The 66,626-nt window shown below is 45.4% G+C and overlaps 3 protein-coding genes and 1 long non-coding RNA gene across 7 annotated transcripts in view; 1 reads left to right on the top strand and 3 right to left on the bottom strand.

Moving 5' to 3' along the window:
- Positions 1–15,554: 15,554 nt before the first annotated feature.
- LOC116220209 lies at positions 15,555–29,093 on the bottom strand. Its single transcript, XR_004163490.2, has 3 exons — positions 29,026–29,093; positions 28,617–28,756; positions 15,555–16,191 (listed from the first exon to the last, which is right to left on the bottom strand). It is a non-coding gene; the product is annotated as an uncharacterized LOC116220209 (long non-coding RNA).
- A 4,621-nt stretch (positions 29,094–33,714) lies between these two features.
- On the top strand, positions 33,715–41,511 carry perm1 (PPARGC1 and ESRR induced regulator, muscle 1). Its single transcript, XM_012826190.2, has 4 exons — positions 33,715–33,932; positions 34,841–38,954; positions 40,222–40,338; positions 40,604–41,511. Exons 2-4 carry the CDS (start codon positions 34,871–34,873, stop codon positions 40,705–40,707), a joined length of 4,305 nt encoding a protein of 1,434 aa, XP_012681644.2. The 5' UTR covers positions 33,715–33,932; positions 34,841–34,870; the 3' UTR covers positions 40,708–41,511.
- A 1,122-nt stretch (positions 41,512–42,633) lies between these two features.
- plekhn1 (pleckstrin homology domain containing, family N member 1) lies at positions 42,634–57,004 on the bottom strand. Its single transcript, XM_012826090.3, has 16 exons — positions 56,709–57,004; positions 54,517–54,607; positions 54,249–54,410; positions 53,019–53,099; positions 52,365–52,455; positions 50,220–50,353; positions 49,602–49,754; positions 48,280–48,360; positions 48,087–48,162; positions 47,736–47,881; positions 47,419–47,577; positions 46,406–46,654; positions 45,983–46,153; positions 45,340–45,561; positions 44,947–45,007; positions 42,634–43,563 (listed from the first exon to the last, which is right to left on the bottom strand). Exons 1-16 carry the CDS (start codon positions 56,780–56,782, stop codon positions 43,376–43,378), a joined length of 2,139 nt encoding a protein of 712 aa, XP_012681544.2. The 5' UTR covers positions 56,783–57,004; the 3' UTR covers positions 42,634–43,375.
- Positions 57,005–64,159: 7,155 nt separating this feature from the next.
- Positions 64,160–66,626, bottom strand: part of klhl17 (kelch-like family member 17) — a 22,403-nt gene continuing 19,936 nt past the window's right edge. For all 4 annotated transcript variants that reach the window (XM_031566381.2, XM_031566382.2, XM_012826084.3 and 1 more), the window contains one exon: positions 64,160–66,568. In XM_031566381.2, coding sequence (XP_031422241.1) covers positions 66,340–66,568 — 229 coding nt within the window. In that variant the 3' untranslated portion in view covers positions 64,160–66,339. The remainder of the gene's footprint in view (positions 66,569–66,626) is intronic.

Genomic DNA, 66,626 nt, shown 5'->3' on the forward strand with positions numbered 1-66,626 from the left:
CCAGTACCTCTGCACATCTCACCCGCAGTGCCATCTTGGTTTCCATCCTGGCCAGACCCACACTCCTCCTTCTCGCTCCCTCTCTCTCTCTCTCTCTCTCTCCCTCTCTCTCTCTTTCTCTCTCTCTCTCTCTCTCCGTCTGCCGCTTCTTCCCCGCGGGTCGGAACTCTCAGATCTCTCAACAAGTGTTGCCCGGGCCTCTCGTTATTTTTTTCTCTGTTTTTTTTTTTTGTGTGTGTGTCGTAGATAAAAAGGGAGGCTTCGGGATTCTCATGCGAGCGCACAATGCCTAAACAAGCGGGTATGTCTAATTCAATTAAGTGCACGAGGCTGTGCCAAATCGTGGCAGTGGGCCCGTGTGACAGTGTGGTAATGAGCCTGGCTCTTTGAGCGGGCCGGGGGGTCTGGAGAGGGGCTCCCCTGCTAATTCAGCCCTGCTCCTCACAAGCACTTCTGCCCCCCCCTCCGGGCTTTTATAGGCTTCAAAACAGCTTGGAAACACTCGTCGTTCAGGACTCCTCTTCTTTTTTTTTCTTCTTCATATACACACACACAAAATGTTTCACATTCCGCCGCCACTGTGCCAATGGGGACGGGGACAGTGGACGGACATGGACACAGACACAGACGGGGCATTATGCTGGGCGAGGGGACGATGGTGTGGGGTGTGGGGGGGGGGGACAAGAGGCCGGCACTCCACTGATCTGCCCTCCTGCGCTGGGACAAACACAGCTGGCCCCGACCAGAGCGCTGCCCCTGCAGCCGCTGCTGCTGGGTGCCAGGGGGCCACTTCCTTTGAGGAGATGTGAGAAACAGTCGCGCATCACCCAGACCCGACACTTTTGTTTAAAGTGAGCCGATGTGTGCCGTGCTCATTAGAGGGGCTGCTTTCATTGCAATTAGGGGCACGGGAAGTGCTCAGTGATGAGAAAGGCTGGCAATTAACCAGCTGGGTAGAACCCAATCATGTTTGCACGCAATATCACTTGGTCCTGCCGACCGTCCCTCATGGTTATGTTGTTGTCAGTGGTATAGGACACAGAAATCATTCAGATTTTCTGTGGCCATATTCATTCTGCAAGAAAACGACACATTCCGTGGTAGTTTCAACCTTGACATGATGTTTGAAAGACATAGTTTTATCCCCTTTTGAGCGAAAACAATGATCGAGCCCCGATCAATGACAGAAAACAAACAGAGAAAGAGGCTAAATGGACATTTAGCAAAAGGGAGAACAAGTGGGAGAGCGTAACGGAAGTCACGGAAGAAAGGGCATTACACATGGCTCAAGAATAACCTGCATTCTTCTGCATCTCGACACTTTCGACTTCACTCAGCAAACATCACACAAAAAAGCTTAGAGGCCTTTATTTTCAGTGAAACTATCAAAAAGGCCTCCCGCTGTGTCCTCCTGAAACTCAGATTCCCCGTTCTCACAAAAAAAAGCCTCTCAAACATTTGACTTTCTCACAGAAACAGCTTGCTAAATGGCATCTCGGTAATGGACTCCTGCTAGGGTTCATATGCGTTGTATACCCACATTGCACAAAGTTGTGTCAACAGCATTAACATGAGAATGCCCGGGGAGAAAGGAACAGAAAAGAGAGTTTTTTTGTGAATAAAAATCTGAAACTATTGAATTCTTTGTTTTCCGGAGAAAGAAAGAAAGGAGCAAAAAAAAAAAAAGATCAAATCAAAGACGTTGATGGTCATTTTTTTTCCACCGCAGAGAGAAAAAAAAAAAGTGCCGCCGAATGAATGTCTTATTTACATCCCAAAGGGAAGGGACGAGGTTTTTAAAGGATGGGAAAAACAGGCCCTCCTATTATGGTCTGGTGCTGGTAGCAGAGGGCCACGGCTGCCCCCTTTCGCCTCCCTGCCAGGCCACGGTTAACAAGGCGCAGGCTGAATTAGAGAGTGGCAATGAGTTTTTAATTGGTGACACATTATATTTATCAAGCTGACAGCAGAGTGCTGCGCCACGGCCTCTCCTGTTTTGTCCCCTCCGCTCACATTACTTCCCCCTAGGTGCCCCTGCATGCCGCCCCCCTAGCCGGCGGGGTCCCTCACGTGTGAATAAGAATAAAAACATGATAATCGAGTGTGCGCCGCTGAATGATAACATTGAATTATTCATTAGGACCTCTTAAAGTGCTGGATAAATCAAGGAACCCCCTCCCACACACACCCACACACACACCACCCCGTTACCTCCCACCACCCCTTCACCCCATCTCACTCTCTCTTTTTTTTAACAATGGCTTTTCATTGTCAGTGGCCGAATCGGTGCACGACAGTTTAAACCCCGCACATAAAGGCAAATCCTTTTCAGACCTCTTTAGCCATCCTGACAGCCTTGCGGCATAGAAGGAAAAGTTATTAACAAGTGTTTAATATTTGTATGGGAGTGGTTCATCATTCTCTGCTTGAGTAATATGTGTGAGGGTCAACAATGTGGCGATGATCTTCGAGTTGATAACACCTCATATATATGTTCTCCATAAGATCAGCTTGTAAATGATAGACATTCAAATTACAGAAGAAATGGGACATTGATTGGTCCTTACACATGGTTTTCGGGACACCTCATTCCAAGACAAGCCTCTTTATAACATTTTGGTTGTGATAATCCATGATGATATTTGTTCAGTTGTTTTTTATTCGTGTTTGATTATTCACAATTTGTGTGTCTCCTCTCCTGTTCTCCATGAGGTCAATAATAGAAAGTAAGTTGGAAACTATACCAACTAAATGTTATAGCTGTTATAGTCATTTCAGGAATGGCCAGAAATATTTCCATTCTGCCATCCACATTTATTTACATTGTTGATTCAATCTTTGTGATACACATAAAACATATTTGTGAGGTGACAAAAAAGAAAATACATTTTACAAAAGAATGAATGGTCTTCAATGAATATCTTAAATATGTAAATTCTTCAGCACACTAATGGAATTTCATTACTTAAAGAATTGGTGGCAAACCTTTATTTGTCTGTTCTTTAGAGTTACACATCAACATAGTCACTGTGGCAATTTTCTCTTGACCCTTTTCCCCCAAAAAATGATTTTCATACTGATGTGTAATAGATGAGAGGGAGCAACAAGTGGACTAGCGACAAGTGCTCTGGACAAGTGATCTAGAAATAAACACACAATATGTAAAGGAAGATCCTGTTATATGGTGTCTGATTAAGAATGCAGTTACTGATCTAAAAAAAGTATAAAACTTTCTAATCTACTCTGATCTCTGGGTGTTAAGTAAATTTAGCTTTCACTGATGCCCTGGTGTTCAGGAACTCTTTTCAGAGCCTGGTGGAAAATGCCAGCGGGGAGCACAATGAAAGAGTAAGTTTTGTCCTAGCCTCTTATTCCTCTGAATTTCACCGTAAACATCTCTGTGTTTGTGGAGCAACAGGAGTGCGCAAGAACTCAAACAGATTTTGGGGAGATCTTTTGTTGACTTCAGCCTTCAGTTTAATGTGGAGGGGTTTTGGGTGGGGGTGGATAGGGGGGGGGAGTTTGGGTTTTAGGGGTGATTCGAGCCTCCCTCTTTATAATAGCCAGAAAGAATAGGCGCAGGCGAATGAGGCCTAATGAAATATTTAAGATTTCGGCTAAAAAAAGGGGCCCTTGGAAGTGGCAACAAAGGATTCGCTGAGGGCCCTCTTTGTGCGGCAGCCTGGCGGAAGCTGCGTCCGAGCCGCTACAGATGTGAGGTGGGCCCATATTGAGCGGGCCTGTGTAGGCCCCGGCCACAGCTGTGTCACTGCGCTCCCGGCCGAGCCACCAGCCCCCTGCCTTTGTGCTGCTTTGTGTGCGGCACAGAGCCCCGATTTTCCACCGAGCTGATTGCACAGCAACGGCTTTGTGTTGCCACAGAAAAGAAGGAGAAGAAGAAGAAGAAGAAGAAAAAAAAAAAGTGCCCCACCCCATCGCACCATAGTCACTCATCCGCCCTCTGCCTCACTCATCCCCCACCCCCCCTCTCTCCCTCTCTCCCTACCTCCCTCAGGGATCTGAGCATCCCTGTTCCTCTCCCCTTCTCTGGTGCGTTGGTGGCTATTAAAGGATGACAAGGTGATGAATTCCTCCACTGCTGGCCCGCGTGATCTGCTGTGTTACGCAGCCGTGGGCAGGGGGGCTCGAAGATCAACTCCTTATTCGCTCTCCCCTTCTGAATCAGCCTATTTAGTGCCTAATGGTGGTTGATTAATGGACCTCACGTTCTAAAGAACATATGCCATGTTTAAGGTCTTGAGGGGGCATTGTGAGGCTATTCTATGCCATGATGACACAAGGCTGATTCAAGCTTGGACACAGAATAAATGGCGCAATGGCTTTTGACCAGGAGTGGGCCATTATTGACTGGTTCATGGTTTGTTAAAAAAAACTCCCTCCTTAAAACAGTGTCTAGTTACAACTCCCTTTGGTTAAGATGTGCTGGATACCAAATGTTTTTTAAATGGTGTATTTTTACACTATAATCAGTAACTCAAATTTAAATGTGTTTGCTTGCGGCATACACGTTTCATCAAGCTTACATTCCACATCAATCCACATCAATCAAAGTTTTTTCAATTCCATTAAAAACCATGTTTTTACTGAAACATAAGAATTGCCACTTGTTGTCATGTCCAAAGCACAACCACTAAGACTCATCCACAACTTTAAATAGGAAAGGTTGACTCCTTAAGTTAGACTTAATTAAAGATCATAGATTAAATAATAAATTATAAAAAGGAAACAAAGTTTTAACTCGCAGTAATCGCACGACCGTAAAAAAAGTGTCTTTTTTCATCGGTCTCTCTTTTTCCATTTTCGATCTTGTTCTTCTGCTCGTCTTCTGGTCCTCTGGGAGACGTTTTATCAGTGAAACATTATCCAGGGGAGGCTGTGCGGCTTTAGACATTCCCTAATCTCCTGCCCCACCAGTCAGCTATAAACCAGCCGAAGGAGCTTTCATTCACCTCTCTCTCCTTTTCCTGAGGATCAAGCATCTGACAACAATTAGCTGTCAACGCAGTTCACAACATTCTTGGGTAAGACAGATGAAACTAAAGATTTTTTATAGGATGGCTCCCATCACTCCCGCCCGGGTGTCTCACGGCTCAGTGTCCTATCCAGGTTTTATCATTATCCTCCCGCAATGCTGCCCTGTTGGCCCCTACTTATGAAATGAATTAGAGAGGAAAGCGTGAAGTGTGTGTGGGTGTGTGAGAGTGTGTCTGTGTGTGTGTGTGAGAGAATCTATAATTGTGTGTCTGTGTCTGTGTGTGTGTGTCTGTGTGTGTGTCTGTGTCTGTGTCTGTGTCTGTGTCTGTGTCTGTGTCTGTGTCTGTGTTTGTGTCTGTGTGTGAGAGTGTGTCTGTGTGTGTGTGTGTGTGTGTGTGTGTGTGTGTGTGTGTGTGTGTGTGTGTGTGTGTGTGTGTGTGTGTGTGTGTGTGTGTGTGAGGGAATCTATAAGTGTGTGTGTCTGTGTGTGTGTGTGTCTGTGTGTGTGTATGTGTGTATCTGTGTCTGTGTGTGTGTGTGCATGCATATCTGTGCATATGGGAGGCTGGGAGGATTCACCTTTTCAAAATTATGATATCACTGGCGTAAGGAAAACATCCTGAGCCTAATTAGCCGCTCCGGCGTCTGTCTGCTTGTCCTCACTGGGAATGAGTCCCAGCATGCCTCTGGCACAGGCTGTGCTCGGGCAGGAGTGTGTGTGTGTGTGTGTGTGTGTGTCTGTGTGTGTGTGTGGGGGGGAGAGGCACACCGCCAGAGATATGGCTCATAATAGATATGGGATCCCTAGTGTGGGCCTTTGGCTGTTGCCGGGGCTGATGCAAACCAGAGGCAGCGGCGATCTTTCACAGGGCTCTCCTTACGGCCCTGATCCTCGCCTCGTCTGTGCTCTGTCCTCCCCACAAAGACCTTTCACGTTTAATGGCCTGTTGGCTGAGTGGGCCGCTGTAGCCCTCTCCAAATGAAAAAGGCTGGGGCGCAAAGAGGAGAAAAAAAAGAGAAAGGCTCACAGACAACTAATGCAGCTTAATATTCTTTAAAAAGGGAGTCGGGGACAATTAAGGGAGTGTTTCCCATCGTTCTCCCCCAACAGTTCCTGGCCCGCCTGCACAGCATCTCCACTGTTTGATGGAGTCTGAATGCATCTTATTGATGGGGTCAGAGATTAGTGGCGATTGGGCCGCGGGTGAAAGGAGCCATGCGTGGCCCCTGAAGCGGCTCACAGAGCCACATTCACTCGGGCCCCTCGGCCTCCTCCGCACACCAGCACATTTGATCCACTTGCCTGCCTACCAATGCCTCTCAACTGTGCTGCTCGAGCAGAGGGTTGTTCTCCTTCACGCACGTGTGCTGTGTGTGTGTATGTGTGTGTGTATGTGTGCTGTGTGTGTGTGTGCGTGTGTGCATGCGTGCATGTGTGTGTGTGTGTTTGTTTCTGGGTGTGTGTGTGTGTCTGTCTGTCTGTCTGTCTGTCTCTGTGACAATTTTATACTAAACACTGCCATTAATGCAAACTGTGCACTACTGTTAATAGCTTAGCACATTTACTTAGCACAGTTAGTTCCTAAGACATTTATTTATAATATGGTTGAAGGTATTTTTTTTAATTATTTATTTCAATATAATTTAAAAATGACTTTACAATTCTGGACTGCAAATAACACAGATTTGGAAAAACATGTCTGAAACTCTATTACACAAGGCACTCTATTACAGGTTATTTGTAATTGTATTGTTGATTTTCATGAATTCTTCTGTCAACGTGCTGATGATTTGTTTGGGGTCATTTTTAGCTCCTCTATCTCCATAATGCCCCAAGAGACTACTTATAAGAGAGTACGCTGACAATTTTAGTATACTTTGACAAAATTGAAGAGACAAATTACATTATAAAAAAATTTAGAACCAGGGCTACACAATTAGCACTTAGCATATATGTGTTTTTGTAATTTGGTGTAGCGTTCAATCATTAAGTAGTTCTCATGGTTTGATACAAATGTGAAAATGGAGGCAAGGGTTTTCACTTTTAGTTTGATGCCACTTGGGGTTCTGAGTTTCACTCCAACCTCAGTTGGCAGTTATGGGTTTAAAATGTCTTTCTTGTGAAAGACTTTGACCATGTTTGAGGTATGACCACTACATTTCTTGCACCATCATCAAATATTGTGACATCAGCCATATTCTCACGAAGCACTTATTCCTCAAAATGAAGGATGTTGCATGTTCTTCGTCCATTTACTTTATCTATGTTACAGACTGCAGCCCTATGAAATTCCATTTCAACAAAAGTGAAAGAAGATATGGCTCATAAATCAAATCAATCAAAATAAAGACAAGCACCTTGTGTATCCCACACTCTGGTGTAGATGGCTTTTAAAATAAGTACTTAAGTCACTAAGTTTACTAAAGTAAACTCTTCTCAAAGCAACACAGATATGGTATATATTTCCCTGTGTTTATTTCCAGAAAGCTGACGCGGTTTCATAATACCTGCAGCATCTGCCACATCAAAATGTCTTGAAGGATACTTACAAGTTAATTATCTTACATTGCAGTCATAAAAGGCGTCTGGCAAGAGTATAAATACATACAGCATGAATTACAGTTTAGTCTGCTGTGCATCTCACTCAATCCCGTCTCCGTGTCGTCTGCATCGCCCCAGAGGCACGTCTGCGGGAGGCGGCTGCCAAACCTGAGCTGTGAGAAGATCTCAGTCTGCATCTGCCGCCGGCCCGGGAACGTGGCTGTGTGTCTGTGTGGCTGTCGTCAGGCAGGCATGTGTCGACCATTTAAATCACACGAGTGAGAGTACAAGGTCACCCAGTGCGCTGACATATCCTTGGAGGGGGTCAGCATCCCAGCCCACGGAAAAAATCCTCCACAGAGTTACAGGCATATCCCAGGATGTAATGAGGGATCAGCAGCACACTCATGGCCTCTGAAAGGTCAAGACTGCTTAGAACACTGCCCCTATGTACTGGAGGAGCTCTGGAAGGATTCATGAGCAACAGATGAGATGGGCTGCATAACTGAACATGCTGGTTTTTCAAAGAAAACATACTAGACTCTTATTTGTGATATGGCTTTGCATGACATAACATTCAATTTACTTTCAACATTGTAGACATTTCTAAAGGAAAATTCCTTTTCCTCAGTAAATACTAATGCTCAAAATCCTTGATGCTTCATTCTGTGAAATGCCTTCATTCTATGAAAAACAACCTCATTCAGATTCCTATATAGTATAAGTGTGTGTGTGTGTGTGTGTGTGTGGGTAGGTGTGTGTGTGTGTGTGTGTGTGTGCGTGTGTGTGTGTGTGTGTGTGTGTATGTGTGTGTGTGTGCGTGTGTGTGTGTGTGTGTGTGTATGTGTGTGTGTGTGCGTGTGTGTGTGTGTGTGTGTGTGTGTGCGTGTGTGTGTGTGTGTGTGTGTGTGTGCATGCATGCGTAAGTGTGTGTTGGGATGCAAAGCAATCAGGGTGTGCACTGCTTACTGCTGTATTTTACCCAGTAGTGGTAATTAGGAGAAAAGTTTTGGGTCAGTGGGAGAGCATGGTTTTGTTTGGCTTCATCTCCAAATTGAATGGTATCTATAGAGGCATAAAAGAAAAGGAGCCAATTACCACTGAACGTTTTGATTTCCGTACTCATTCTGTGCAATTAGTTGGAGGCTTTACAGTCTTTTGAGTGGCTATGGGATTATTTCATTGTCAGGTCATATCATTAGGCCAAAGAGCATACCCTACCCAGGTGTTCTATAGCTGGTTTGTGTTCAGGAGGATTGCTTAAAGACCCGAAGTAGGCAGAGCTTTGTAGACTCTTTTACATTGTTTAGCGTACCTTACAAGGTCTCCTCTACTGTTTTCTTCAAATAACCACGCCAATTATCTACACACATGAACACTAACATTGAAAACAAAACATCAGCATGTTCCTCTCAATGCTCTAAACGCAGAACTACCGTGCTGCTGTTTGAACAACAAAAAAAAGTCCTGTGCCATCAGCAAGGATGCAGGCAGGACCTCATAATTGGGGCCTGTTTCATGTGCGGTATTTACAGTCAAAACGGCAATTACGACTCAAAACAACAACTCTGCAACTTTGAAGGTCACTGTGAGAACACGTCCCCGCTGCCACCATCCCCTGAGAACCTCTGGGAAGTCTCTGGGAAGAAAAGAGAAAGAGAAAGAGAGAGAGAGAGACATCCACCCTTCATGTTTTGGGTTACACTCCTTAGCCCCCGGACCAGAGCAGTTTCCCTGCCTTATCAGTGCTAGTCTGGGGCACACACCCGGAGACTCCCCATGAGTATGGGGTTCCGGCAGCTGCTGCGGTGGCGAGAGGGGCAGCCGTGGGGGCAGCGGAGGGGGTGTTCATGGGAAGGATCTTCCTGAGCAATGTTAATAACTCACAAGTGGCCCGGGCTGGTGGTCACCGGATTATTAATGTGCCACGGCGCTCCTGGCATCCGACCCCAAGGATAAATTCTTGGCGTAATGGGCAGCAGCTGGAGCAGGGTTTCCGGGTGGACAGCTGAGAGCTAATGGACAGGGGGCCGATGTGACTTGGGGGTAGGGGTGGGGTGGGACACCCTGTCATTATCAAGCCCCTCACCCACCCTCCTCCTTGCTCCATATTGCTTTTAAAATGCCCCTTATCTGGTCTAAGTGTTGGGGTCGCAGACTGCCCTGGCTGTATTTCGTCTCTCTCTTGCTCTGACAAGGCTAAGCTTGGGGATTGGCCAGATAAAAATCTGCACCCCCCCCCCCCCAAAAAAAAGCCTCCAGTGGGAAGGGGAGGTGAAAGATGAATCAGACCACTGCAAAACATGTATAGGTCTGCTGTTGGTGCTTCAACGCTAAAGCACCAGCATATGCACCCACTTGAAAATAAAGAGAGAAAATAAATAGAGGACCAAACAAGCAAAAAAATGCAAATGACTGAGTTTTGTGTCCATGTGTTTAACACCACTCAAGAATAACAAAAGAGTGGTCAGGCAATGGCTTGCCCTGGCCTAATGAGACAGCTCAGTGAATGGGGAAGGCTTATCTGTAAATCTCACAGTGCAGACTGGACAGCCTGTGTCAGACACTACCTTTGTCATGCTGGTCTTCCCAGAAAACTGGCCCTTGCCATAAATACACATATTTTGAAAAGAGCAGAGAGAGAGAGAGAGAGAGAGGGATAGAGAACTATACAGGCAAACATTTTAGATTCTAGATTACATATGTGTATATCGAATGTAATTGTAAAAGGCTTTAATTAATTATTTAATAATAAAAACAAAGTTCATAAACATCAGGAAGTTATTGGATACGCCATACCAAATAGCCAAGTGCTTCCTGGTGTTCACACAAGGAAAATTAAATATATACAGATTAAAATAAATATTCAGTTACCACTGCATATTATATATTCACAATTTTACAAATTCTACGAAATTGTCGTGGGAAATCATGGCGTGTGCGAAAGGATCCTTTTGTTACAAGTACCTCGTTCAGACTTTAACCTACTCTTCTGCCCAAAACAGGGAGCTTGAAGGCTGACCTTGACATGGAACTGCGGGTAACTTCCACTTGCCAGAAATATTTTTAAAAAGCACCGTCTTTCAGTGTGTACACAAGGCGCGGGGGTTGACACATAGACCTCAGTCTTGGCTGACGACCAGCGGCTGGTCCAGCGTTGGCAGCGGGACCGTGAGAAACAGGGGGGCGACACCCAAATGTCATCACAGCTGCAAAACTGCTGAGCATAAAAGCCTAATTACAGAAATATGCACCCCGAGGCCTCCCCGCAATGAAAACAGAGCCGCGTTTTACTCGACGCTGCCAAAAGACCGCAGTGTAACTTGTCCTGCGTTATGTTACGTGGGATTTACTATGAGCAAGGAACTCCAGAATTCCACAGCTGCTGCCAGACATCAACGCGCGCGTGTGAGCGGGTGGGTGGTGGGACTGTCAGAGAAGGGGGGGGGGGCGAGTATTTATTGTGAGACTGTAATAATAATAATAATGATAATAACAATAATAATGACTATGGTGGTGATGGTAATGACGTAAACAATGTGTGAGGTATTTACAAGTATTTATTTATTAGAATGAATTCCCCGCAATTCAATTCAGAACAGTTTTTTTACTGAAGACCTGTAATTTACTGAGGAAACCGAAACTACCAAAAATTGTAAGCGCGTGTTGAATATTTGCATATGAAGTCTTGCAGGAAGTGGTAGAGGTGTGAGACAGAGATTAGGCCTACGTAGGAAGCTTTACAGGCCTACTCATTGACCAATGATCAAGCAAGTGTATAGTTTATGCGTCTTCATGCAATGCACGATTACTGAACGACTTGTGGCACAACGTCGCAATTATGATAGTCCGAACAAGTTTCTACTTGATAGTTTCCGCTGATGGGTATTTAACATGGCAAGTTATTTATAAGCTAACAAGGAGAAAAAAAGCCTGTTTGTGTTGGCTACCCACAGTGGATAATTATTGTATACACACATGCGCTTTTGTAAAGTGGTGCTATTTGTTAATATGTGTAATAAATTGTCTTACTCAGGGTTGATCTATTTATCGTTTGTTCAGCCTCAACAGCCAGACCTCGGGCAAATAGCCCGTGCGGCAGTTAGAAACCCCAACAGACCATCAGTTTAAATGCCAACCCCTACCTGGGAAAACTTGATTAGGGCTACTGTTTTACTTTGTGAAACAAACATGTAAATTACGTTTACTCCATGGAGAGGTTTGCATTTTGTGTGAGGGTAATTGCAGTGGACAAGAGTGTTCGCCCTTTCGTGGTTCCCGAGTGCATAAGTAACAAAGGCGACACGCGTTTAGGCACGCGCTGTCACGTCTCCCTCCTTTTAACGTGACACATCAGAGCAGGCAGATCAGAATGTTGTTTTTCACGCATGTTGGGTTATTGAATGCAAAGGTAGGTTGGTTGCAATATGTGCTGGATAGCAACATTTCAGATGGCACTCTAAAAAAACACTGTTCGTTATTAAAATGCCATGGCCCTAGATATAATTTTTTTCTGAAATGTATTTTTAATTTTTTTAATTGTATGACCTCAGACAACATCATAAACTAATGCAAGGAAAACCAGTTAACAATTAAAAAAAAACGACCAAGAACAATGATTATGCATGTTTCATACAGTAAGTGCTATTGTCAACAGTAGTAGTAAAACCTCTTTGGCAGTAGCTGTAACTGTAGCTTATTCTCCTCAACACTTAAAATATTGACTACATAACTGACCTTTTTCAATGTAAAACAATAAGACCACTATTCATCCAGCATATTCTTCGTGTTGATGTTTCAGATTTTTAAGGAGGAATCGTGGAACCACGGAATCTCTGACTTAAGCCATGTTTATATATCTTTTGAACAGCCAGGTAAGTTTGTTTGTCCTTTTTCTGTTTTCACGAAAAGCAAAAGCTGCTTGATAAAGACCATAAATAAATCTGCACGGTTTTATGTAAACAAACCACTCTTCAGATCCACACAAGTGGAAAGACCTTATCTCACATCGTGGAGGTCTCGCCTCCCACGTCCAAGAGCTGTGTCAAACTGCAGGAGTATGTTTTCACTCTGCATAGGACCTTATGAAAAATAAATAAATGAAAATGTGTCTACATTTTCATCATGCAATGTTTACATGAAGGTGACACAAAATGCTTTTTTTTTTGTGTTTACCTGTATCCATTACTGTGTTTGTATATGTAGTTTTGGTATTTGCATGGATGAAATACTTTTTTGAGTGTGCCTCTGTGTGTGTTTATGCACAAACAGGTTTTCATTTGCCTGTGTCTGTGTTTCAGCAGAATGCAGTGTTTACTGCTGAGTGCTTGTGAATATATACGGTACATTCCCCAAATTGCGTTGCACATGCACATACTGTATGTGTGTGTGAAGAGAGGTGAACCTGCCTGCTCTTGACTGTGTGTGTGTGTGTGTGTGTGCCTACTCCCCTGAGCATACTTATGCTCGTGTGGCCCTGGTGGGTGTGTGCCCTGGAGTACGTGTGCGCCCGTGCGTTGGTCTTGCGTCTAGGCTGAGCTGCACTTTTGACAGACAGGGTTGAAGGGAGGCAGGAGGCAGAAGCTGCGGTTAGAAGGTGGGCAGCGGGCGGGCGGGTGGGCGGGTGGGCGGGCGGGCGGGGAGGGGGGGATGTCTGTGTGTGTGTGTGTGTGTGTGTGTGTGTGTGTGTGTGTGTGTGTGTGTGTGTGTGTGTGTGTGTGTGTGTGTGTGTGTGGAGATGAGAGCACCGAGAGAGGCGAGCGGAGGAGGTGAGGTGAGGTGCAGGGGAGGAGGGGAGGGGAGGGGAGGGGAGTGTGAGAGAGGGAAAAAGAGAGAGCCTGTGCTTGTGCCTTTCAAGGTGTGTTATTTGTTCAAGGCTGTCCAAACATTTAGAGAGCGCTGGCAGCCCAGGAATGCAGAGGCAGGGCCGGGGCCGAGAGGAGCAGCCGTGGGAAACCTCTGCTCTCCTCAACCTCTGCCGGCTCGTTCCCCCCTCGGGCTGAGTGTCAACACAGCCTGTGCCAGAGATGTGTGGGCCTGATAGTGACAGGTCCCGTCAGCAGCCCGGCGCGCGCTCGCACCCACACACACACACACACACACACACAGACTCACAGGCATACACATGCACACACAGGCACACACACACACACACTCACACTCACACGTTCCCGGCAGCACACCACCAGCTCTCTCTCTCTCTCCCACATTGACACACTTAAACAGGCGGATGTGTGAGCCGGAGGCGCCCACACGCTCGACTTAGTGCTCTGGCACTAACACATCAACAGACGTGCGCAGATACACATGCACTCATACACACACACGCGCGTGCGCGCTCACACAGAAGCTGCTGCTCAAACTCTTAGGGGGAGACAAACACACACACACACACACACACACAATCATTTAATTGATTAAAAGGCTTTTATAAAAGAAAGACTATTATCTTTTTGATATTGCCGTAATTTGTGCACATGATAGACTCACGCTCTCAAGCATCATAGCCTTCAACATCCTATTATTTTAAAATAAAATGTGTTTTTGCCGGAGCTGTGTGTGGTTCAGCAGCACACTATTCTTTTCCAGTGACCATGAACACGACGAAACAAAAAGAGTCCAGTACACAAGCTCGCTGTGGAGAATCCTACACCTTGAACTGCAATTACTTTTATAGGTTATTGCCACACGACTCCTTTGGGTCTGAATGTGTGTAGAGTGTATTGTATGGGGGCTTTTGGACAGACAGAGACTGCTGTTAGTAATTGCGCTAATAAGCCTGTGCTTTGTGTTCACTGAGTGGTGTGCGCCCAGAGCAGTGGGTGTGGTGCAGTGTGTGTGTGTGTGTGTGTGTGACAGTCAATGGTGATAGAGTCCTTCAAACAGCAACAAACACTGTCGTACAGTACTTGGAGAGGGAGTGTCTGCAGTTCCATTTTTATGACAGGGAATAAGTGTGACTGTCTGTGTGATTTTGAGTGTGGAGTGGGGGGGGGGGGGCTGTTGGAGGTCATATGTGTTTGTGTCTCTTTTTGTTTGTCAGTACCAACATAAGAGAGGTGATTTAGTTATATTCTTTTAGAAAAGGCACTGTAACAATGGGTGCTGCTAGACCATGAACAAAAACTGCTACAATGTAGTGAATCAGTGGGTCAAAACAGGACTACTAACTAGAAGGTTTCTCAGGACAGGACCATGTTTTTGTTTCTCTCGGCTCACTCTGATCTAAACATTATTTGTATTATTTAAAGAAGAAACTTATATTGTGATTGTTATTATAGTTCAAACTATACATTACTGCTCCTGGCAGAGAATGTGTCGAAACAGTTAAAGCTGTTGTGCCCCACTCATTGTGTAAGATGACTACAGTCTCTCCAGGTGCATGCTGTATGTTTGCCAAGCGTGAGAAACATGCCCAGTCGAAACCAAACCAGGAAACCATGAATGTCTTGTGGCCTCGGGCAGGGTGAGCAAAGATGCTGTCTTGATTGGATGAATCGAGGTGGGTATGTGACTGACTTGTTGTTGTCAATGGCGACAGAGCTCCCTTCGTGCATTTACATTTGTGCAATCCTATGGGGAGGTCTCCCTTTTCTGAAAAAGGCTTTGGGATAGCGAAGTACAGGGGGGGGACACATGGCTTCCAGGGCTGGCCTATTTACCTGTTCACTTGTAAAGTTTACACATGGGGGTTAAGGCATGGACAGGCTGTAAATGGACCGAGGGTAGGTATTACAGCCCGGATAAATGCATGGACTCTGACGCATTGTTGTGCCCCATGTAAGGCAGGGAGTTCATACTAACCCTTGAGAGCAGGTTATGGACAGGCATCAGATTGTTAGAAGGATGTGGACAGTGTGTAGCAATGTGGAGTGAAACCGCCCTCCTCCTCCCTCCCTCCCTGCTCCATCCAATGCATTGAGGCGGCTGCCCTTGTCTCCGGGCTCTAGACACCTGCCTGCCTGTGCTGGGGGAAGGGGGAGGTGTGTGTGTGTGGGGGGAGGGGGGGGGGGGTCAAGTTACAGCGATGAGGCAAGATCCAACCAATGGGCTCCTGTGAGAACGGCAAGGAAGCGTGGTGGGAACTCTCCTCCCCTCGTGCTCCTCTCCTTTGCTCTTGCTACCTGGGAACCTTTCGCTACCTCAGGGAGGGGCCATGCAAACCTGCCCTGTTAATGAATACAAAACAAAAACTCTCACCAACAGGTGAGTTACAGAAGTCAAGTGTGTTGGTTTTCTTTCTTGTTCATCTTCTCCCTCCCTCCCTCCACCTCCTCCTAACTCCAACCCCAACCCACCCCTCTTCATTTTTTTTTTTCTTCACTGCATTCGGTTTTACATCAGCCAATCTTGGCACCATTCAGCCAAGAGAGAAAGGAAGGAGAAAAAAAACAAAACGGTGTGGGAAAGTGTGGGAACTTTTCTGTCCTTCTTTTATTCCCAGTTGAGTAGTTTCAATGGGATTAACCCTGTCGGTGCCAGCACCTCTACACCTGTGACGTGTGGAGTTTTAGGATGATGCAGGTTACGGTATTAAGATATCTGTGAAACGCTGTGTTAACATTCATTTTATTTTATTTCTTTATTCATCCTTTATTTAACCAGGGTAGTCACATGAGACACAGTCTCTTCTCCAAACGAGCCCTGGCCAAGACCTTTAAAGCAAAAACATACAATATATATCACAAAAATGATGCCAAAGAAGAAAACAATATGTGAGGCTCTTAGGTCTATTATCAGGCTATATTCTTTTGGTTGTGGCTAATTCATAGCTTTTGAAGTCCAATTCAAAAGTCAGTTTAAACCCTAGGATAAAGGCTGTGAGCTTAAGAATTTTCCCCTGTTGACCATTTCTGCTATATTAGTTTTTTACCCATAACCCATATTATACACAACAACATCATATATATTGATATACAAGGATTTGCATTTCTTTGACTAAATAATAATTGTATTTATAGGTTGGTAAAAAAATATATTCTTACAGTAATTCCAGGAGGCTACTGAAAGCTGCTCTTCCATAATCAACAGTTTTGTTTTTTTATAGAAAACAAATATGTGCAGTTATATGTTTTCATATATATATATATATGTATTTTCAGATTACAGCTATGTGTAATATTTTCTACCTGGGAACCTTTCACTACCTCAGCGAGGGGCCCTGCAAACCTGCCCTGTTAATGAATACAAAAACTCTCAGAAGTCAGAAGTTACAGAAGTGAAGTGTGCAGTTATATGGGTTTATATTTTCCGATTTCAGAGGTCCTTGTGAGACACTATGTCTCTCCACTGCTTGAATCATTTTTTTCAGGCTCAACATATTGATCACCTCGGTAACTCCCAAACATCCAACAGTGCCCCCCTCAGTGCATAAGGAGAACTGCATATGAGTGACAGGCTTGAAAGCTGAACCGAATTGACTGCTGGAGAGAAAGAGAGAATTCAGGGCAAATGCATTTGGACCAGTGTCTGTTCATGTGGTACTGAGACATGAAACATTCACCCTGGTGCAACACCTCATCTCCTGCGCTGTTCTGTCCAAGGTTGTTAATCAGTCATCCGACACGATTCACTGACTCCAAATGCACTGTTGCATTCTTTAAATCGAGGCCAGCATTGATGTTTTTCTGTTTTATTTGCCTATTGATTTCTTTCAGTCTTTGTTTTTAGGGTCCTCGGGAGTTCTCTGCAGAGACTCAAGTTAAAGGAATCAGACAAGGCGGAGGGATGTCTCTGAGAAAGGCGTACATCAGAGTTGCCTCAGACTGAGCCAAAGTATTGCTCACACAACATGGCCCACTGCTGAAGCGTGTCTTTTTTGGCTCTGAGCGCACGCTCGTGTCTAATGTCATTGCATACACCAACACATGTCCAGGCCAAGACAAATATGCGATTCCCATTAGAGTGCTGATACTGGTGGGTGTGGGCCTGTGTTTTACATTGTGTGCTTTCTCTGCTGATCTCTCTCTGACTCTGGTTGTGTGTGTGTGTGTGTGTGTGTGAATGCATGCATGCACATGCATGAATAAAAAGTGGTAACATCACCATCACTATTGTGTGTGCGTGTGTTTGTGTGTCTGTGTGTGAGTGTGTGTGTGTTTGTGAGTGTGTGTGTGAATGCATGCACATGCAGAATAAAAAGTGGTAACATCACTATCAACTGTGCATGTGTGTGTGTGCATGTGTGTATGTGTGTGTGTGTGTGTGTGTGTGTGTGTGTGTGTCTGTCTGTCTGTCTGTGCATGTGTGTGTGTGTGTCTGTCTGTCTGTCTGTCTGTCTGTCTGTCTGTCTGTCTGTCTGTGCATGTGTACATGTGTTAATGTGTGAGTAAGTGCACGAGAATGACTTTGCTGCACCTTTGCTGCACAGCTCCACTGTTAGGGTGGTCAGTGCGACGCCACCGGGACGCTGCAGCAGGTCAGGGAGTGTGGTGGATGGTGGACAGGCCAGTGGCCAGAGGCCCCAGTGGCACCTAAGTGTGAACACTACCCTCATCTGTTTTACAGCATCCTCTCATTACTCCATTCCGCCTTCACTGTACTCACTCAAACAGGAAAGACCTGACATTGCACTTCAAATAGTCCCGCTTAACCCCTTTGTCATCCCAAGACACTGGCTTTTGTCTCTGTGGCCTCAGGTCCAAAGACAGAAAATAGCAACATCAATGGATTTGTTGTGGATGATGCTGATGCCGTTTCCTCTGGTTAACAAGCACTTTTTGTCACGGCCATCCCTTTTTCCCCTGAAAGTCAGACCAGGGCTTGTCATCATAGACTGTACTCTGGTGTTTATAGAACGTGCCTAACGTACTTCACGTTTCTTATCTCCCCTTCTGGTCCGGTCTGGTCCCACTTTGTGTGTTTATCAGTTGTCGTACAACAGTTATGACACAACTGTCAGGGTAATTTGAGTGTAAATGCAGTCTGATGATTCAGTCACTGGAGGGGCACAGAGTTGATACAGGGCCTCGAACACAAAAGAGATTGCTGCAGAGGGGCTACAGAATAGCATTCTCAGCTAGGTGTAAGGCACTTCAGACATAAGTATGCTGTACAGGTCAACATGGTCTCGGCCTCCCCTTTTAAAATGGGTATTGTTCTGCTTTAAGACAAAGAATGTTGAGGAACAAACCCAAAATTGAAAAGCCCGACCAAATAAAACATTCCCGAGTGATTAAATAAATTAATGAATTGTCTTTAAAACAGCCCAAAATCCAATCTATCATTGGCCCACTTTCTTGTGACAGTTCCAGCTGGCTGAATTTGAATTTGTGCTTGCAATAACTTTAAAAAAAATCTAACAATAACAATGCTTAGTATCTGGTGTCCCACAAACTAAGGGCTCTTTTGACCCCTGTTGTCATTTTGCCCTTGTCTTTACCTTTGTGTGGCGTTCATGGGAAATAAGGCCGTACAATGAATCTGAAGCCAAGTGACTCATGTTGTTTTGTGTGGACGTGGTCGGATTACACCACAGATGGCTGACAATGGCGAGGCACAAACTAGATGACTGCCGTAGACAAAGTTCCAAGCAAACTCTTAAGGGTGTGGAGCAAAATCGCAAGTAGGAAAGACAACTGATTTGGCAAGATAACTGCTGTCACTTCAGTCACAAATATTTAAATTGCCTATTCATGACCCACATCACCAAATGCTCACTTGCTGAGGAAATGTTTTTTTCTAATGTCTTTAGGGCAAACCAGAAACAAATCAAAATTCTTTGATACTGAAGGTAAGCCTAAAACGAGCACAGTTTATAATTGACCCAAAGTGATAGGCTTTCCCTATCTGTGCCAGGAGTGGTGGTCAGTGACTGTTGGGAGCAACAAGGCCTCATCTTTCCTCCACCTCCACAAGTTTCCACACCTGCATACTATTTACTGTCTCCCTTCTGACCTTAACTAGGTTTGCTCTTCACCACAGGTAGTGTATGCCAAGGGGGATGTCAATGCGTTTAAGGGCCTTTGCCACCAAGGGTGGGTGCATGCAAAAGTCATTTTTATTGCTTGCAACAGCAGCTCTTTTTTATTCAGGAAACACGAACAGCGAGGGACCAGGTGATGTTGTAGCTCAAGCCTGTTTGACAAGTGGGTAGCCTTGACTTGTAAAAGGTGACCACACACGAGCTGTCTGTTTTCTTTTGTTTTGTTAACTTCTTTCTTGTTGCCGTTTTTTTTGTTTTGTTTTGAAAAGTCAAAACCGGTCGGATGTACTTAGATATTTCCTGCATCTCACCTGGTTGGGTGTCCTGAGCTTCAAAGATTTTTCCTTATCTCGACCTGTCTTGTTTGATTTGACATTTGAGTTTCTTAACCACGGGAAGCACAAAGTCCCTCTAAAAATGTCTAAGATTGATGTACTCCTAATGTATTAATTAATCTGAGAGAGGAATCAATAGGTTTCACACAGCGAAAAAAATGATGGACTAGTCACTGAAAAGGCTCATATTGACTGTGCTCTTGCCCATAATGTCTCATGGTTGTCTAGTCTGTCTGAATACCCCCACAGACAAAGCCCGAGGAGAGAGAGAGAGCTCTATTGAAATGACGTCAGTGTAATTGCAGCCCGTGCACATTGTGTTTGCTTGTGAAGTAGGGGGGACTGAGTAAACCTCGTAATACAGTTTTACAACACGTCACTCACCGTCTGCATTATCACACCAGAAGTGTAGCAGGCTTCATTTCTCACACCCACAACTGCTTTAAGCTAGGTGTGAAAAACAGCAACAACCTGTGGTAAGAAGCTGCTGCTAGCTGTTTGTACCGAGGCGACGTACTAAGTGTCCCATTAGCATCAGTCACAAACAAACAGCTGGTGGTAGATGTTATCTTTGGGGAAGGTATAGTCAGTCACAAGACTTTGTTTGTTTTCTATTTTACATACCACTGCATTGGCGGAAACTACAGGGGTTTGCATGAATCTTGTGCATAAGGTTTCCTGAACAACAGAGTCCAGTCCTTATCATGCCCTGGATGACATCTTGTAGAGTTTACAATCCTGTTTGCATCAGGCCAATATTTACTGTTGATATATGGACCCCATTTCCTCCTTAAGACGACACAATTCCTTCATACAGACTTACTTATCTACTTCACCATCACCACCATAAAAACACCAACAGCTGGGGGATGAGGCAATGTGTGGCCATACTGTATGCAAGACAAGGATATGTTCATGGCAAACACAGACAGCAAGTCTGTCCCGTCCAGGCCTACCCTCAAGGCTCTGTTGAAATGTTTGGCTCTGTTTTTTGTTAGAAGCCGATGCAGTGGAGGTCACATTTTAAAGGGGACAACCATGAACACGCAGGCCAGATAGCTCACAAAAGACTTTATGACTCCTTTTCAAACAAACACCTTTAATTCTGTCTCTCTCTCTCTCTCTCTCTCTCTCTCTCTCTCTCTCTCTCTCTCATATTCCAGCACTATTTCCCTTCCAGTCCTAATTTCGTCCCTGTCTCAAAACTCAGCCTTCACATTCCCTCCCACTCTTCCCATAGAGGAAGCGTTCCATCAGCAGAGTACAAAAGCTACCTGCCCAATAAACGCTGAGGCAGACAGTTAAAAAAAAAGAAAGGGGAGAGGAGAAAGCTGAGTGAAAGAGGGAGAATGAGAGGAGAGAAGGGGAGGGGAAGGGAAGGGGGCATGCGTGAACGGTTTTATTGCGGCATATTAATTTAGATCCAGCGTTCCCTGGGGCCCGACAAGAGAAAGGAGAGCTGGGAGAAAGAAAGAGGAAGGGGACGTGCCGTGCCGCTATAAAACAGCTGCTTTCTCGCAATGGCTTCCATTTCCACCAGAGAGGTGGGCCAGTCTTGGCCCAGTTTTCCATGCCAATAAAGAGTATGCGGCATCCGACAGGGCCTTGTGTTGGAATTTGTGTTGTTTTGACGACGTGCGTGCTGGCAACAGGATGTTCTTCAATGTTGTTTCAAAGTAAACTCTTTAACACAGACAGACCGTTTCATTTAATGATTCCTCTATTGAATTTTCAATACTTGCAGTGCCAGTGTCAAACATTAGTTTGTCTACTTGGGTTTAGAAAAATTGAATTTAGTGACTTTGGAGACAAAGAGCTTTTCCACCCTTTGAGCTTTGCTCTTTTTCCCTCCAATTTTTTTGACACCAAGTGGTTAAAATAGGCAAGGTATTTCACACTGGTGTGTGGGGGACGAGCGCAGTTTGTTTTCTTTATCCTCATCCCTTTTTTTTGTCATTTTAAGGTCTCTGCGAGCCCTGCGGTTTCTCCATTTTTAGCCCACACTTTAATCTCTGTATCAGCTTTTTGTTCTCCCGCCTCCCGCTGTCTCCCGAGCGCTAAGACAAAGTGCTATTTACACTAATGGCTCACCAGGCCTTTCACTGCAGAAACAAACAGTGCTGGGGGCAAGTGAATAGAACTTAACATTTTGACATTTTTCCACACGCTCTCAAAACCAATATTGACCCAGCACCCCTGCAAGGCCGGCTTTAGTCCGCGGCCTCGGCATACAAATCAAGCCAATGCATCCAGAGCCGCAGGCAGCCAGTCAAGGGGAGAGCTCAACAATGCCTGGCCCAGGATGGGGCTCTCCCACCGGGCCAGTAGAGTGGCCACTGTCCTGGGCTCAAGCTGGCACACAGAGGCCGGCTCTGTGAAAGACCTGACGCCATCCCGCCTGCTTTAATGATTCCGTCTGAGTGGGGCGATTGTGCCGGTACCTTTCGGCCCTGCTGGAGAGCGCCCGCAGACAACGGAAAGGGACGGCGGGGGTACGCGCATGTGTGGAACGGCCCCGTAGTGCGCTGCGCTTCTCAAAGGCCACATTACAATCAATTAGGCCCTAATGAGCAGGAGCTGGGACTTGTAACCTGTGGCTCGCGGGGTCGCTGTTCGGCAGAATCCCAGCTGGCCGAGATGTCGATAAGTTCTGAAATAGCCCCAGACCGGAGGCTTGAGGCAGCCGGGAGGCACATTGTGCAAGGCTCTCTCTTCTCTGGACTTTCCTGCTAATTCACAACACACACACACACACACACACACACCCACACACCCACACACACTAACACACACATACAGACACAGTCACACAATCTCCTTTTCAAATGTTAGAGCACCGGCAGTGATTAAAGTACAGCCACAAGCCAACATTAGCCTTCGGCAAACAAGCAACCTGTTCCACTGTATTTCTGCATGGCTGCCAATCGATTGGATTAAAATGCAGGTCAGCATTGGTGGCCAGAGCGCCGCCGATGCCAGGGGGGAAGAGAGATGAGAGGTGACAGGGGGGTCAGGTGGTGAGAGCAAACAGAGAGGCTTGGGGGGGGGCATTGGGTTAGTTACATTAATATACATGGCCAGCAGCACTTTGGGGCCGGCCAGGCCTGGTGGGGGGCTCTCGGCAGGGAGAGTGGCCTGAGTGGCTGCAGAGCTTGAGCTGGGGAGCATGGCCTGAGGGGCGCCCTCACCTGTGGAGAACAGACCCAGGACAGGAGGCACCTTTCTCCACAGCCTGCTACACATCTGAGGGGGAGGAGCAGGGTAAGTAAACCTGGCACAGTAGGAGGGTGATGGCGCTGAAAAAGGGGGGGGATCTCCTGACATGCTAAACAGGGGACTGTTATTGAAGCATTGGGCTTGTGTTTGGGATAGAGGCCTGAAATAAAATAGACAAAGGGGGAGGAAAATAAAAAAGCTTAGGCTTGCAGCTTATGTGTGTGCTACACCAGGAGAAAGCTAATATTGAGGCTTAGGATTGCGGTGGTCTCTCTGTGTGCATGTGTGTGTGTGTGTGTGTGTGTGTGTGTGTGTGTGTGTGTGTGTGTGTGTGTGTGTGTGTGTGTGTGTTACAGAAATAAAATCACTGCCTTCTCAGTGTAGAAATCTCTGTAAACTACAAGACGTTTTTCCCCGAAACCCTGTCTTTATCTCGAAAGTTCACAATAATATTATGACAGTATTATGGGGCATATTGTGCGCGTCAGTGATCTGGCTAAACCCTGGGCCTGCTGCCTCGACTACCCCACAGTTTCATTCTCTCATGGAACCAGAAGCGAGAGCGGAGAAACAAATGATTTTTCTTGGGCCGAGTCCCATACTGTGTTACAATATCACAAGGCATCACGCTGCCCAGCCTGCTGCAGCTGTCCAGCAGAGCAGCTTCTTTCATGCGCCGAGCGGAGGGGGGTTTGGGGGCATCTGGGGAGCCAGATATTAAGTAATATTCAGAGGAACTCGCGGGTTCATGCGGGTAAATGGGTGTTTGTGCGGGCGGGTGTTTTTTTTAATAAACTGCAGCTGAGAGGCAACTTCTCCTTACTCCCTCCTGCTGTTGTCTCTGCTCAGCAACCTCACCCCAACAGTCCGAAGTTAAGTATTTAGCAAGGGGCCTCTTGGTGCTGCCCTCCAAATTTACCCCAAGTCCCTAACCTCTCCGGGCCCTTCCCCACTCCTTCAGTGATATTGCCCACAGTGGGGGCTCAGAAAAAAATGCATGGTGAAGAAAGAAAAAAAGTAAGTTAGGGTGAAGTTCCCATCGTTACGTCTTGACAGACATTTCCCAGACTGCAGTGGGGGGAGGGTCTCTCTCAGCATGACATAGGCCTCTGCAGCTTGATTAAAACGACGGAGAAGAGCATCTTAAAATATACTATCTGTACCATTCGTCTTCTGCTCTCTCTCTTTCTCTCTCGCTCTCTCTTCCCCCATACCTACTCCCCTCTCTTTAAGTGTTTATAGTCTACAAATGAGGCCATTCAGATTCGTACAAGCCAGGCAAAGAGAAAATAACTTTGGAAAAACAGGCATCAAAGACTCAGTGTTCAGTAATACGTCACTAGGCCTTGACACTAATGAACACAGGACTGAAAGACAGAACCAATGCAGAGGCCGTGTTCAGACAAGCCGTGATCCTGAGCAGCCCAGTGCGTCGGACCAGCCCTGGAGCCCCGGTTCTGCTGGCCAGAGAACCTCTGCCAAACATGGGCCAGACGGTCCAGGTCCCGACCCATCATCGGGCTGCCATGACATCATGGGCCTCCCTGAGGAGGAGCGCTGGTGCTGGGCACAGTGTGCTGTCTGGCAGCCTCCCAGTCCCCCATTTTCTTTTCTTCTTGTTTTTTTTTTTTTATTCATCGGTTTTTCACCACTCGTAAGATGGATGTGTGTGCAAATATCACACTAAAGGCCCTTACTAAAACTCCACGCTAAGTTAACTGAAGAGCGGAGAGCCCAAGCAGGGAGGTGGTTGTTGTCTCCTGTTGGCAGTGCTTACTACAGATTAGAGTTTTCAGGGTTGACATTATCCATACTCTTTTTTCATCTTATGCTGATGTAAGCAAAAGCCTTGTTTGCAAGAGGGAAAAAAACTTGGCAGTTCATAAATATCTTCGCACACCTGGTTGAGGAGGGTGCGTGGGTTTTGTCAAGAATGACTGTGTGATTCATGACGGACGTCGGCAATGTGGAAATGCGATTTAAAAACGATTAAGTCTTTTCTTTATTTGTTTGTGTTGCCTTCCCCAAAAAGATTACTGCTGGGTTAAAAAGTCTGAAAAGCGAGCGCCGACCTCCGACCCCTCCTTTTTTTGTCATGCCTCATTAAACAGGCTAACACATCGGTTGCAACTACTTATTACCCCTTCTGTTATGGCAACATCCAGGGCACATAATCTCCCAACAGCCCCCTTGTCGCCGTCAGAGCACCTCTGCCCAGACTTGGTCGTCAGCCGCATAAGAGCCATCACCCTCTCAGAGGAGCTCTTTCTCTCACTCTTTCTCTCCCGTAGACCCCTGCTCTAAGGCCCACGCCACTTGTCCGGGCTCCAGCTCATTGTGAGTGTGAATGGAGCCGCCTCAATGTGAATTCTTCCACACTCTCGATCGCGCGGTGGAAAAAGAAAAAAAAAAGGAGGCAAGGACTGACTCAGCAGTCGTGTAATTTTAGTTGGCTTTCAGCAGCTTTATCTGAGTCTCTTTGAGGGTCAGTGTAAATGTAAATAAAAAGCTGGTTTGGGGTTGTGGGGGTGGGGAGGGCCAAGAATGCGACCACTCGAGGAGCAAGTGAGCACAAAGGCAATTGGAGCATGCAGTATATCACACAGAGCCCAGTGTTGAGCCTCTGGGGATGACGGGCAGGTTACACCTGCGTCAGTCAACCAGGGGAATCCCAATCGCAAATGTTTAGGAAGCCATGATGGACCCCATTGTCAGCCTGGTGACTGATTAGCCCCACGCCATCCAGGGATCTGCCATTTATACGACAGGCGCTGATTAACATCAACAGGAAGCTAACAAAACCAGATAGGAGAAGGAAGAACTCTGGGCTCGTTCTGCGTACTGGTTGGGGCGGGTGTGGGGGTGGGGGTAAGATAAGAGTTGGGCACGGCTCACTCAGTCGCTCCTCTGGGGACCGGCTGTGTGCTGTGGTGAGTGGTAGTGGTGGTGGTTGGGGGGCTGAGGCCCCGGTTGGCCCGGCCGCTGGCTGGGCTTGTGTGTGCCGCCCCGGGGGGAACTCCGGGGAAAGCACCGATCGGGCATCAAAAGCAAAGCGCTTCACAGACTCAAACCCCCCAACACGCACACACTCAAACACGCTCCTCTGACCACTGCGCTGTCCCGTGCTACGTGGGAGAGAGAGAGAGAGCTGACACACAAAACAACACACACACCACACTCACTCACAAGCAAAACATGTGTGCACACACACCCAGGCAGTGTAACTCCAGACGTGCAGTCAGCCGGGTGTATGTTTGTGGTGAGGCAGGGAAGATTGACTGTGATTTACCGTCTGATCCTGATGACACTCTAGCCTGTATGTCATTCATTACTGGTGCTCTCCATCTCTCTCCCTCTTTCTTTCTCTCGTTCTATTTATAGCTCTTTGTTTGTGTGTGTGTGTGTGTGTGTGTGTGTGTTCTTGTCTGGAGACTCAGCACACATTAAAGTCAGTTCTATATACTCCCAAACTTGTGCAGGGGGACACTGTGTTGGCCCTGAGGTCAAACTCAGGACCAAACCAAAATGAATGGGAGGATTTTAAGGTGTAGAAATGATTCTAAAAATGGAAATGATTATATGCAAATTGTCATGTTGAACATTACAGGAGAGACCCTCTTTACCTTGAACTAAGAATATACTGTAGCAGTGTGGTCATCTGTCTTTGTTAGTCATGATGTCAGCAGACACGTAGATACGCAGATGACGGTTTCTTGGAATTCAGTCTGGAATCAAACACACCCCAGCTTAAGGGGAACCAAGGTATGTGTGTGTATGTGTGTGTGTGTGTGTCTATGTCTCTAAGGGTTTGTTGGGTGTGTGCACACATGTGTTTGTGTGGCTGTGTGGGAGGTTGGTGGGAGTGTGGGAGTGTGTGTGAATGTGTGTGTGTGAATGTGTGTGTGTGTGTGTGTGTGTGTGTGTGTGTGTGTGTGTGTGTGTGTGTGTGTGTGTGTGTGTGTGAATGTGTGTGTGTGTGTGTGTGTGTGTGAATGTGTGTGTGTCTGAGAGAGAGAGAAATAAAGATCATTTGTATGGGTACATGTCTGGTCACTTATATACAAATGTAGAGAAAAGCCCATTGAAATGCTCTGAGTCCTTAAACTCGGCACGCTCAAGTGTGCTTTCTATGGAAACAGCTGGATAAAACACACTTAAACAGCCCCCATACAACCCCCTATGGCTGTCTGCACTTTACACAGAGCTTTCACAAGAGACATAAGCGCTGGCTAAAGCATGCTTCAGTTCAGTCTATGCTTTTCAGTGTATAGCACAGGGCCTTTCTTTCCAGACATCTTTCAAACCCTCCTACACTGACCATCCTCACAGAGGAGGCTTTCAGAGCAGGCCAGCCAAGGACGCGCACAGCCACGCAAGGGGCTTTTGAGGAGGAACGGCTCAAGACTTGAAGGGGGTCAATGGGTCGTGCCCTATAGGCCATTCCCACCGCAGCTAAATGAGTGAGTAGTGACAGGCCCTGGCGTTTGTTATCAGCCGCGGTGAGAGAGGAGCTGACGAGCGACAGAGCCCCCGGATCCAGCGGCAGCTAGCACGCGGCTCTGCCTGCACGCCAAGGGAGGAAAGCAGCAGCAGCAGCGGTGGTGGTGCTGACAGAGCCCTGCGACGGGTGCCCCTCTCCAGCCCCCGGACCAAAGGCGCCTATTGTTTCCTGCGCAAGCTAGGTTGATAACCCCCTGTGACCCAGGTGGGCAGGCTGGGCTGGTGACTCTGTGTGTGGCGCTGGGCGCCCGCGGAGAAGAGCCCCCCTCCTTTGTGTGTGCTGATCAATGATTAACCTTTACTTCCAGCAGTGGTGGAACTGCCTGTATGTTTAACTCAGAGCAAACAGCAGTGGTCAGGAGGGAGGGCGGGTGGGTGGGGTGGGTGGAAGCATGCCGGCGGCTATCTCTCTGCCTGGATACAAGACTGGAAGAGCCTCACTAATCATTTCCTGCCATTACATCTTCTTGCCTCTCCCCCCCCCCTCAACTACGACTACTATTCTGGCTCAGGACCAAAGATTTGTGCTTCTTGTGTTTATTTAAGCCTGTCGGAATTGTGCATGCTTTGGTTAATTAGGGGTGACGGGGGTGCTGTACTCTCACAGTCTGTTCCTGTAATCTCCCAGATTTCCACAGAGAATAAAACCTTTGCTTTGTAAACAAAACTCAACTATGAGAACGTGCATGCTCTTGACTAACAATCCCAACCTGTAATTACAATGCCAAACCAAATAAAAGTATTTTAATCACAACCCTGACGCTGGAAATGCAACATTACACCATGTGATGAAGTGTTTAAAGCTAGGGTGTCAGACAGTTGCCCTGCGCTGAAGGAGAGACAGTTCCCAGTTAGAAAGTGACGACCCTGGGTCAGGGGACTCGCGTAGGACATGCCTGCTGGGCTTTGAGGGCACTTCTGGCAGCCCAGCCTAGCAGTGCTGCTTAAAGAGTGTCTCAGTTGTTCTAAATTATACTCTCGTGCCCGTAAAGGGGGTCAAACACCCAGGGGTCACTCTGTTTAATGTTTCCAGAAATACCCATGACTCCAGCCGGCAGTTCCTGTACTAGGACTGTCCACACATGATCCTTTCAACATGACTCACCATCAGCATCAGGAGGCTGCAGTCTGCGTCCTGTCCCTGAAGCATTCCACCCAGGGACCACTGAGAAGAGAGAGGCACACGGGCCTCATGACTGCAATCATGCTGGTCAAAGAATAGCATCCAAGGCAATGAGTCAGAGACTGCAACAAAGACCAGGACCCTATGCGTTATACACAAAAGAATTTGAAGAAGCAACAGAGCTTGAATATGGGGATGTTTTATCCTGATCTTCTAAAGTAAAAAAAAAACAAGATATCTCTAGGAAACTCGTCACTCTTAATAGTGTAAATGGTTTCGGTTGCTTGTTCATTCTATTATGTAGCCTAATGTATTTCTTGACATATCATGACTATACACATAACGTAAATTATGCCCTTGTTTTATCAGATTTTATTCTATGCCTCAATACCAAACACGTTGGTTCGGAATTTCACTTAGCGACTCATGGTCGCCATCTTCTGGTCAGTTGGTTCTTCCTCTGTAGTCTGACAAAGTGCAAGTAAGCCATTTTGTTGGTTTGTTTTATACATTTTGCAATTCAACCCAACATTATGTGAGCGTACGTGCGTTCGAGGTTAGTGATGGTAAGTAACTTTTTAATGAACCTAGGTTGTGTAGGCTTATAAAAACACAACGACACTTAAGTTTGTTTAATTTATTTTCATGTCGTTGCTGTTTTTTTTTTTTTTTTAAACCACCCTGTAAATTGAAGAAAAGTTTTGGACGAAGAGAGACACAAATGTTACGTTGCCACTTTAGTCATCTATTGCAGGTTTGTGTCTTTTTCAGTCTTTGTTTCAGTTCATGGTACACAGTACGCCTAATGTACTTTTAGGCTGTCAGACCTTTGACACTCATCAATCAGCTAACACCACGATAGAAACCGAAGATGAGCAATTCGTCTTTTCCTTAGGTGTGTTTAGCTGTTTTCCAAATAAGGGGATATAGAATTAAGCATAGGCATGCAGTCATTTGACATCTACTCTCCGCCGAGAGCTGAGCCGACTGATATGGCGAGGCTCTCAGGTGCCTTAAGAAGACAATAAGCCTTTGTGCGTCAGCTGATTCCACGTGCAGGGATGCGCCCCGAGCAGCGTGCAACTAAATCCCGCGATTGTCTGTGCGCAGTAATCGTTGTCTGGAGCCTCCGGCACAGAGGTAAAATAACGAGTGGACTAACCGCGATGGGCTCTCACATTACTGGACTAACAAGTGGAGTTGACGGCTGTGTAAAAGCCTCCACGAGCACAATCCTCAAGAGAACAGACAAGTCCGAACTGAATGACATAATTAGTGTGATTTGCTGAATCACCCTATGGCTTTTCTTAAAGTCTTATTAGTGTGACTGCGTATTGCTCTTCTTAAGTTTAATAATTTTTTTCTTTTTGACGCTGGGAGGGGCACACATTTTTTTTTAACTTTAGTCAGTACACAGTCCAACTGTTGTATAGCATGTTACGCATAAATACAGCAATTGAAGGCATTTCGAATAGGTTGAATCCATCGGGACCATGAGGTCGGTGAAAGTGCGATTGTGGTCACATGCCCAGTTAAAAATGAACCTCAGTTGATCAGTAACAGGATTTTATACACCGTCTTTTCTCTTCCATTGAATTTGGATAAATGGTTTGTTTGAAAGAGTTCATAATTGAGCCATATGTGTTATATTAGAAAGACTTTACTGTGTAAACAGTCAAACTTGGTCTTTGTCTTAAAAATAATGTCAGACCAACACAAAACAACCAAGTAGCCTATTCTCAGCATACACCATAAACCATCAGACTCATTCTCTACGACATGGGTTTCTTTAGTTGCTCAGTGTGTTATTTGGATAGAGATCATACATCCAATTGAATATTCAGATTTTTCAACAGTGAGACCATTTTTGTGTACCTTCATTTATACTCTATATACTATACCAGGAGACTGATCGACATTGACTTTTAGGATTTCAAAGCAAGTAATCGAAGTATCATTGACATTCTTTACACTTAAAGCATGGAGGATGGGTAGAATTTGGTAACACTTTTTAACACTAATTAACACTAAATAAATGGACAGAAGATAAACATTTTGCCTTGATCTGGGTAAATTATGTAGTTTATTGCACACAGTCTTTAATTCTTGTCACCTCATATTGAATATTGTTAATCAGAAAGCCTATATGCTGTATGCTCGTGTGTTAGGGCTGTATAATCTCACCAAAGGGTGATCTGCATCGTGATCTGACCATAGCATTATTCTAGTGACCTCTGTACAAGAATCCTCTAAACTGTAATCAATGTTAAACCAATCATCATTCAGGGTAACTCTTCTTCAGCCATTGCCTAATAAAGATTAACCGAAAATGAGAGCTGACTGGAAACATGACCATATAAGCACTATAATAAGCACTTTCTGTTTAAATCTCACGGCCGTCTTAACACCATATCATTTTTTAGGCAACACTTTGGGAACTTTTCCAGGCATATGGAATACATGTAGATCCCATTTGAACTACTTGGGCATTGTCAAGACCACACACGGTAGTAATTATGCTTGGCAGACCTTACATGACCTTACAATCTCTCCTCCACATTTGTCTTTTCTCATGAATTTAACACAGATTAATGGAACAAAACGATTTTTTTTTGTATCCTGAGACATGAGGCATCTATGCCCTCTAATGAAGAAATCCATTTCCAATTCAATTTGCATTCACTTCAATCTTGAAACGTTTAGAGAACGTCCAAACCTGGCATTCCTCTACCAACACAGTGAAGTGCATTCCAATGAAAAAGCACTCACTCACAGTAAAGATGCTTGTGTCACCAGCACCTGTTTTGCACAAAAGATGCCCTAGCGCTCTTTTGTATGCCCATGAGTACAAATGGGCACCAACCCGGCCTGGAAAATACCATGTTGTGCCACTCCACACTGAATGTGTCTATTTACAGGGATTTGTCAAGTCGACGATGAATTGCCGGAGCTGACACAACGCAATTATGAGGAGAAAACACTGTCGCATTAGCCACTATTAAGTAGCCCACCAGATTGTGATCTTAATCCCAAACTGTTTCATAAAGGCCTAATCCTCTTGATGAAAACAGAATCCCACCCACACATTGAAGAGGGCCCTCAGGTAGGTACAACAGTCAAACAAGCCTCCCATCCCACCTCCATTCACTCCCCTCCCTCCACCCCCCTTCTTTCTTTCTCTCTCTCTCTCTCTCTCTCTTTCTCTCTCTCTCTGTCTTATTCTGTCTCGCAGACACAACCTGATGAATTGATACTGTAAGACCTCTCTGGGCATGCAGCCCAACTGGTTGTGGGTTAATTAGCTGGGCTGTGTTCCCATAATTAGCCATAGTAAGGGAAATCAGTTGCATAGTGGTGATGAATAAAAGATCTATTGCACTGGTGAAGTGTTTGTTGCACATTCTTGATCCTGAAGTGCATTCTTGCCTGGCAGACAGTAACCTAGCTCTGTGGGAATTCCCTCTGGTCATTGTCAGGTTTGCGCTCCACTGATTCAACGGCGTGTCGGCCAAGTATTAATATCTTAAATGGAATGAGTAATCATCATTCCCAGTGTTCTTAAACTGATTTGTTGAGTTTTGATCGTCAGGGCCATGTATCGGCCAAGAGGTCCTGCATATGTGTAAAACATGTATGTATGTGTTTAAGGGTTTGGGTGCGCTTATAAGAGTTTAATTTTGTCCCCCGTATAAGATTTGTCTGCAACCCCTTCTCCCCAAAACAATGTCCTTTTCCAGTTGATATGATCAGGCCCCAAGCAATAGCAGAGGTCTTGTTTTTCTAGTACATGAAGCCTTCAGTGGAGTTATTTGGAACAGATGTCCATGTTTGCTTACAGTTGTGTTAAGTCTATAATGGAGCTAATTGGCTGATCTGTTATCTTGGTATCCCAATGAACAAAATCATGACATTTTCTTAATGAAGGCAAATTGATCGTCCCATTGTCCTCTTGGTGTGTGTAAACATGGCCCTAAAGCCATTTCGGCCTGGCTTGTTGAGACAGTTCCCTTTTGACTGGAGCGCAAGGTTGCATTGAGATGAATAGTAAAACTCTTTCTCCATTCAGTTTTATCTCATGACAGACTGCACACTGTCTGTACTGGTATTTTCAGCCTTTGTCAAAATTGCAATGAATTGCTTAATAGAATTTGTGCGAGGGCTATACGTTTAACTTGAGTTGCTAACAGTATTTCCCAAGTTGTTAATCTAGTTGTTGTACTAGGTTTGGCTTAGCTTCATCATGCAACCAAATATTGGGAACATGTATTTGAACACATATGTATGTAAAGAAATAACCATTTGACCTACAGTAAAACAGTAGATAGTTTTGTTTCTTCTTTAAAGAGATATTCCCTACTGAAGTTTCTTAGCGAATCTCGGTCCTTAACTGGTTTGGAAGCTCTGAGTCAGATATTGGATCCTCACGATGTCAGTCAAACACAACGACTCACAAAAACTCATTAGGAAGTGGGAGAGAGAAAGAAGGTATGAGTGCAGTCGATCTTCTCTGGCTAGCTATCTTGTATCTTGTGTATTTTAGACATAGATGTATTGTGACAAAAAGTGTATGGTGGTTCTACTGAAATGATCTTCCCCTGCTCACTCAGGTCCTGGTGGTCAGAGTCAGTAGTATCTTCTGCTTTACCCTCTCAAACTGTGCACTGTGCTCAAGGGGGAAAGGGTTTAAGAGATGTCATGACATCACGGTGGGAGTGACACACATGCTTCATACAGTGTGACCGTCCCCACGTGAGAATCCCGCTGTTGTCAGGAGCTTCTGGAAACGTTGCCACAGGACGTAACCCGACCCCCCTGCTCTTTCTTCGAGTGCATGTTGCCAGGGCTTCTATAATAGAATAACAGACACGTCGAAGTTTGTATTTTCAGGACACCGAAATGCACTTTCAAAAGAGACAACAAACGAAAAAGTCACAGTGTGTTACCTTTCTCTAACTGTGAGTTATTAAAACAATAGCAGTATACTGTTTCTTATAATATGATCACATGAGGTATCTTTCCAATGGAGCCTCTATTTCGGGTGCTGAAACGCTATACCTCTATCGGAGGGTGTCAAGAGTGGAGAAGGCGGCGTGTAATACGTGATCAGAAACAGCTCTATTTATAAAGAATCATACGGTCTGCCATGCTCCACTCTCTCCTCACGCACAAGGACGAGTTTGAAAGGACACACACAGCATGCCTCGCTCTCTGGACACGTTGCGCTCTACCGACGCACTGTACAGGGCTAAAGCTGGATAAGGGGGCTGAGGAACAGGAGACCTGCAGAGGAATCTACAGGTAGGCCACATGACAGCACTTGAACTGCACGAATGATCATTCATTTTAAAGAGTTACTCAACCACACACATAGGCCTAATTGGAGATGTTAGCAATATCTTTATGTTTTGTCTCTATACGTATTCATGTCAAAGGTCTGGCTGTGACAACAAGTTTGTTTGCAAAAAATACACTGAAATAAAGATTTATATATGAACACTATTGATATATCAGCAGAATAATGAAAAGTGTTGAAAAATAAATGGACAGATGATATGAAAGTTTTACTATGAATGACAAATCAAGAAAATAGTTTATTTGACAATAATACTGTATAATTACATGGAAGTGTTAAATTGTTTAATAAATAGCATTGTTGCCAACAGATTATATCTGATTTGCATGCTTATATTTACATAGAACGTGTTTGTAGTATTGTATTAAAAATATTTATTATGTACAATATTCTAATTAATATATCACAATATCAATATGTATGTCCAAGGTAGCTTCAGCCCTGTTTTTTTTGTACTGCATACCTGATGACAAAGTCAAAATGGAATGCTGGTCATCTGGAAGACATGAGTACCTATCATATGATAGGTCTACCTGGGTAATAATGTCAAGGCCATATAGTATATAAGGACAGACACCACAATTGATAATGAGTTTCACTTCAGCTCTTGTCTTCATGTACAAGCAGAGGGTTTGAGGGGTGAGTTACTGGTGTTTAGTTCATACTTTGTTTAGTTTAGAATGACCATTGTTGAGTTGCACTTCATTAACAGCTAGAAACTTTGGTCTGATTTGTTTTCTGACTATGATGCATGTGACAAAGACACCTAAGTGATAGAAGATTGTAATATGATGTGTAAACCTGAAACATGCACACATCTGATGTCTTTGATGTCTTTATCGTTACCTTGCAGACTAGTGAGGCAAGAAAATCTTCCTTCACCATGGATGACATTGAGTACAGCGTCCACATCTCAGAGAAGGACTGGGACTCTTTCTTCCAGGAGTGTGAAGAGTGTGATCTCCTTCCTCCAGTGCTGGCTGGACCGGATGACTCCGGAACGAGCGACGTTGACGACTTGAGCTGCCATCTCTCACACAGGGCGCCAAGACCGGGCAGAGACATAGTTCGGCCGGACCCGGATCCAATTGATGGACCCCCGGACTTTGAGGGGTCACCGGTGGAGATGTACCTGAACAGGTATGGCCTGCGCAGTCCAGACTACGTGCTGTCAGGCAGTGAGGACGATGTGCACCTTGAGTCAGTCAATCTGTTTTTCGAGCGGCTGAGGAGTGTGACTACTGCAGAGCAGTCTCATAGAAACCATCCCACTGCTAAAGGAAATGTGAAGAGAACCCAGGAAAATCTGTGCGGTAACGGGATAAACATCGATGATGAATATCCACCAATCAGTCACCTGCCAAAGGGTCCTCTCAGAGGGAAAAAGGATCAAGACGCCTTAGGTTCAGATGATGTCAGGCCAAAGAGTAAGACAGACTCTGGACATTTCGTCAAGTACACAGGTATTCAGTCCAAGACTGCAGCAGATTGGTATACCCGTAGCATGGAATTAGCAATCAGTGAGGAGTGGCCCATGAATCCACAGAAATCACACGTATGGAAAGAATACAACAGAAGAGATACATCCCATAATAACTTTGCCATGGAGATGAAGGTGCAGCCTGCCCGGCTGGGGTCATTTGACACTGGGGCAGCGCTGAGCTCAGACTTGGCCACCTGCAGGAATGGCACAGAGATGGTGCGGCGGAATGATGATACGTGCAGCCAGCCTGTGCTTAGGAAGAATTCAGAGCAGAGAGAACCATTGCCAGGCCAGGGGCAGTCTCCTGCTTCAACCATGCGCAGGAAGAAGAGAAGGAAGAAGAGGATGTGCATGGAACCTGTGGATCTAGAGCACGGCTACGAGTGTCAGATCCAGGGCAAACTTAGTGAATCAGACGAGGACAGACATGAACGCAGAGCAGAGAAGGACAGGGAGGCACGTCTGTCCGGGGATTTTGGCACAGTTAAAATAGCCGACAAAGGCAGCGATCATAAGCGGCTGTCACTCCAGCACGTGATTGATAGCTTCTCAGATCACTTGCCAGGACAGGCAAACTCACGCACATGGAGGGAAAGCGTTACAGGGCCAAGAGAGTTATCTGCAGCTGGAAACCAAGATGACGATATTGACTTACCTAAAGCGCCACCGGGGGCCTGTCATTCTCAAACTTTGAAGAAGATGGAACCAAGACGCAGAAGCACGGACATGGCCAATGGAATGTGCTACGAGAAGCCATTATCACCAGTACAGTTACTTGTGGAAAACAGCTGTAAATTTCCTGAGACACCTATGTCAGCAAATGTCATAGAGCAGATAAAGTCCCCAACGCTCACTAACAGTGTGTCGAAACGAGACGAGAGTGAGGGTGAAGGTGATAAAGTGACAGGTAATTTGCAACAAATCAGCACTCAGTTGTTGGAAGCAGAAAAATCTAACCAGGTGCCAGTCCCTCATGCATGTGTTGATGCTGTAGGATCAGGTCCTGAGAATGGACTGAAGATTGCACATAGGCCTCCAGAGACTCAGAGGAAGACAGATCTACCGCTCTCTCTAAATGGAGCGTTGGAAGCCGAAGGAAGGCAAAGTCATTCACCAGCACCACTGGCACAGATCAGATCACCCCCAGACTCAGGAAGAACTCTCCCACTGGATTATTCAGCACCGATAGCCAAACCACAAAATGGCATCCGACCCAAACATACTAAGAAAATTGATGATTCTGAACAATTACAAGAATCAATTTCAGATTTTGACTTGAAGATGAATGAAAAATTGAAACAAGTGGGCCCTACATGTGATAAGGAGAATTCATTTGATGTTTCTAAAACATCCACGGAGGCCACCACGGCCGGTAACGGTCATAGTATTAGAAATGCAAACACTTTGAAAAGCGTGCAACCTGAGAAAATCAGTCAGAAACCTACAAACAAAGACTCTCCCGCCATCAGTGACACTGTGTCACAGGCAATGCCATTGGACGTTCGAGGAGTGCAGGCTCAGACAACGTTAGTAGATAACAACAACAAGCCCTGTGCACTGCCAGCACATTTAAATGTCCCAACAACTGCCGAATGTCCTCCAGGTCTGGGGAACACAACCAGTGACAAACAGATGCAAATGAAGGAGGAAAGTGCTGAGAGGCCAGATCAGAGGCCTGATAACACCCGGAGCAAACAGATCATTACATATCCTGCTGCAACAGACCCCAAAGATCCTGCTCCCAGCAATGACTCACCCTCCAAAGAGACAAGCACTGAAGGAGATGACATGCCTCAAACGTATAGAGAAAAGCAAAGCGAAACGTCTTACCAACAGTCAACAAAAACAGACTTAACGGTTAGGTCAGACGTCAAGTCATTATGTGATTTATCAAAGGCTAGTGCAACTGATAGAAATGTTGTGGTATATTCTTCCTCTAATGCATTTAACAACACGGGTAGTGACACCCACAATGACATGAGCATTGCGACCAAACCTGCTACAGAATGTAATTATTCTGGCAACAATGAGATCCAGAGGTCCCCAGCTACCACAAATGCTGTGGTGAAAGAGCCCTGCAAGGCTGTCTCAGTACAATCCACTCTTAATAGGGAAGTGTCCCGACCTGACACAGATAAAGACCCAAGTATTTGCTCCGCACCCTTTCCTGAAGAGGAAAGTGAGGTGGCCATTCTTGAGAAAAAGGATGTGGATGTTGTCACCCATGAGCCTCCCCCAGTGTTTGCCATGTCTTCCTTCTGGAGTGAGATGGAGAAGATGACCATCGACGACATCCTGCGCTTACGCTTGGTCAGCCAAGGCCAGCACCCAAGCATCCTCCCCTCTCCCGACGACGGCAACTACGCCGAGGCCTCAAATGCCAGGGACTCGGGCTACTTCACACACGTGGATGACTCCAGGCCAGATCGCTCCAGCGGGGACATGTCCACCATGTCTGACTTCGACGAGGAGCCCTCACTACTCCAAACTGAAGAGGTTCCAACGCAAGAGGGGGATGAGGCATCGGCTAACTCCGCCGACGTCTTGTGGGTTAGCGACCCGGATTCTGTCCTCGCCAGTGCCGAGACCGACGACGTGGTGGTGCTCAGCACAGAGACGTGCATTCCTCAGTCTCGTTTCGCAGAGCAGCAGTACTTCAGGAAGATGTATAAGAACATCAGCGTGCAGAACCTCAGAGCCCTGGAGAATCAGCCTCTCAAAGAGATACTGAGGAATGCCTCCGTGCAGTCCCTGATGTCGCTGGATGATGACTCTCCAGACCCTTTCTACCACATAAACACGTCAGCGCATTTCTCTGATGACGAGTCAGTGGATGGCCATGGCTTCTCCTTCTCAGAGATGATAGAATATCTTTTTTGCAATGACGATGCCGGATCGTCAGATTCAGACGCAGAAACCCTGATCTCATCTCACATTGAGGGCACCTCCGTCTCTGAGACCTATGATCAGTTCTTCTCTGAGTTTGAGGCAGTCAACCTCTTCATCCCAAAGTCTGAGGGATCTGCAGGGTCAGACTCAGGTGACATGTTGCCCATTTTCTCCTGTTCTCGTTCAGCTAACCGGAGCCATCAGTTCCCCGAACTGTATGACAATTTCTTCCCTGACTCCCCTACACAGTCAGACGAGGACGAGGAGCCAGAGCACTCACCTCCGATCCGCGTGGTGTCCCGATACCACAAGGAAGCAGCTCTGCACAGCTCCACTGAAACCAGTGCCAGTGACTCCAAAAGCACCTTCTTCTGGACCAACCCCCTTTCTCTACGCAAGGTGCGGCGCACCGGCCTCGCATTACCCTCCAATCAGCCCACCTCCTGGTCACTGGAGACCGGCAGAAGGACGATCCAGCCGATCAACGTCATGGGCTCCTTCCCTGACCCTCTGTTGTGTGACCTGGAGAGCCGCATCTTCAGGAAGCTGGCCGAACAGCAGATGCTTGGGCTGGAAACAGCTGTCGCAGACCCCCGTAAGGATCCCACTATTTTTAACATCAGTCATACGTATCATACGCATGGAGTTTTCAGGCTGCTCTCTTTTCCCCTTTACTCTCAATCATATTCCCAGCAACAAAGCTCTAAAAAATGCTGGTACTTTGTGATGGCAACAGGGTATTTCCCCGCTACCAATCACCTTTATAAATGAGATGTGGGCCATTGGTCACAGAATTCGTTATGATGTGTTGAATATTGCATGATCATGTGCAATATAGCAATCACGGTGTCACTGTGCTTCCTTGCACATAAGCACAAGCACCTCGCATGTGATGTTTTCCGGTTCGCCTCTCTCTGTTTCCTCTTCCCTACCGTGTTTCTGTCTGACTCATTCAGTTTAGGTCCCTGGGAATAGTGACTCTGAGCACGTAGTGTGCATGGGTTTGGTGCCAGAGGAATGGCAGTACGTGAGTGTCCATCCACTGCCTGTTTGGCCAGCACCTTCAAGTCACTGTGTGCCAGGAACGATTCCCACATTGATCTTCGGGGTGGAAGTAAAAATAGACAAGCACATTCCCAGCCATTACTTACAATCTCTCAGTGACCAGTTGGCCATGGTCTTCTCCTACAACTCTGATATGTTTTCCACTTTGTATTGATACAAGTTCTCAAGGGTGGACTTTGCTTTCAGTTGCTTGCCAAAACCTAAAAGGTTATGTTTATGTGGCCTGGAGCACTTGTAGTGAGCTTCTGGATGTGGTCCCAGGTGCAGGGCATAATCAAGGGCCCAGAGTCTCAGCACAGGAAGTCTGTCTCTCAGATGGGAGGTAGTGTGCAGCTGTTGTGAAAATCCCACTGATCTGTTCCCAGATCCCCCTCACCGCGCCCTCTGTGGTCGGGGCCCACATAATCTCCAAGATCCTTTATGTCAGGATGTCTCCAGTGTCCTCTGGAGCTCATCCCATAGCTGTTCACTGGCATTGTAATTTGGGCCTCCCAGCCTGAAGAGTTTCAGAGGGTAGGACGATTCCCATAGGGAAATATACCTGGAAGTCAGATTAAAGCGCAGAGCCCTCAACCTCTGTATTTGTATACGCATGTCCATGAACAGAGATTGGTGTGACACTGATTTAGTAAGTTAGCTTCGATCCTCTGATCCATTGAAGGCATGAGTTGCTTTGTCTGTGTTGAAGATGAAATACGCTAACAGATAGTGATTTACAATGAGAGGCAAAATTATACATACATGATTTACTTACAGACAGTTCCTCAATTCAATTATCACCTCTTGTTTTTTCCCAGGGATAGATGCCCCCCTGGTTCCCTTCAGGCAGTCAGACATGTGTCTGGTCTGCATTGCGTTTGCCTCTTGGGTCTTGAAGTCTGCCAGCCCCCAAGGTGCTGACACATGGAAAGCTGGTATGTGTTTTTACTGTAGATATACCTTTCTCAAGCCTCCTTAGCGCTCACTGTTTAGTCTAGACGTTTAATGCAATCTGTCAGAGGCTAGCATAGCCATACAGTATAACTATTGTATATTACAATATGAGTTACAATATGCTTTTTTTTTTTTAAGATTAGCATGACGACTTTTCCATTCCCAGTTAATGAGAAGTAAGGTGGTACAAACAGCTCTTCACAACAACAGGTTTACTAACTCTTTTTCTTTTCTACATCTGCACAGTTCTACTGGCCAACATCAGTGCTCTGTCTGCTATCCGATACTTGCGGAGATATGTCAGGGATGATGCCAGCGGAGCCAAACCATTGCGTCAGATCCAGTCCTGAGTAATCATGTTCCACTGCCTATCAGGAGCACGGCCTCCCATCACACGCAGGCCGTACCAGGCTCCATTTCAGGCAACCTCCCGCTGCTCTTATCCACTCAACTGGACTCGGGATTGGATTTTTTTTTGCAGGTCATACCCTCTAACTGTGTAACAGTTTGTTTGGTATGATGTATGTAGGAAACATATGCATGTACTAAATGTATAGTACGTGTGTTACACACTAAAATGTATATCATAATTTAAGCACAGTTTGGGAATGAAATTATAATGTGACTAAGGCCAGAGAGATATATCATACTGTCATCTTCCTTCAGAATTTTGAGTGCCTGGAAAAATTATATGAATATCGATTTCATATATATGTGCCAAGTTAATGCACTTGCAAAACTTAAAATGACCAAATACATATCCCGTTGAAAGATGTATATTTTTGTAGAAAAGAGGATATATATTTGTACTTGCTGAAGAAAGTTCTAGTATGTGTTCATAGACATGGATGTTCATTGAAAGTGTTGAAATTAACCCTCATTGAAATGGAGGGTTAATGTGGTTTAATGAGTATAGAATATTCACTATGCACTAAGCTTCTGGTGAAGGATTGTGACATACGCAATACGTTTGTTACAACAGTGAAGGAGTAAAAGAATGTAATGTGATGCACCTTGAATCCTCTATGAAAATTGAAAGTTTTCTCAAGGAACCATGAACTTTAATGTGGAGGCTTTTGTTCTGTAGCATACCTCATTATTAGAAATTAAATAAGGTTGCTGCTTGATTTTGTCAGGTATATGTTGTGAAAATGTATCTTTTTTTAAAAATAGTACTTGTCTCTACATTTCTTTGATGGAGTTTGAAATGTTTACTGTTTTCGCTTGAAAACACACCCTGGGGTGTGACACAGTTTCTAAGTTTCTCCAGAAGAGGGCGACACAAGACTGGCGAAAGCTTTAATCTGAAACACTCAGAGCAATCTAAAGTATCCCGAATTTCAGGTCAATGATCCACAGGATCCTTTGTTTGAGAGCAGTTATCTCAGTGTATTGAAGCAACACTATGCAACAATTTGACCTTTCTGAGGTATGGTTTTATAGGCAACTGGTCTTGGTACCATCCTCAAATTCATTTTGATAGCATATGGTCATGTGAAGGACAGATAAACACCTGTGTCTTTGCCACTAGCCATCCAGGATATGCACTATGTAGATCTGTGTTCAGGGTTGCAACACCCAGCAAAAATGGAAGAAAAGCTTACACAACATTACATTGCCACCTACTGTATACTGCCAAAAGACACCAGTTATTGTGTTAGCAAGCTTCTATCAGTGCCAACTGGGCTGTTGGTGGTGTTTGCAAGGTTTTTGCATGCTTTTAATGTAGTTAGCTTGCTAGTTTAGGAACAGAACTACTTAATTGCTGCTTCAAAAAGCTATGACCAAAAAAAACTGCATTCAGAGGGGATTAGGTTAGTACGTGAGCGTCTTACCCTCCGCCAATGTAATTTTTAAAATAATTTATAGATTTACCAACTCAGCTTTCTGTTTTTTGTATTTATCTATTTGTTTGTTTATCTACTCATGAGAAACATTTAAAGTTTCACTTAGGTCAAACAATAGCGTATATAATATTTATTTGTGACAAAAAAATAGTAATAGTAAAGACAAAACATAATAATAATAATAATAATAATAATAATATGGAAAATATTGCATGATGATTAGAGTCCTTGTTTGAGTAGAGTATTTGGGTTTAGCTGATAATGCAGCATTAAATGCAAACCTATTTGACTACTTTCCAGGTAGGCCTTGCAATAAATAATGCTAACCAACAGATGGCGATACTTGCCCATGTCAATGTGCAACTGGCTAAGAAAAGCGTGAAGGAATATTAGGTCCATCTAATGTCATATCAACAACAGCACAATGTGTATGACTTAAACACATTTTTTATTAAAAAATAAATAGAAAACACAACAAACTTAAGTAGCAACCCACACATCAACATCATTTGAGTTACAAATTCAAAATGCTACAGGTTTTTTATAGGCAGTCGAAATGTCTTGTAAACACAAAATAAATAGCTAACTGTTGTATCCTGTAAAAGGAATGCTATCTTTACAGATAAGAAGAGGACAACATCAGTGGGGTCTAATTGGGTCTACATATATCAAATATATAATACATAATCAAATAACAAAGTTTAAAAAAAGCCTCTGCATACTTGCTGTTCAATATTCATAAATAACCATCTTTACAAATCGTAAGAAAACAACCCCTGACAAAAGAAATACAACAGTGCACTGACAAATATCACTGAGAAAGAAAATAACATCTCAAGCGCTCAGGAAGAGTATTTACATTTTCAACACCTGTTGAACTACGGCAAAATAATTTTTAGCACAGCGGCAAACCGTGTCTATGTACAGCCTTGAGGTGTCCCATCATAAACATGACAGAGTTTGAAAGATGAGCTCGATCAGTCAACATGTGCTGGCACTGACAGACTGGAGTTTGGATAAGAGTCTGAAGGGAAACACAGACAGACCGAGAGATACGAGTGCGGACCCTTGCAGCTGGACGCTGGTGCTTTGACAGAGCGGACGCCCGGCTGCTGGGATTAGTGTGCTATGCGCACAAGTCCAGACGGGAGGCTGCCCATTGTTGCTTTTTTTATGACCATCTCGCCTGTGTTGCCATGGTGCTGCTGAGCCCCGTGGCACAGAAGTCCGTCACTGTCCGGTGTGGCAGAATTCCAGACCGGGGCTGAATCATCCCGTTATTGCAGTCATATTCCCAAATGTTATCGTAGTCCATTTCCTGGTCATCCGGCTCAACGGGCTCAAGGTAGCAATTTTCATCTGTGGTGGTGGAAGAGAGTAAAAATGACAGACTTGTGAGCTTCAACTTCATAATTGCAGTGTCAAGTAAACTCTATGTTGCCAAGATTGAGTGTAATGAGTAATGATGGTTGGCCCTGTTCCAGATCATTTTTGGCATTCTTTGCGAAGGCATCCAAACCTGTGATATGGCATGCCTGGGCTAATCCCTTCTACCTTTTGCAGTCAGAATAAAAGTAAAAGTAAAATAACCTCCCTTCCCACGCAGCAATGTAAAAACCACACATCTCTGTCTCTACAGACATAGTTTTGTCATATCACATAACAACATCGTCATGTATGTGACGGTGAAAAGCTCATTGTCTCCAGCCTTTGACTAGTGCAAATACTGAGTGTGGGTCTGATGAAGCATGAGCTTCTCCCTGTCTGCTGAACTCCCTGTCTGCTGAACTGAATGTTTGAATGTGAGGCAGAGCCGGCAGTGGCTGGGCTACTGCAGTTGTGCTCTGTAAATCATCGGGGGGCAGTAATCCGCACTGCTCTTCCCCTCAAACGACACCTGCATTTCACTGCGGAGCGGAGCGGAGTGCACTGGAGGGAGCGGAGTGGAGCGGAGCTCGATTTCACACAGACATCTGCCACTCCACCGCATGGCCCTGCCCCACCACGGAGGCAGAAGGGTCTGCTTCATGTTCATTGGTGGGGGGTGGAGACTACACCCTCACACTTTCCATTAAGTCTGCGTATCTGCTGTGTGTGTGTGTGTGTGTGTGTGTGTGTGTGTGTGTGTGTGTGTGTGTGTGTGTGTGTGTGTGTGTGAGAGAGAGAGAGAGAGCGAGCGAGAAAGAGATTCTGGACACCCTAACACTTTCATTACCGCATGCTGTATACATGTGTGTACTTGTGTGCACATATCTGTGTGTGTGTGTGTGTGTGTGTGTGTGAGCATGTTAGTATCTCTGTATCTCATATCTGCGTAAATGCGCATGTGTCTGTAAAGGTCATTCTAAAACTATCCTGGCTGTTCTGTGTGTCTTAGACTGAGCTCTGCACACATGCTCTGGGAATTGTCACCACAGAGATCCTTTTCACTGGCAACTCATTTACGCATGAGATCTATGACACAAGTATGTCTCTTCTGAAGGAGTGAATTAAGTTTACTCAATCATACAGTAAGTGACCATCCATTATGACAATAAAAACAAGTCACTGACAGGAGGAAAACCTGATACTATCATATCCTATTTCCTGTACGTTATTAAGTCAGAGGCTTCTTGAACTTGCTTTTGTGTTCAAGTGGTCATACTACTTGTGCACTGTGTATTGAATTACTGAGTCTAACAGCAGTTGAATACACCATTGTGACTCTTGACACTATAACTGTCACATTCCTGCCATTCTCACCTGGGGAGTAGCCGTATGTGATCTGCTGGGTCTCCATGGCAGCATGGGATGAGAAACCTCGCTGTGAAGAAAGGACAAAAGAGCAAAGAGTCTACTTAGCAAAGTTAATAGCAGCCTGCTTGAACATATCTTATGCCAGTCTGCTGGAGCAGAGGCTGGTAGAAAATAGCCCTCTTGGGTATTCCATGTCATCCACTTGGATTTGCTAATTAGCAACATGAGGAAGCAGGGGTGTAGCTACTGTAAGGAGCAAGGTTCTGCTGCCTAAGAGAAGATGGAGGAACATTCTTGGCAGGATATTCAGTTTCTGTGCCTAACGTTTTCCCAGCTCTGCATGAGTGCAGTGTATCTGAGTGCAATGGGCAACCCACTCAAGGGGAGGGGAGGCCTCACCTGTGGCAGGCTGCTGTGCTCGGGCACCGTGTTGGGCACGGGTAGCATCTTGAGTCTGGAAACGGCATCAGCACGCTGCTCGCTTCCCCAGTGGCTGCTGCCCGCCTCGTGCTCCGGTGCCAGGCTGGCCCTGGTCCTCCTGCCCAGGGGAGGGGTGCAGAGGCGGAAGGTCGAGGGCAACAGGGGTGGGCACTGCTGCTCAGTGGCGCTACGCCAGGATTGCTGTTAGACAAAGAGGAAATAGGATCATCACATGAGTCAGTCACATGAAGAATCAACCTATGAATCAAATGGCACATGTGAAACAAATATGTGTATCATTTGATGTAGTAAGATGTTTGGTGTTTGAGATGAACTGCTTGTGCAGTGTTTTGTAAATAACGCTACTGAAGAAGCACACGATGGTGTCGTTGGGTGTCGTCTGGATTAACCGAGGGGGTATCATTCTCCCAGTTCCTTCGACCTTTCAGCACGGGAAAGCTCTTAATTATGCAGGCGGATCAATCAATTAGTAATCAGGGGCGCTGGGGCCCTCGAAGAGAGAAGCCTGCGTCAGATCTCCGGCCCTGTTCTTGGGGTGTTGGGTGGCCGCAGGCCGGCAGTGTAAAAAGAGAGTGCAGATCTGGTGTCCTGACCCACTTACCGTCGGCTTTACATGGCTCCCCGACGGGGGGTACCCGCCAGGCGTGGAGGGGTCGTCGTACAGGGGCGACAGGGGCTTTCTGGGGGGGGCACACATGTCCGAGTGGCGCTGGGGGTTGTTGGAGAGGTGGTGGAACTTGAGGGAGGACTGCGGCGTGCTCCAGCTGTTGGACTGAGGACAGAAGAGAGGAGCACTTCAGTAAACAGTGTCTCACATTTCAGCGGAGCCTTTTAAAGAGTCATTCTTCACTGTCTTAAGGGTAAATCCTCTCCCACTCCCAGCGTATTATATAACAAACTACTAATAAAGACTGAAAGCTGTGATGACCTTATTGATTCAAAAGGATCCTGTTTTCACAAGTGCAATGATTCAAGCAAAGTTGTTCATCTGCGTTATTTGACATGACAACTGACATGGACTTACCTTAATAAGGGGGGCCTTCTCGGCGCGTTGGAGGGGGCCGTTGCGGGTGACGGAGGTGTAGGGCATGTTGTAGACGGGGGACTGGATCACCTCGGAGTAGAGGTGGGAGGAGCGCTGGGGCGAGGAGTACCGCAGGGACAGCGGGCGGAGGTCCGGGTGAGGCCTGGTGTGAGAGGAAATGCTGTTGCTACGGCTACCCAGGCGGGCGGAGTACTGCGTCTCGGTGGAAGGAGGCCGACTGGAGGCATACTGCAGGGAGATAGGACAGCAGAGAGGCGTGTGAGCTAGTGCAGGTGGGCACAGCATCAGCTTAACAGATAGAGCAGGACAAGGTCAAGGTGAAGGTGAAGGCCACTTTAATTGGATCTGCAGAGCCTGGTGCTACCCTGCAGGATAATTAGAACCTACTCCCACTAAACATGGCTTTGAGCATGGGTCCATCTGCCGTAAATTAATTGGTATCGCCCTTTCAGTGTAATCAACAAAAAAGGAGGACACCATATGATACGACCACAGAACATCAAAAGGATTTTGCAATTCTGGTAATGGTGTGGAGATTGTGGTTACTGATTACTACATCTCTCACATATCTGAAAGGGTTCAGGGGCATTCGCTTTGGTGTGGTGTTAGTCAGTTTCATCAGAATATTTGAGTTTGTCAAGGATGTAGGGCTTGAAGTGTTCCTCAGAATTCAGTGACGAAGCCGGAAACAAAAAAAGGGCACGGGCTGAAGCGCAGTTAATGATTAACTCCACGGCTTCTTGCTATTCCGGCCTGCACCTCTTCTCATCAAAAAAACAAACAAACAAACACAGCCTCTGATGCCAAGAACTCAACAAAGAAAAGGGAGACAGCTCGGGCCAACATGACCTCACGTACACACACTCAGACATACACACGCACAGAAGGCCTGCTTGTTCTCTGAACTCCCTGGGCTCTTTTTTAGTTTCAGGGCATCAGCACATTCTCCTGCCCCCTCTCGTTATCGCGGCGAGATAAGATGTTAAACTCACACAGAGGGGCTCCATGTAACCGGGGGACAGGGGATTATCCTCTCCGCTGGGAAACGGCAGCTCGTGGGAGACCCGGCCATTGTGCCTCAGCGGCTCAGCCGGACCGTGGCCGTGGCTCTGGCTGTGGCTGTGGCTGCTCCACCTGTCAAACTCCGGAGCCTGGTAATGACAGGGCGTACACGGTCTTAACTTCAGAAAGTCATTACACCACGCCAGGCATGTTTAGATGGATCACAATAACATATTTCATCATAAAAGAGAGAGAAAGAGAGATGGGGAAGAGTTATTACATCAGGGTTTTAGGGATGGTACTGTACCTCTCTGTGGGTTGGTGTGTAGATGATATCATAGACGGGGGGAGGGGGGGTTACGATTGGCACATCCGCCGCCTTGAAATACTGGATCCAGTCATGAAACTCCATCTTGTCCAGACACGAGACGATAATGGGGTTGATCAGCTTGCCTGGCAACAAGAGCAACAAGCGGGTACGTCACGTAGGCGCCTTTACACAGAAAGGGAAAAGGGACTCTCCGTCTCTAAAATAGCGTTTTGAATCATGGTTGGGAAAGTAGATACTGTGCCGAAACACGTCATCTGAGTTTCGTTTGATCACCTGAAGGTCCGCTCTTGGTATATTTAGGACCGTGTTGTCCAGTATATTGCATACCTTCGATCATGAACGTGTTGGGCTTGACCTCCTGACAGGGTGTGGTGACTGTGATCATGTTCAGGGAAAGTTTCCCCTGCAATAAAAAGCAGGGATGTTAAAACATTGCCAGCGAATGCAATAAATACCTTGAGGAATAAATGGTGCACTGAGATGAGCTCAACTCTGTAAGCCATGAGAGATTCGGTTGTACCTTGTAGAAGAGACGTTCACTCTCCCCAGACAGGAAGATCAGTGTGTCGGGGTACATCACCAGGAGTCTCTCACTTTTCTCCTGTGGAAGACAAACAGAGATTTGCATCTAAAGTTTGGAGAATGTTTGTTTCAAGCATGATACGGTTGTGGGAGAATGCTGGTGAGTTTCTCTCATGACACGCTTGTAGCAGATCTTGGAAGAGTACCAGGATCAAGTTGGAACCAGTTGAGAGTGATGCCAAAGGAGCAGGCCCAATATCATGCCATGAAAGCATGCTTACATTAAACAGAGGTTCACTAAATAAACAAAAGGTGCAAGTGTTATATATTCGAATAACATCAGAGGTGTTCCTATAGCTCAGTTTGATTGGATGACAAAGGCACAAAATGGTCCTCACAGTGTTATGGACAAGGTTTGATTGATTCCACCTACACACACGAACATGACAAAAAACCTTCTGTTGCCATAATGAATTCTCATGCCCTGGCCCATATCATGTTTGCACTGATAAGAGTCCCCCAAGGGTCTAAACTCTAAGTGGAGGTATATCTTTGACCATGAGAAATGCAGCATGGCTGCCATGCTCCCAGGGAGAGGGGTGTGCTGCCCTGTAGTCCTGTGTGGGTGTGTCTGACAACAAACAGCTGTGAGGTGAGTCAAGTCGCTGCGTGAGCGAGGCAACTGGTTTACACACGCTCTCTCACACATCACCAACACATACACAGACAAACACACACACATATACACACAAAGATACAAAAATGTCAACTCCCTCTACAAATAAGTATTTAGAGGTTTCCATGAACGGAAGCCGTTTTGGCCGTACTTATGCGGTCTGTTGTTTTTCACAGAGTGGAATGCCAATAAACAATGAGAATGTGGTCAGGGGGGGGGGGGACATCGTTATACGGCCCTTTGGAATGTTCATTTTTCCTGTGTACAGGAGAAACAGAGAGTGGTTGGTGTCTGGGACCCTCCCCCAGACACACTGTTTAAACACACATCATACTCTTGGCAAGCTGACGTCAAATATGCATTGCGCATATGTGTCTGTTTTTCTTTCCCTCTTTACAATCCCCACTGTTTGATAACAGCCGTGTGTCATACCATACCGGGAAGTTAGAGTAATATTCCTTAAGTCTTGGGGTCATAATACTCACAACAGAGACCAGACACATGACTCAACTCTTGTCAAAAAATCAAACACTGTGACGTAGAAGTACCAGTGACTGACTAAGGACTAAGCTCTTACGCATCATCGGCCATTTCGAAGAAGCACAATCACACACAGAAAACAGAAAGAGATTTCTTTTTTTTACCTGGCAGGGCAGGTGCTGGATCATGACTTTGGTCACGTAGACGATGTTCCCCAGGCTCTCTCTCTGGGAGCCCTCCCACTCGTAGATGGGCTCGTTGCTGATGGAGTTCCTCAGCTCCTCTTTCCCCTCGCCGCCATCTTCTGTGGTCTGGGCCTAAAGGCAGAAGAAAGATGGTGCATCTCGATTAACAAAAGCATGGCAGATAAATCATGAACGTGATTGTACTATTTTTGTAACTTGACCATAGAAAAATCTGAAGCCAAAGAAGGCATCTTGAACTCCAGTGCACTATGTCTTGCAACAGGCCCTCTGCAGACAGCTGAGCCTGAGTAAAACGGTTTGTTTAAAAACCTGTTTTTCTTTAGTTAACCTCAGCGGTTGTAGTCGTGGTGGGCGTCGACTGAGAGCGGAAACACTTCCTTTTCAGATGTGGCTGCTGGACTGACCCAATCCCAGCCCCTCCCAGCAAAAATCCCCAGGCAAAGACAACTGACCCAAATGACTCACCACGGCTTAAGTGAACACTTCCTGTTATTACAACTACTCACCGTCCTAACCATCTCCCCATCCCATATAAATCAGTTCAAAGGTGTGACAGATATATGTTTTCCACATTACCTTTAATTCTGCGTATGTCTCAGCTGTGATAGGTGTTCCTCCGTTAGCCTCAATCTGCTCCTTCAGGAGCCCGAACCAGTTGTCCATCTCTTTCTGGTTGGCGCAGTACACGATGATGGGGTTCAAGCTGACACCTAGAAAAGGTCACAGAGGTCACAGACTCAGGGTTAAGGGGTCGCCAAAGGGGAAAATGCCACGTGGGCCTCCTACCGTGCAGATGACAGTTTGTTTGATTTAGCTTTACTTTGCTTTCTTTTTCTGACAGACATCTTGCATAGAAGTTTATCACACAAAGCCAAGACTCCATTTCACACTTCATTTGGATCGTCCGCCTACAGAGACTTTACAGATGGCTTGTTGAAATTCCAGTTCAGTCTTTCTAATTGTTCACTGAACATCACTTCAACCAAACCCAACCCCTAATCTTAACCTTAACCATAAATTGTAGTTAAGAGAATATAAATAAATACAAATAAAAAAAATTGTAGTTAAGAGAGTTTCAACAGAAAAATTGTTTATAATGTGAGCATCTGTATAGTCAATAGGGGGACCATCCAAATAAAGTGTGACTGATTCTTAACCTAATCATTATATATAACTGTCAAATACCACAGACATAATGATAGGGAGACATATTTTTACTTTTGTTACGCAACAAATGATGAGTCAACGTCGAAGGAATCTTCACAGAACATCATATTACACAAAGAAAAGTTGACGTCTCCTGCATTGGAGCTACACCTTGAATGCCTTCACAAGCAGGGCCTGGAAACTCCCAAACCCAAATTCCAGAGCTATCAGTGCAGATATCTTTCCCCGGCCAGCCCAACTTTGTCACTGACGGTAAAGTCTTACACCGTGCTGTGTTATCTTTTCTTCCAAGTATGTAAGCCTGCTTTGTTGCGATAGGCCTGTCATACCGGTCTTAATTTTAGATTCAGATAAAGCATGCCCTTTATGGTGACATTTTTTCCCACCATATGGCGAACGCTCTGAGAACTAATATCGTGTTAACAGCTTGTAAATGTTTTATGGCTGTAGCCTGTTGGCCTTTCCACTTCTGTGTGTGTATCTTTAAAATAACTTTTAAAAGTTTTGATAACTCTTCATGTTGATTAGAAAGCTGAAGAGCAGTTTTGTGATGACGAGGTAGTTATTGCAGTTTCAAGGGGATATTTCCCCAGGGGAATTACTAAAACAGAAAAAAGCTGGAGGGCTTACTGCTCAACGCATGAGGAAATGTGTGTCTTCCCATCATTTGTGGTCACACAGATTCCGACTTGACATATATTAGTCTAACCAGGCATTCTGGGAATACAATGTGGAACATGGAGCTCCTTTTCATCCAACCCGTGAAAGCGTCTTACTCCGAGCTGAAACATTCCTATTTTTTTAATCTCCTGAAACTTCAGGTTGACCATGTGCACAAAGAAAAAAAAGGAAAAACCCCTTAGAAGGACAAATATTAACTGCAAACAGTGGGCTGTGAAGCTGCCCCGAGCCTTGGAATGCATAATGGCTTCGCCATGACATGGAGAGGCCTGAGCAGTGTCCGCTCCGCTCGACAGCTGAGCGGCTTCGGGTGCACCTGTCAAATAACAAGGAGGGCCTTGAGGGAGAGTTTCACCCCTCTTTGACCGCGAGCAAATGGAGGCTCCTCTAGTTAGTCTTGGGGTGGGAAGGGGTGAGTAAGGTCGTGGTACTTTTTGAATCACTAGAATGTCTCAACATAGGAAGCGGCTAAGGTTGTAAATAGCGTGCCTTTTGAGCTTATACTCTTCCTATCTAGACTATCTAGGCCTGTGTTCCGTTACCTCCCTGCTCAGACTGTGAGGACGCAAGGGATCGCAAGGACTTAGCGAGAGACAATACTGTGTTGTAGCCAGTGATACTGACTGCTTGTTGAGTAATGCAAGTCAGAGCAAGACTGAGGCTCCAATTCGAAAGCCAAACCTCTTTTCCAAGCAACGGTTTGGGGATTAAAATTAGCACTTTGGATTTATTTCCTTGCCAGTGTTTAGATAAACAAAAATGAATCATGCTGGTAATCCAGTTAGCGCAGTGTTATCAGCATCAATCAGAACAAACAGCGCTTGTCTGGCTATCAGCAGAGCAGTGCCCGCACGTAGCAGGAGGGTTACTTACCATTTATCTGGAAAGCAAATTCCTGTGGTTGGTTGTAGCTGCTGCGGCTCTGCACTTTGCGCAGGGTGAGCTCTTTCAGTGGGAGAGTCCCCTGCAGTCACAAAACAAACATACAAATGGTCAAAACTGAACCAATGATTCATGCACCGAACCACCATATAGCATATCCAATGTAGAATTAAGTGCTTTTCTTTTAAGTGAAGTTAAAGTAAGATTTTCTTTTTTTCTGTACTGGTCAGACCTTATTCTTATTCTGATCCCAAACACAGTCAGTCATTCAGGTAGTTCATTCAGACACAATAAACTGCAATCGCTGCAGTTTACTAATCTACTAATCTACCCTCCCACCTATCTTTTGACATATTGCACAATGTTTGTGTACACTTAAATATAAAATCGGTGAATAATGACTGATGTCTTAACTGCAATACAGTAGAATCGGGTGCGCTGTAAAGTGTGTTTACAGTCTACGGAAGGGTTGGCACGGAGAGATCACAATTGTATGTTGCATCAACATTATTCAGAGATCATACTTCCCACAGACATGGGTCTGTGTCATGTATTTTACGACCTACATTGTGGTGGTGCCTTGCCCTTCCACTGTGCTATATGGCTATAAAAAAGGGTGATTAAGTGTTTGAGTTGAGGACTCACCTGGTAGGTGAGTCCACTGCCGTTGTTAGACAGAAAGTGGAGGTGAGTCTGAAAGAGGTCCAGAAAACAGTCATGCACATCCTGTGTGGAGAGAGAGAGAGAGAGAGAGAGAGAGAGAGAAAGAGAGCGAGAAAGAGAGAATCACGTTAGACAAAGGGTATTTTGTGCTGACTATGCCTACTCCACGCAATTCCCTCCACACACACACCCACACACATACACACACACACTGAGTAAATACAATTAATCTGCTGAGGTATCCACCCATGTCACACCCATCTTGATCATTTTGAAATCTCACAAGGCATAATTGGCATGCATAGATATGAGTGTATTTTTATAATTTCAATCTTATTGTTGAAGATGTGATTTTAATTTCCCTAAAGGCAGCACATGTCCTTGTTGTCAGGTGACTGACTTATTAATTATGAAATGATTATGAGTGTATTACGCCTCAGTCTGAATGCTATCCTATGAAGCATACTAGTGAAAGGGACAGACAGTGATTTATAAGTGGCAACTCAGTTCCTTTCATCTGATAGCGCAACCTCTGAGCCCTTTTGGTGACCAACAATGTCAAGTCTTTGTACTGCTAGTGTTAGGAAACACTTCCTCCCTGGGCTTGTATTGTCATGGTTCCAGTTACAAAACAATATGTTCCCCTCTATGACTTCACCCTGCCATGTTTTCACATTAAACTTGTTTTCTCTCTCTGCCTCTCTCACTCTCTCTCTCTCTCTCGCTCGCTCCCCCTCTCTAACCATCGTTGCATGGCATCAGACAGATAGCGGATTCCCACGCTCCAGAGGCACTGAGCGCTGTCTATCAGTCGGTGCATCAGAGACACGCTCCCTGAGGCTGCGCTCGGAACACAGCCCAGTTTCACAACACCCTCCCGCCCCGGCGTGTTCAAACGTCGACCCACGGACACCCGTGCTCTGAGCTCCCCCTCGCTCAATTAATCACCACGTCACGCGGCACTGGAAAAACTGGGTTCTCTCAGCTATACCTGCATCCGGTGCCCGCTTGTTTGTTTTGTTTTCGAACAAAAAGGGTGACTAACTTGTTGCGCTGCCCAGGAGAAAACCCACAAAAGTGCAATCAGTAATAATGTGACAGCGAGTGAATAAGTCGGGTCACATGATCACGTGGTTGCAGCTGGATTTCATCACAATGTAGTTCCAATGGTGAGTAAGGTAGCGCAGGAGGTGGAAACACGTGGCTTCTTACCTGGCAGTGCAGGAAACGGAAGCGCACTTTGGAGCTGTGGATCATGCGGCCATAGTTCTTCACGTTGATGCTGCTCTTCTTCCAGCCGCTGGCGGGATCGTAGGGGAACGGCGGGTCCCATTTGATCTTGTCTATCGACTGGAGGTCCTTCGGTGACATCTCCTATGGTTGGTCAGGAGAGTTTGTAAACATGCACGACACATTGAAAAACAGCACATTAAAAGTGTCATTCCTGGGTTACAAGGGGAGAAACAGTCATTGCCTTTACCTTTCTGGGGGTAACTGTGCAGAGGATGTTGATGATGCTGTTGGACTTCTCCTGGCCCTCTTGGGGGAACTTCTTGCGGAACAGCTTGCTGCTGCACAGGGGCAAACCAGGCATCTGTTAGCATGAAGTCATCCCTGTGTTTTTTTTTAGCTCAGTGCAGCATTGTTGCACCATTACAGTTTCAGGTTTGAGTGATTCATATGAGCTTCTCGGGGGGGCAAATACAATTATGAAGTAGGGGGCTAAGCACACAGCAATTGAGCTGCTACCTGGTCAGGGGGCTGAACAGTATGAAGATCCCTCTGACACTGAATAGCTTCCTATTCAACCCAAATATGACTTGTCTCCTCCTAGTATACACTGGTTAAGACGGCCATTGTGAGAATCCTGTTACCACACCCACTCCACTCTGGCCATTTAACTCCGCAGAACAATGGAGTTTATGTTTCAAATCCGACGCTTGTCTAGTGAAATAAGGCTTGAATGTCATCTCTTGTCACCCTGTGACCCCCATTTGTAATCATTAGTGTCACATCTCTATAATGAAGCCCTTCCTGCACATTGATAAGGGAGGAAGTCCAGTGCGACGGTCGGAATCGCTCCCATCTCTTTATCCTCCTGTCTCCATTTGAATGCGATTAGCATAACAACACTGGGCTCATTCACACCAGGCGATGCAGTTAAACATCCCAGGCATTCTTCTCTCTTTAGTTTAGTGGTGAACGCAATTGGAATCCCAACCATGCGAACAATGGGAGAAGAATGCTTCTAATAGACAGGTAGCTGCCGTGCTCGTGATATAGGAACACGTTTGACGTTGGGATTTATTGCACAGGCCGTGGACTGGAAGGGGGAGAGAAGCAGAGGAGGCAAGTCCTCTCAGCAACGGGCAGGAACTAAGAACACTGATGTCATTGTTCTGTGCACAAGAGCAATTCACCTGCACCCCCCAGTGTCTGTGTGTGTGTGTGTGTGTGTGTGTGTGTGCGCGCGCACAGTGTGTCTGTGTGTGTGTATGTGTGCGTGTGTGTGCGCAAACACTCATATGTGTGCGTGTCTGTTTGTGTGTACTTCACTTTGTGTGTCTGTAATTGTGTGTGTCTAAATGAATGTACGTGTGAGTGTGTGTGTGCACTTCAGTGTGTGTGTGTGTGTGTGTGCAACCCTGCCTGTGTGAAAGAGAGAGGGCAGGTGAGAAAGGCGTCCCAGTTACATGTTGGACTTCTGCCCTGTGTTTTCATTTAAAATAGCATGGCGCTGTGAGAGGGAGATTTCAAACTTTAACAGGCCGGCAGTGAGTGTCTATTACAACTGAAGAAAGACAACCCAGGAGTCACAATGACCTCTGAACAGGGCGGTTAAAGAAAAGAAAAACATTCACAGGGATATTACTCTGTACCTCTCCTCTCATGCTGAAGTTATGCCAAAAGAATACTATTATTTCAGGAAATAGTTAAACGGCTTTTATCCGTACCAATATTCAGACTTTACATTTGTCCACTTTCTGATATTGTCAACATAGTCGTCCTGAAATTGATAAGAAACTCTATAAAACCTCCCCTATACTACAGTTTGGAAGTCAAATCTCCATGAAATCTCCTTAGGTTTCGTTTGGTACAGTATTTAACAGAGCAATCTCTCAGCGCATCTCCGTTTGACCAGTGTCAGAAGTGACAACTCCCCTTAGGTAAAGCATGACAGGGCTAGTTCTCGGAAGCTTGTCGACTACTGGAATGTTCACCAATGTGAAAACTGTACAGCGGCTTGACTAAACTCTCTTGCCTGTAAAGCCCTCAGAGCACAATAGGACAATGAAATCAGAGGTGCCATCAGCAAAGACAGAAACACCACACAGAAAATAAACACCCCTCGAGTTGCAGCGTTTCACCATGCCTGCCAGGATACGCATGAGAATGTCAACCACTACGGCCAGAGCAACATTCCTCTCAGCCAGGCCACCCGTCCACACTAGTCTGACAGCCCCCATAAAACTAGAACCAGTACAGAATGAATGCAAATAGTATACTACAAATCCCCACATGGTGACCCGGCCAGCAGTCTTCAAACATTCAGATCAAAATCTAGAGCTGAATTGGACTGAGTTCTCCGACTGATATAGAGTAAACTCTCCTGGGAGCTCTGGAGCCATGTGGCCAGCTGAAATACCCAACATGACTGCCCCCGTTCCTTACCTGTTCCTGCGGATGAAGCTCTTGCTGGAGAACCTGAAGTTGTGCTGGGGAACACATGACATGCTGCTCCCCATGTTTGCCTCTCTGTGAGTCTTCGGCCCTTGAAATGGGGTGTATTTGTGTGTGTGTGTGTGTGTGTGTGTGTGTATGAGAGTGGTGTGTCTCTGTGTAAGTCTCAGTCGAAGCGTGTTATATTCCCTCTGTGACGCTCCTGTTGTAATCCAAGCCTTGGCTCTCTGGCTGTCTCTGTCGCTGTGCTCTCGCAGACGAGGAGAGGCTGATACTGAGAGGGGAAGGCTGCCTGCCCAGGGTTGTATAGCCTGCTTCTGGGAGTGTGTCAGCAGCCAGAGGGGGGTGTGGCTTTGCTCAGAGATGTATGTGTGTGTGTGTGTGTGTGTGTCTGTGAGGGTAGGAGCCTGAAAGAGAGAGATGGGGGGGTGAACTGGGGGCCCACACTTCACACTTTGCGTGGGATCTCACCGCTAAATCAATCCTCACAACAAAGACAGGGGGTCTGCTCCAGCGCAAGGTTTCACACCTTCCACTGGGCAAATGGCACTCATCTGAATGTTTGAAGAGCATCATGAAAGGCTATTAAGTCCGAATTGAGGCTACTGGAGTCAGTCAGCTGGGGAGTCACACGGGCATGTCTGGACATGAAATCATTTACTACGTCACAAGGCACATTCTATTTATTGTCACCTTAAATACTTTGGTAATAATTGTTCCATTTTGAGTTTGATTTTCAACATTTGCACATCTTACTCAGTGAAATTAGAAAGTAAGTCTATTTTTTTTTGCTATGGTAAGAAGAAAAAACGTTTAATATGAAAAGACTATAAAACTATTTGGGAATGGGACAACAACATTCAAAATGAGTCTCAACAGTGGGGGAAAACACCTCAACAAAATATTTCCGCTTCCCAATAAGGAACAAGAGATTCAAGAGATTCTAGATGCATTCTTGAGAAACACAATGTGAACCACAAGTGATGAAAGTCAATTGATTCCTTTCTCTTGACACATTAAGATGAATAGATATAGATAAGAATTTATAGAGATAGAGTACTTTAATTATTTAAAGGGAAAGGTTGCAGCAGTGATTCACATAAATGACATAAACACACAGAATGTGGTACACAGAATTACAATATATAACTACACAACTACTACAATACTAGATACACACTTTAAGACATGATATTGCTATTAATGTGAAAATTAAATGTAGAGTGTGCATTATCCATTGCCTCTCAGAGGAGGAGTCTCTCCCAGCACAGAGGGGAGTCATTGTAGATGGCTGTTGCGGTGGGTGGGACTGACCCTCCTGTAGTGGTACTTATTACAGCGGAGCTGAAGGAACTCAGACTGAAGACACTCTGTTGTCTGATCACTGCGTTGTTTAGGGGGTGTGTTGTGTTGTCCAGGGGAGAGTAATAGATAATATATATAAAAAATACTTTCCTGTAGATACCTGCCTGTGACAATACTCACCAGCTGTGCTGTTTATGGATGTAACCTTCACACAAAGTCAACCATTCTTGTTTGAGTTTCAATCAGCATAAATGTGAAAACACCTTCTTCAAATACCCAGACATTTTCTACACACTTCTTCAGAAGTGCCCGATTGGGTGTATCTGCACACAGTGTGTCTGGCAGGTTATTTTTGGTCTCACAAACAAATCAAGCCATTGCCATTTTGCTTTGTCATGCTGAAATCTTGATAATGTTGTCAGAGGCCTGGTCCCTGGGGTAAAGTGCTAAAGGGTGCCGGTGTTTGAGCTGGGCGTTACACTGTATTCACGTGTCTTATTTGCTTAAAATACAGGCCAAACACCCGTTTGTTTACAGATGCTAAAGATATCTATCTAATCAAATTATGGAGAAGCACTCCCTGTATGCAATCAGAGAGGGAGACGGCAGGGCAGCGAGTGGCCTTATCTCAGGTGGTGTTTGTGACCCGCTCACGATTCACGTTCAAAAACACAACAGTTTAGTAAATAGTTTGAAATGGAAAGTCACAACACCAACCTAAACTCAGTACCACTGACACACCAGATCAAACTATAAACCGATCTATATGCATTCTCCTGACTGTGGGCATGTCTGGAGTTGTATGTATGGATGGATGGATAGATTTGTATAGTTTTAGAGTTCTGTGTGTGGGTAAATAATTGAATGGAAACTGTCTGTTGTTGTGCTCCTAAATTGAACGTGTTCCAAGACTAGACATGCTCTTACAGGGCAGTGTCCTAACAGATCAGTTCATTTCATCTCATTATACAGTGTTCTAAAGGTGAAATAAATAAAGCTATTTCAATTATACCATTTTTTATTTTGCAAATGTAAATGTATTGTGAAATGTATTGCAGTTGTATATTCGCCTACACTTGTGGAGAGAGTATGAAATAAGGTTCCATGTGTGCTTGTATGGATACTGAACTGTGCCTAATGTTTTGTGGGGGATTGACAGGTCACTGTCCTAAACCTGTTGCATTAGTCTCGTTGGTTAGGTGAGCAACAAGGGCTTCAGGTTTCATCCATAACGGCAACAGATAATCACATTGTCATTTTTCATGGCAATCAGGAAATACGTGTTCCCAGGAACTGAGTAGTCGGTTGATGGAAGATGCCACCCGCAGAACCAGGATGTAGATGGATGATTTGGGGATTCTGCCTGAGGCACTAAACCGCCACATTCCGCCATCATGCAGCCTACTTCCCACTCTTCCTACCCCTACACTGCCATGACCGGTGCACTCTGAACTGGCTATAGTTGAGTTATAGCATAGAGAGGGGAGAGAGGAATGTTGAGTTTGGTTCTAAGGTGATAACCAAGCACTGGAATGTCACAGATGTGAAAGAGGTGGGTGGGTGTGTATGTGTGGAGGGTGTAAGGGTGTGTGTGTGTGTGGGGGGGGGGGGGGGGGGGGGGGGGGGGGGGGGGGTTTTGAGGAGAGGGTACATGCGGCCAAAAGCTGAGTGGGGGGCTTTGTTTGATCAGGGCTGAGAAGCCCTCTCATTTTCTCTTACCTCATCAGATCTCATATGCCGTAAACCGAGGAGGCGCTGACTGATATGCGCAATCTGTGGAGCGGAGGGCATCCGAGAAGAGGTTAGTGGGGGGTGGAGGGTGTGCAGGATTATGAGTGTGCAATGGAAAAATAAGATTTGCCCCCCCCCCCCCACACACACACACACACACACACCACCCCACTCCCCTCTCCTTCTCATCCCGGCAGACAACCAACATCAGGGCAGCGGATGAGTCACTCTGTGCTCACTCCCTCTATCTCTGCTCCCTCTCTGACGTAGGGCATTCTGGGAGTCATTCACGGACGACTCTCACACTCTGCCTGTCTGGGAAAGTTCAGTCTGAGCTCACCTGGGTTTCTGTTTGCCTGTGTCATCCCAGGTCTTAGACAGGTTTTGATTGATTTCCTGCTAGGAAGGTCATCAGGTGTGAGTGTGGGGAAAAATTCTCTGGAGCAGGAAAGAGATACTAACAAGAGTTTCAATTTGCCTCAAGCCTTCTATATGACTCGCAGAAAGTGATGAGAAAAGAATGTAGTAAACACAAAACCAAATGATCTACACGGAACTTATAAATAAAAAAAAATATGCAGAGGACTCACTTTTTCACCAAATAGCTGAATTGTAACGAGGAAGGTGTCAGCAGTCTGCCTCCTGATCCCATATTTTCCGGAATGTTCCCTTAACTGACAGTAAGAACAACAGACATCACTGCATGGTGCCAGGGGTGCCAAACAGAAGATAAAGCTAGCTGTCCATCAAGCCCCATTATCTATCATTTGCACATAGACTGGGTGAGGAGCACTATCACCTTGTGTTTTGGGTGAGCTGAAGAGCTGTGTAGGTCCATTGTCTGAAATAGCTTTTCTGTGTGATTAATGGGACCAATCGCTCACTGGCTTCAGTCTAATGAGGCTCTGGCTGGAATCGAAGTGGATTGTGTTGCTGCCACATGTCACCCAAGTTCTAGTGGAATTTGACCAAATTGTCAACCCTCCTGAGCCTCATTATGGTGAAATGTTAGACATTGCCCAATCACTGGAGACACAAGACAATCTTATTCCAGACGAATATATAATGTTATATAGCCTATATAGCCTCTCACAAGGATTAACAACACAAAGACATCCAGTTTTAAGGACTCATTACAGTTGATAGGTTTACTCAACAGGCACATAATGTAGCAGCATAGGCCCTTAACTAGGCCATGAGATGTGGTCATAAAGTGTGAGGTTTTGTCTGGCTCTGTGGGGGCAGGACCCCTGTCCAGCTTTACCCTCACATGCAGGCATGAGCCGGGAGAGGAAACAGGATGGAAGTATGAGTGGCCAGTAACAACACCACAATTCAATGACCTAGCCCCACAACATTTTATGAATGTGACTCCGTTTCCCCGAGCTGGTTTCTCAATGAATTGTTTCCAGATTGAAAGCCCTCTGTCTTTGCCCTTCGGCCCAGCCTCCGCACTGGGCTTCCCTCTCACACATCAGCTAGATTCTTATTCACTTTATCAGGGGCCCGACAAAGACACACATGGATCACTTTTGTTTTTCTTCCTGTTATGTTTCCATGAGTCAGACTTATTCTGACAAAGCACTGGTGTGTTGGGAAATGAATTGGTTGTTTTAGAAGATCATGAGTGAAAAACTTCCTATTAACTTAAAATATGGAGCTATACTTAGAAAAAAACATAGGAATATAATTTTTCTATTGATGCCTCCCACAAGGAATTTAATTCCCTGGTGTGCTGGGAGCTACACCACTGTGTCCATTCTTACATTTCTGCTGTTGCAGCGTGTGTTTGTTTGTGTGTGTGTGTGTGGGGGGGGGTGTATGTGTGTCATGTAGTGTAGTGTAAGCATGAGTATCTGGCTGACTACCGGCTCCGGCAGTGGAGCTCAGCTGACCCAGGCCTCCACGCAGGAGGCAGCCCCTGCCATGTTTTTCCAGCCTCCACCAGGGTGTTAACTTCACACCTCCGCGTCTTCTAATGGGCCGTGTGCGTGAGGAGCACAACATCAGGTGTCCGAGAAACAGGCGCCGGTGCCAAAGTTCTCACAGCGCCGGACAACAAAGGCATGCCGCTCGCACATGGCCTGTCTTTGAAGGAGGGATATCAATGGAGTACTTCTACGCCCTGGCCACCTACCTTTCTGCAACGGTTTCCTTTTTTATTTCCATCAGATGGTAAAAGATGACAAAGGACAGGAGCGTCAGAGTGCTACAGGGAGATACAACTACAGGAGAAGTTCTTTAAAAGTTGTTATTCTATTGCAGGTGTCAAGACTTGTTGGAATGCAGTGGAATAAGAGATGTCATAGACAGATTGATAGCACTTTGTTGGGATAGTCCGCCTACAGAGACTCAAATACACCCAGGTTGGACGTCATGCAAAAAATGTTTCATTAACTTCAAGCATAATGATTTTCCACCCCTGCGAAACCCAAAAGCCTCCACATGTTAAATCACATTACAAACATTAATACTCAGAAATCACAGAGGAAAATGTCACCAAATATCATCAATAATTTGATCAAATGAAAGGAAAGTTGGTCATGGTCACATCCAACACAAAGGCATCTCATGGTTGTAAGAGAGAAATTCCTTAACCAGTTTTTTTATTTATTTTTTTTTTTTAGACTTTCTGTTGTGGCCAGTAGAGTACCTGTTACTTATGGCACGAGGGCATATTCAAGCCTGCCTTAACCATCCATTTCCTTAGAACTGCTAATTAGGTGCTCCTAGTTTGGAGTGCTCCTGACTTGCTGAGGGAGACTGCTTAGGGGTTTTCCAGATAAAAGGTGTGCAGTGTGGGTATGCTGGCTGTGCGAAAAATTGGGAAGGTTTGGCAGGCGGCAGGGGTATGGTGCGGTGTGAGGGAGTATCGAGCACAGCATAGCTGCGCCTTCGTGTGAGTGTCCAGGTGGTAAACTCATTATCCCCCTCCTTCCACAGACACAGACACATACGAAGAGACACACATCCCTGCCAGTCTCAGCACTCCTCCAAGCAAACAGATAAACACAGAGGCAAACCTTCCTCTGAAGTTCCATGACGAGAGCAATGTGGTCACTGGTGCTTCTACTCCCTGTATAATGAACGAGGAAATAATTATCAGATAGAGATGTTTTTAGTTTCGTTGAATTTGAGTTGCGTTGTATTGTTCCTTAGAATCTGTCACAGAACTTGACTTATTAAGCAACCCTCCCGTCATAGCCCGATAGCAATAATGCTGTGGAACGTTCGTTCTTATGCCTCTTCTTTCCCTGTCACTCCTATAGAGGAAGAGATTCAGTGGTGGAAGCTCAGAAAAACTTAAATTTAAATTTTGATCTAACAATTGTAGGATCTTTAAATAAATACAAAAACCTGTCAAAGGAATTGTATCAGAATCAAAAGAAACAGTTAAATTGGACCTTGTGGTCCTGTCCATCACAGGTCAGCCTAAGATGTAAGGTTACTAAACTCTGGATCACCACTTTGTCAACATGGACGAAATTTCAAAAACAAAAAGAATTTTCTCTTTTTGCGAAGGGCAACTGACTTCAGTACAATTGTACCACCACAACACTTAACCCTTAGTAGAAGTGTGAGTGTGTGTGTGTGTGTATGTTTAAGCATCAGAGTGCACAGGTGTGCATGCCATGTGATTGAGGTCAGGGAGGGTAAAGTGAGAGTGCTCAGCTGTCCTGTGGGATCAGTTTTGGAGCGGGTGTGAGTGGTGGTGGGGGGCAGAGAGAAGGAGAGAGAGAGAGAGAGAGAGAGAGAGAGAGAGGGAGGGAGAGAGACAAAAAGAGAGGGAAAAAAAGAGAGAGCTGTCTCAACTCTGACTAGAGCAGAGAGACTAGAGTCACTAGACCAGGGGCTAGCTCAAACCACGGTAACACACCTCAGTAATAGGAATTAGAATTAATACTTTGTTTTTACTCTCAACAGGTCCCCCAACTCAATGTCCCTCGTCAATTGTTAGTCACTTTCGATAAAAGTATCTGCCAAATGAACAAAAATAAAATAAATAAATGTGAAATGCCAAAACCTGGGCAAAAATCAAGGCCGGAGCTCTCTCTCCAAAAAGTACCTAAGAAGAACCTGAGTTTTTCATCCAAAAGTGGTTTATTGTCTGGTGAAGCCAATAAACCACTTTTGGATGAAAAACTCGGTTTTTAAGGTACTTTTTTGAGAGCGAGCTCCGGCCTTGATTTTTGCCTATGTAACTTTTTTGGAGCCCACGCACTGATACAGACAACAGCCACTGTCAAAGGCGCAGTTCCTTTCCGTGAATACAAATGCCAAAACCTGAAAATGAAAACTAGATGCAAATGTTAAAAACGGCAATTGCTGTAAAAGGGAGGCCAATCCTAAGAACAGAAAAGACATCACAATCCTCATTAGAAAAAAAGTCCACAAAACATGCCAGCTCACCTGGAATCGTATTTATTTTTCTCTCTTAGAATTATTATACAGTAGTGTATTGCTCCATTTAACAATAGTGCAAAATTTCAATTTTTTTCAGTTTCTTCATAAATATAACAAACAGAACATCACAATATAAATAAACAATACCTCACAACACATTTAAACAACAATTCTTTTCAACAGAAATGAAGCCCACTTTTACTTCAACATTGCACAAAAAAATGTTTAGTACAGAGTTTTATAGGTATTTGGTTATGTACATACTTTCTCTTTGTTTTCTTTCTGCACTTTTGTTTTGGGAAGGCTGTAGTCTTGAGTCCTATTACAGTTGTGTGTTCACTGTTGTTGATCTCATTGTGAACAAGACCCGTAACAGCTATAAACATTTCTGGAACCTTCCGCTCGCTCATATTTATGCAGCCGCTCTCTACTGACCTGTTGGTTGAGATTACATAAACAAAAATCCTTCAAAAAAAGGAAAAAAAGACTTGTAACTTCTTAGAAGTTTGCGATCTTACTGTATTATGCTACATGTTTGTATCGACACTACACAACAACAACCGAGTGAAGAAACTCCTCCACTGATAACCCAGCTCTGACGAACCTGTGCGTTTGACCTGACATATTCAGTGACGTGACGACGCCACTGCCCTGCTTGTTCTCCTAAAACACTCTCCACTCACTGAGTTAAAAAAAAAAAAAAAAACATTCAAAAACACTTCACATACACCTTTCCTCAGAGAAATATAGAGCTCTGTAACGAGTTGAAAATCAAGGACAGTTGGGGACCACTAATTCTGGAGTGCTTACAGCGTGCACCAGGGCAAGTTTAAAACCGACTGCATTCAAGGAAATGTGCTGCCCAAAACACTCCTTGCCTATCCCAGTTAGTGGTGTGGATGAGGTATGCCTCCTGAAAGACAGCACACGATTAGGTCAGGTGTGTGACTACAAGGCAGGAGTTTGTTCTTTTTCTTTCAGTCATAAAATAAATTAGTTAAGTCAACCATGTTGTACCAGCGGACAATGAGAACCATTTTTTTGAACTTATAAGAGATGAAAATGTGTCCGAGAGGAAACAGGAGTCTCTGACTGCGTGTTACGCTTTAAACGACCACAGAAACGGAGAATGGAAATAACGTCCGAACTTATCCATGATTAATCTCTCGGTGGCTTCGAACTTACTGAACATTAACAGGTGATGAAATCAACTATATGGCTTCCTTTACAAGGGCAGTAGTGGTCCACCTGAACTTTGAGTCATGTCTTTAAAATTTCTTTTTTTTTTCTCTCTAACGACTCCACACGTCACCAATAAGAAAATACAATTACAGTAAACTCTAAAATCAAAACCTTTTTTCAGCGTCTGTGAACTGTTGTTTAGTGTGGAGGCATAGATTTCGCCTCCTGGTGTCCATGCACATCTGCAGTGAGAGGGAGACATTGCACATCACTGCCACCTAGTGTGGCATGGTAGCACTACGCATTTTTCCCCCCTAATTTCTGAAGTTTCTGCCAAGAAAGGAATCGCAGCAAACATGCATGGCAGATCCGGCCAATAGCAACATTCCTAAGTGAAATCATTCCTTCATTCATTCATCTTGTAATATATTATTGCAATATCATGATATCTTTTTTTTAAATAAGACACAGAGAACGAACAAGGGGGTAAAAGAAAAAGAAAACCCACAAGACATATAACACTTTAAAGTGACCGCAAATCAAGTGACAGTATTGTTGCACGCTCAAGCGTAAGGGGCAGGGGAGGATAGGAGGCCGTATGGGAAGGGGAAGGGTTTGTGAGGTTAAGATTCTCAAGGCAGTAAGGGGTGTTTAATTTAGCTAACTTTAAGGTTGTTTTTTTCTTTTTCGTTTTTTTGCGTGATTTCTTTTGGTTCTTTTATCATTACCTTTCCCTCTCCAAGGAATGCTTCTGCCAGCCATCTACAGACAGAAGTTGTTGGAGGTTGAGCTTTGAACGGGTTGGCTTCACTCTGCTTACGAAGAAGGGTGTGGGGCCCCTCGATGGATAAGGGCGCTGGGCCTTCGGTGGATGACCACAACCCCCCCCCCCCCCCACACATACACAGTCCCACACACACACCACCCCTCAGACGGAGCAGTTGCGCTGCTTGGCCACGCAGGGCAGGCTGGCGGGGCTTAGCCGGATCTTGACTCGTTGTCAAAGGCTGGTGGAGGAGACGGAGAGCGTGGGCGAGGACGGCGGCGGGAAGTTGAGCAGTTCCAGCACGGCCACGCCCACGCTGCTGCGCCGCGTGAACATGCAGGAGGCCGCCACCCACTTGTTGCTGCGCGGGTTGTACTTCTCGATGGAGTTCAGGCTGGAGCTGCCGTCGTTGCCGCCCACCGCGTACAGCCAGCCGTCCATGGCCACCAGGTCGTGCGTGCTCCTGTGCCAACGACCAGAGAGAACGGTTCAGATTGGAGCGGTTCACTAGAGCATCGGCC

This window comes from Clupea harengus, chromosome 4, assembly GCF_900700415.2.
Source record: "Clupea harengus chromosome 4, Ch_v2.0.2, whole genome shotgun sequence".
Classification (NCBI taxonomy): domain Eukaryota; kingdom Metazoa; phylum Chordata; class Actinopteri; order Clupeiformes; family Clupeidae; genus Clupea; species Clupea harengus.

Coding starts and splice junctions, on each gene's coding strand:
- perm1 (XM_012826190.2), top strand. CDS start 34,871: ATGGATGACATTGAGTACAGCGTCCACATCTCAGAGAAGGACTGGGAC. Junction 38,955..40,221: donor AACAGCTGTCGCAGACCCCC/GTAAGGATCCCA, acceptor GTTTTTTCCCAG/GGATAGATGCCCCCCTGGTT. Junction 40,339..40,603: donor TGCTGACACATGGAAAGCTG/GTATGTGTTTTT, acceptor ACATCTGCACAG/TTCTACTGGCCAACATCAGT.
- plekhn1 (XM_012826090.3), bottom strand. CDS start 56,782: ATGGGGAGCAGCATGTCATGTGTTCCCCAGCACAACTTCAGGTTCTCC. Junction 54,411..54,516: donor GCACAGTTACCCCCAGAAAG/GTAAAGGCAATG, acceptor GACCAACCATAG/GAGATGTCACCGAAGGACCT. Junction 45,562..45,982: donor GGAGCCATGTAAAGCCGACG/GTAAGTGGGTCA, acceptor TTTGTCTAACAG/CAATCCTGGCGTAGCGCCAC.